At 40.9% G+C, this 72,089-nt stretch overlaps 2 protein-coding genes across 3 annotated transcripts; both read right to left on the minus strand.

The window, feature by feature from the left end:
- Positions 1 to 24,133: 24,133 nt before the first annotated feature.
- LOC121977667 (transcription factor NIGT1-like) lies at positions 24,134 to 27,586 on the minus strand. 2 transcript variants are annotated; one of them, XM_042530123.1, is made up of 5 exons: positions 26,975 to 27,586; positions 26,682 to 26,887; positions 26,354 to 26,576; positions 26,163 to 26,239; positions 24,134 to 26,042 (listed from the first exon to the last, which is right to left on the minus strand). In XM_042530123.1, the coding sequence occupies exons 1-5, from the start codon at positions 27,078 to 27,080 to the stop codon at positions 25,770 to 25,772; spliced, it is 885 nt and encodes a 294-aa protein (XP_042386057.1). In that variant the 5' UTR covers positions 27,081 to 27,586; the 3' UTR covers positions 24,134 to 25,769. The 2 variants fall into 2 exon arrangements, with proteins under 2 accessions (XP_042386057.1, XP_042386056.1); XM_042530122.1 differs by having other exon boundaries at positions 24,148 to 26,042; positions 26,354 to 26,603; positions 26,975 to 27,582.
- Positions 27,587 to 47,654: 20,068 nt separating this feature from the next.
- LOC121975370 lies at positions 47,655 to 49,824 on the minus strand. Its single transcript, XM_042526979.1, has 2 exons — positions 48,592 to 49,824; positions 47,655 to 48,499 (listed from the first exon to the last, which is right to left on the minus strand). Exons 1-2 carry the CDS (start codon positions 49,761 to 49,763, stop codon positions 47,842 to 47,844), a joined length of 1,830 nt encoding a protein of 609 aa, XP_042382913.1. The 5' UTR covers positions 49,764 to 49,824; the 3' UTR covers positions 47,655 to 47,841.
- Positions 49,825 to 72,089: the final 22,265 nt, after the last annotated feature.

Below are 72,089 nucleotides of genomic sequence, written 5' to 3' on the forward strand. Positions count from 1 at the left end.
ATGCTTAAAGTTGCTTAAGAGAAACCTAGAATCATGCTTTATAAGTTTCGGCCAAGACTTAAAATTAGGGTTAGAAACTCATCTATGCTTACTAAAAGTCTCACTTGCTATGTCATGTATTATGTGATATTAGTTTAAAGTTTCATGCTTAAAGTTGCTTAAAAGAAACCTAGAATCATGCTTTATATGTTCGGCCAAGACTTGAATTTAGGGTTAGAAACTCATCTATGCTTACTAAAAGTCTCACATGTTATGTTATGTATTGTGTGATATTGGTTTAAAGTCTCCATATTTAATGATGCTCAAAAACCTAGGATTTACCCCTTGGTATATTTCGGCTAAGACAAGAAGTTAGGGTTATGAAGCCCATCTATGGTTGCTAAGTGTCTCACATGTTATACTAAGAATTACGAGATTTTAGTTTAATATTTTCCATGCTTAAAATAGCTTAAAACCTAAGACTATGCCTTGTGTATGTTTCGGCCAAACCAAGAAACTAGGGTTAGAAGTCCTTTTATGTTTGCGAAAGGTCTCCCATGTTATGATAAGTACCATGTGATGCTAGTATGATGCTTTCCTTGTTTTAAAGTTGCTTAAGACCTAAGACTATGCCCCTTGGAAGTTTCGGCCAAGACATGAATTAGGGTTTATAGTTTTAGTTCAAACCCCCAACTATGCATGATAATGACTCTCTATGATATGCTATGTGATATGTGAACTTTATGTCACCACGTTATGCTTATGCAAGGCTTATGTATGATGAAATGCCTAAGAGTTGCTTCCCTATAAGTTGGGATTAAGAGCACTCTTTATGATATATTATTTTACTTTTGTATGGCTTGTACCGGACCCTAGCAAGGTCCAGGGGATGGGCTCCTACGTCGCCCCTAGGTTGAAGCACGGGCCTAGTTCCCTAGTAGGTTCGGGATTAGCTACCTCGGATTTATTTAGGGATGCGTACAAAACATGTATGTGGTATAATGTTGGGCCCTCATGTTGAGATTTATGTTTAAGTACCTATATGATATATGTTTTCAAAAGAACATTTTGCACATACTTATTTCATGTTATATGATTATTATGCTTCAGGAAGATGCTCTCTTGTGATATGTCTATGATGCCTAGATGAATATGTTACTACCTTATGCTTATGCTCTCATATGCTAGCCTATATGATTTATGTTTTCAAAAGAACATCTTGCATATACTTATTTCATGCTATATGATTATTATGCTTCAGGAAGATGCTCTCTTGTGATATGTCTATGATGCCTAGATGAGCATGCTACTACCTTATGCTTATGCTCTCGTATGCTAGCCTATATGATTTATGTTTTCAAAAGAACATCTTGCATATACTTATTTCATGCTATATGATTATTATGTTTCAGGAAGATGCTCTCGTGTGATATGTCTATAATGCCTAGATGAACATGCTACTACCTTATGCTTATGCTCTCGTATGCTAGGTTTATGATTTGCCCAAATGAGTATGACACTACTTTATGCTAGTATGCAAGGTTAAATCTATATGTTGGTTAGATGAACATGTTGTTGGTGCAGGAAGCATCCGACGATCGAACTCGTGTTTTGATAATGGCAAAGGATTCAAAGTTAAGGTGTTTTGTATTCTAACAAGTCTACTTGAAGATTTCAGGAAAGTCCTAGCTGCGGTTAGGCAAAGGGAAAAATCCTAGGGGGTGGTAACCCTAGGTCATAGGGGGTGGTAACCCTATGCGGAAAGTCTTGGCAATTCGATGACTTCAGGTAAAAAGTCCTAGGGGGTGGTAACCCTAGGTAGAAAGTCCTGGTGTTGCGAACCAGGTGAAAGACTGGACTAGCCGAGAAGCGGATGTCCAGCAGAAAGTCCGGAAGTGTCGAGTGCTGAGCAAAAGTCCAGTCGATCTGGAGGATCGACTGGCAACAGGTAAATCTCCTGAGTGGAGTAGGTGAGGACGCGTTCCCCGTAGAGGGAACAATAGGCGTCGGGTCGACCTAGGGTTTCCGGTCAGAAATTCGAAGTCAGACCCGGACAGTCCGGAGACTGTCATAACTTCATATTCATACTATTATTTTGTGTTAACTTTGTGTTGCAGGTATTTTTTGGATTAACATACTTGCAGGTACCAAAAACACAAAGAAGAACTCAGATGAACAGTGTCCGAGACACCTCCATGAGGCTTGGAGGCGCCTCGGGTTCAAAATCCTGAGCTGGCGCGAGGAGCAGGCTTAAGGCGCCTTGGATGGATTGAAGGCGCCTTAGACAGCTTGGAGGCGCCTTAGACAGCTTGGAGGCGCCTTGAAGGGTTTTAAGGCGCCTTCAGGTCGCGGCAGTCAAAGGGTTATCGCAATGAGCAGATCGGGATAAAATTCTTATTTAAAGCGCCTTGGAGCTTGTTTAAGGCGCCTTGAACACTGTTTAAAAGTAGTGGTCGACCAGCAGCTCAAAACAACACTTTCTCAAGCAATCTTCTGCAACGTGCTGCGAATACGACCATCCCAAGTGTTGCAAGAACACCCCGACGACCCGAAGCTTCAGATTTAATCTTTTGTTGTCGGTATACTTTTATTACTGCTTAAATTGTACTTAGATTGTAATAATCTTTATGAACTATAGTTGTTGCCCACCGAAAGCAGTCAGCGACCGCGGGCCTTCGAGTAGGAGCCGAGATAGACTCCGAACGAAGTAAATAGCTTGTCTTTCTGTGTGCTTGTTTTCTTTATTCCGCTGCATTACTTCTCCGATAGTTTTTACGATTCCGATACGAACGAAATAGCCGCGAGCGTTATTCACCCCCCCCCCCCCCTAGCGCATCTCGATCCAACAATTGGTATCAGAGCGGGGTTGTTTTGAATTGGTACAACCACCATTCAAAACAGTTTTTTTTCGTGGTATTTTGTTTCGGAGTCAATTAGAAATTAGCTAATTAGCTAAAATTCTAATTCTTGTCAAATCGGTGTTGCTCAAAGTTGGTCAATACCACTTGGGCTCGTTATTTTTTTTCTCTTCTTCCCACACTACTAATCCAAGACTCAGTCTTGGAATAGATCTTCTTGTTTGTGTTTTCTAGATCTAAAATGGCCCAACAAGAAGGATATAGCACTGTTCGTCCCCCACTATTTTCCGGAGAAGACTTCGGATATTGGAAGGGGCGAATGGAGATATATCTGAAGATCCAGTTCGACACCTGGATGATAGTCAAGACAGGACTTCAACTACCAACTGATACAGACGGTAAGCCTACATCCTGTGAGAACTGGGAGCCAGCCTTTATCAAAAAGGTGGAAGCCGACGCCAAAGCTACCTGCACCATTCAGTGCGGTCTTACCAAGGAAGAGCTCAACAGGGTCGGTCCGTTCTCTTCCGCAAAGGAACTCTGGGAGAAGCTGATCGAACTCCACGAGGGCACCACCGACACAAAAGTAAGTAAAAGAGATTTATTATTTAATAAATTGTATAATTTAAAAATACAGGAAGGTGAGACGGTGAGCCAGCTTCATGCCCGCATCCAGGACATTCTCAACTCTCTTTATGCGATTGGACAGAGAGTCGAAAATCTGGACGTCATAAGGTATGCATTAAATTCGTTTCCAAGGAGTACATTGTGGGCATCAATGGTAGATGCCTTCAAGGTCTCCAAAGATTTATCTTCCTTAAAGTTAGACGAGTTATTTTCTGAATTTGAACTTCATGAACAAACTAATGCACAGCCATCCGAGAAGGGTATTGCTTTAGTTGCAGGTACGAGTCGAACACGGGAATCAAGAGTACGGCGAAAAATTGAATCAGAATCAGAAGACGAACCCGACTCAGAAGATTCAGAAGATGAACTGACCAGCGAACTCGTGAATCTTGTGAAGAAACTCTACAAGAAGAAGAAGGGCTTCAACAAGAAAGACCTGAAGAAGGCAGTTCAATCCAAGGAGGCCCAACCGAACTCAAAGGTAAAGTTCGAAGTCACTTGTTACGGGTGCAACCAGAAGGGGCATATCAAAGCCAACTGCCCCAAACAAAAGGAAGCCAAGAAGCAAAGAAGAAAGAAGGCCCTGAAGGCAACGTGGGACGAATCTTCCTCGAAGGATGACGACGACGAACTCGATCAGACGAGTTTACTCGCACTGATGGCCCGGGACCAGATCATCGAGAGCGAGTCAGAGGCCGAGTCCGAGCAAAGCCACGGATCCACATCCGTTTTAGAAGGGCCAGACTCCACTGTAAGTATTCCAAGGCTCAATAATTTAGTTAATTACTTATTACGCAAGTTAGCTAAGTCAAATATTAGGATTAAATCACTTCTAAAGGAAGTAGTTGTCCTTAAAGAAGTGACTACCACTAATTCCTTACCTGATCAAGCTCAGACTGAAAATTCAACTCAAGTTCAAGAACCTGAGAAAAAAAATTCTAGTTTAAAAAATCAGGTAAATAATTTAAAAATTACCTTTCAACGGTTTTCTCTGAGTTCCAAGAATTTGGACCTAATTCTTGGGACACAGAGAGCCGTCTACAACAGAACTGGGCTTGGATATAAAAGTAAATTTAAATCTTATTTATCCTTAATAAACAAACAAAGTAGTAAATCAATCCAAGCATGGGTCCCCAAGTCCAAATTGATCAATCAAGTTGGACTTGGCCAATATTGGGTCCCGAAGGATCAAATACACTACCTCGATAGACCTTATCGAGGATATGATCCAGGGAAAGTTAAAACAAAATTCGAAATTAAATTATAAATTTAAAATTCAAAATCAAATTAAAAATTCGAAATTAAAATTCTAAATTCAAAATTCGAAATCAAATTAAAAATTTAAATTTAAATTTTAAATTCAAAATTCGAAATTAAACTATAAATTCTAAAATTCAAAATCAAATCAAAATTCGAAATTAAATTATAAATTCTAAATTCAAAATTCAAAAATAGATGGAGGATCCAAACTAGCTGGCACCTCCAACTGAACTACCCGACAGGGTAACTGAACCTAATTTACCCGAAATGGGTAAAACAAGAGTAGATTACCCGGCAGGGTAATTAAGTTTAGTTTAAAACGGGCTAAGTTTAACTTGAACCATAGTACTGGTGAAGTTTTTGGATGATAGTACGTTAGGGAAGCTTGGGCATCGCATGTCTAGGAAGATATGGCTTCGACCTGGTGCATTTGGCCAAGTGGAACTGACCGAAGCTACCCTTAAATGGATCCTAACTAGTTAGACCAAGGATTAGTATTAAGTTCAATGGGTAGGACTATTTGGAAAACCTCGAAGGCATGGTTACTTTAATGAGTTCCTTGTGACTCACCATAGCCCAGAAGTTTATCTAAAGAATGCTTACTTGTTGAACCCAAAGCTAAACCTGAATCTAACACAAAGTTAAACCTTACCCTTAAATTAAACAATAATTCATCTCACAGCAATTATAGTATTCCCTGATTGACAATTTAAATCGGGTGAGATGACTAAGAAATAAAACTATTTCTTAAACTTAAATCAAGTTAATCAAATTATCTTTGTTTTAAAAAAAAAACTTAAATTTCAAAATTGTTTTAAAAGCTTAAATTTCAAAATTGTTTTAAACTTAAATTTCAAAATTATTTTAAAAACTTAAATTTCAAAATTATTTTTAAAACCTAAATTTCAAAATTGTTTTAAAAACTTAAAATTATTTTAAAAACTTAAATTTCAAAATTATTTTAAAAACATAAACTTCAAAATTATTTTAAAAACCTAAATTTCAAAATTGTTTTAAAAACTTAAAATTATTTTAAAAACTTAAATTTCAAAATTAAAAACTTAAATTTCAAAATTGTTTTAAAAACTTAATTTCAAAATTATTTTAAAAACTAAACTTCAAAATTGTTTTAAAAATTCAAAATTATTTTAAAAACTTAAATTTTAAAATTATTTTAAAAAACTTAAATTTCAAAATTGTTTTAAAAATTTAAATTTCAAAATTATTTTAAAAACTTAAATTTTAAAATTATTTTAAAAACTTAAATTTAAAAATTGTTTTAAAAACTTAAAATTCAAAATTATTTTAAAAACTTAAATTTCAAAATTATTTTAAAAACTTAAATTTCAAAATTGTTTTATAAACTTAAATTTCAAAATTATTTTAAAAACTTAAATTTCAAAATTGTTTTAAAAACTTAAAATTCAAAATTATTTTAAAAACTTAAACTTCAAAATTATTTTAAAAACTTAAATTTCAAAATTTTTTTTAAAACTTAAATTTCAAAATTATTTTAAAAACTTAAATTTCAAAATTATTTTAAAAACTTAAATTTCAAAATTGTTTTAAAAACTTAAATTTCAAAATTATTTTAAAAACTTAAATTTCAAAATTATTTTAAAAACTTAAATTTCAAAGTTATTTTAAAAACTTAAATTTCAAAATTGTTTTAAAAAACTTAAATTTCAAAATTATTTTAAAAACTTAAATTTCAAAATTATTTTAAAAACTTAAATTTCAAAATTATTTTAAAAACTTAAATTTCAAAATTATTTTAGAAACTTAAATTTCAAAATTATTTTAAAACTTAAACTTCAAAATTATTTTAAAAACTTAAATTTCAAAATTATTTTAAAAACTTAAATTTCAAAATTGTTTTAAAACTTAAATTTCAAAATTATTTAAAAAAAGTTAAATTTAAAAATTATTTTAAATTTTAAAAAAACTTAAATTTCAAAAAAAAACTTAAATTTCAAAATTGTTTCAAAAACCTTAATTTCAATTACAAGTGTTTGCTAAATTACTTCGAACACAATTGAGATAGAAAATCTAAGGAGTTTACTTCAATTAAGCTATCTTTAAATCCATTAAAAACCAATTCAAACTACTTCATGTGTAGGAATTGGATCAATGGATGTTGGATAGTGGATGCTCCAGACATATGACTGGAGATAAGTTGGAGTTTACTAAACTCAAGTACAAGAAGTTAGGATCAGTTGCATTCGGCAACGACGGTAAACTTAAAGTAATCGGAAAAGGTAATATTGAACTTAGTTCCGATTTCATTATTCGAAATGTTTTATTGGTTGAAAATTTTAACTTTAATTTACTAAGTATAAGTCAATTATGTGACAGCGGATATCTAGTTAATTTTGATAAATCTGGATGTCTAGTTAAAAACATCGAAAACCCTGAGATTAGACTTAAGGGACTTAGGAAGAATAACATCTACACAATTGACTTATCGATATCCTCAATAAAGTGTCTCCTGACACAACAAGAGGAAACCCAACTATGGCACAGAAGACTGGGTCACACTCACACAAGACTCATTTCAAAAATGAGTCAAAATGGTCTAGTTAGAGGTTTGCCCAAATTAAAATTTATTGAAAACTCAACCTGTGATGCGTGTCAAAAAGGAAAACAAACCAAGTCAACCCACAAATCAACCAACCTAGAAAGAACTAACTCCTTACTTGAGCTCCTTCATCTTGACCTATTTGATTCACATGGAGCCAAGTCATTAAGCAAGAACCAATATTGCCTAGTGATAATTGATGACTACTCTAGATACACATGGGTAAAATTCCTAAAAACAAAAGATGAAACCTATGAAATATTTAGTAATTTTTGTAAATTAATGGAAAATGAAAAAGATACTAAAATTAAAAGAATAAGAAGTGATCACGGGGAATTTGAAAATCATAGGTTTATCCAATTTTGTAAAATAAATGGATACCAACATGAATTTTCATGTCCTAGAACACCCCAACAAAATGGTCTAGTGGAACGTAAAAATAGAACATTACAAGAAGCCGCTAGAACTATGTTAAACGAATAACATTTAAATCATCAATTTTGGGCTGAAGCGATAAATACTGCAAATTATATTCAAAACAGAATTTTAATTAACAAATATCACAATAAAACACCATATGAACTCTACTATCATAAAATTCCCAATCTAAACTATCTAAAAGTATTTGGGTGTAAAGTTCACATTTTAAATACTAAAGACTACTTAGAAAAATTCGCACCCAAGTCTAACCAAGGAATATTCTTAGGATACTCCTCTACCAGTAGGGCCTTTAGAGTATATAATCAAAATATCTTGAAAGTTGAAGAAACAACTAATGTAATATTTGATGAAGAAAATAGCTTACCTAATATACACGAAAATATTGACATTAATCCAAGAGCTATAGAAGATGATGAAATGCAACCTAATCTTAATGAGTCAGAAGAACCAGTTTCTGACCCACAGATTAGACCAACTAGGGTAAGTACCTCTCACCCACCTGACCAAATTTTGGGTGACCCAAATCTAGGAGTCAGAACTAGATCATCCTTTAGAAACCTTAGTCAGATTGCCCTTATTTCTAAAATTAAACCTAAGACTATAGAAGAAGCCCTACCTCACCCAGACTGGATCATTGCAATGTAGGAAGAATTAGCACAATTTGAGAGAAACCAAGTCTGGGACCTTGTACCTAACCCCATAGATAAATCAATAATAGACACCAAATGGGTTTTTAGGAACAAATTGGATGATCACAGTGATATAATAAGAAACAAAGCTAGGCTAGTAGCCAAAGGGTTTAGTCAAGTCGAAGGCTTAGACTATGATGAAACCTATGCTCCGGTAGCTAAACTCGAGACCATTAGGATGTTATTAGCCTATGCAGCAAATAAAGGGTTCAAATTGTACCAAATGGACGTTAAGTCAGCCTTTTTAAATGGATTTATCAAGGAAGAGGTCTACGTAAGCCAACCTCCAGGGTTTGAAGACATAGACTACCCAAGCCATGTATTTAAATTAAAAAAGGCGTTATATGGACTAAAACAAGCCCCTAGAGCATGGTATGAAAGATTATCGAATTACTTAATATCCAAAGACTTTAACCAAGGACAAATCGATCCGACCTTGTTCGTGAAAACTATAGAAAAAGACATCTTTATAGCCCAAATCTATGTTGACGACATAATTTTTGGCTCAACTAACTCAAAATTTTTAAAAGAATTTGTCAAATTAATGGAAAGTGAATTTGAAATGAGTATGGTTGGGGAACTCTGTTGGGACCGAAAAGTAGCTAGAGGGGGTGAATAGCTCGTCGCGTGCTAGATGCTCGTCGTTGCTTGTTTCTTCAAGATGTGCAGCGAAAAATACAGAAACAAACCACACAACGCTAACAAGGTTGGTTTACTTGGTATCCACCTCACAAGAGGTGACTAGTCCAAGGATCCACACCTACACACACACCCTCCACTAATAAAACTCTCTTTTATGGTAACTACCAAGGGCAGAGAAGCCCTATAAGACTCAATACAAGAAGAAAGGGAAAGGTAATGAAATACAAGCTTACAATGAGAGCAAAAACCCTAACCCTAGTTTCTTCTTCTTGCTTTGATCCGCCTCTTGACTTGGAAGAACCTCCAAGAGCCTTCAAGAACTGGCGATCTCGAGCTTGAGAAGAGCTGTGGAGAAGCTAGTGAAAGTCTGAAATGAATCGGTGAAAAAATTGCTGAAGGAGACGCCCGCCTGCAGCTCAAATACGACGCAACGGTCGGATCCCGATCGAATCGAAAACTCCCAATTGATCGGGGAGGCTTTGGATCGATTCACGGATCGATCCAGAGCGCCTCTGTGCTCTGGAAAAATGCCTAGATCAATCCACGAAACGATCCAGCTCTTATCGCGCGAAGCAGCAGCGTCCCAATCGATCGGCTGATCGATTGGGACCTCTGGATCGATCCACTGATCGATTCAGAGGCTCTCTGTTCGCTAGGAAAGGCCTGGATCGATCCACTGATCAATCTAGCTCTTGGTTTTTGCCCAAAACCAAGTCTCAAGCCTCTCAAACCAACATCCGGTCAACCTTGACCTGTTGGTACATCATACCTAGCATCTGGTCACTCCTTTGACCTGCTAGGACTTCCCACCAAGTGTCCGGTCAATCCCTTTGACCCACTTGGACTTTTCTCTTCGTGCCAAGTATCCGGTCACTCCCTTGACCTACTTGGACTTCCCAACACCAAATGTCCGATTATCCTTGATCCATCTGGATTTTCCCTTGCCTGGCTTCACTCACCAGGACTTCCATTCTGCCTAGCTTCACTCACTAGGACTTTCACCTGGCTTCACTCACCAGGTTTTCCTTCTGCCTAGCTTCACTCACTAGGACTTTCCATCTGCCTAGCTTCACTCACTAGGACTTTCACCTAGCTTCACTCACCAGGATTTCCTTCTGCCTAGCTTCACTCACTAGGACTTTCCATCTGCCTAGCTTCACTCACTAGGACTTTCACCTGGCTTCACTCACCAGGATTTCCTTCTGCCTAGCTTCACTCACTAGGACTTTCCAGTCAGGTATCCGGTCACTTTTGACCTACTTGACTCTTCTTCATTCATACTGATCAGTCCCTGATCAGAATCTCCCCATATGAACAACTGCACCTGCATTGTCCATGTGTCTACATGTATTGTCAAACATCGAAACTATGACCAAGACTCAAGTCTGGTCAACTCAGACAACCTTGACCTAAGGGATATTGCACCAACAATCTCCCCCTTTTTGATGTTTGACAATACCTTTAAGTTTGGACCATTCTGAGTTAAGCTAATCCCATAGCCTTAACTCCATTCATGTCAAAGTATGAATGTTGGTTCCCTTCATTCTCCCCCTATGACCTCCCCCATAGGTAATGAAGGCCTAACTTAAATCACACATTCTCCCCCTATTGGCACACATCAACCCATCTTTGAGCACACATCAACCCGTGCCTCAATGTTGAAAACTCTCCCCCTGAAGAGTTGCTCATCGTTGTTCACAACTTCACTCGTTGTGACCAACACGATAATGAAGGACCCATTCCCTTCATTTTCAACCAATGCTCGCCCTGGAGCATTAACATGGTCTAATGACCCAAATGAAGGTCCCATGCCCTTCATTTATCCTTAACCCTACATTCTTCCTCAATGTAGGCAAATGTCCATCCTTGAGCATTATCCACTTAACGGAAGGTTAACCACCTTCCAAGGTTCATGAAAAATAATTTTCATGCCTTTAAAGAGTCCCTCCCCCTAAAGACATGGTGGTAACTTCTGTCATTGCACCAACAATGACTTGGAATCCCTAATCCTTTAGGAAACCCAAATTTAGAAGTTTTGAGGTTCAAATATTCAAAATTTGAAACAAACCTCACCCTAGACTTCAATATAGTCTTCCTTAACCAATCCATCCTTGTTTTCAACACGAAAACACCCTTTTTATGTATACAAATGTATTTTTAGGGGTTTGGAATGGTTACGTAGACTAAAACAGGTTCAAAATGCTGAAATCAGGCCTTCCCAGCCAAAATCAGCACCTTGGATCGATTGGAGTTGGGTTCTAATCGATTGAACCTTGCTGAATCGATCCACTGATCGATTCAGGCCTTGTGGATCGATCGGCTGATCGATCCAGCAAGCTTCTGTTCGCGAGAAGCTTGCTCCCAATCGATTCACTGATCGATTGAGACCCTCAATCGATCGGTGGATCGATTGAGACCCTCAATCGATCGGTGGATCGATTGAGGTCTGATAGCTGCTGAAAAATGATTTCAGTCACCTTCAGAGGCCCCTAGAAAATTCTACAAAAATTCAAAAATCATGAAATTTCGTGTAGACATTGTTTAGGGTATACTTTATCATGGAAAAATAGTTTTTTATGAAAATACATCATATTTTCAAAGATTGACACAAGCTTGAAAACTTGCTAAAACTTTAGCGTATTCTTCAAGTTTGTGTCTAACTATTCAATGGTGATTACTATCAAAAGATAGCCTTCACCAAGGTTTTCCAAAAGCATTTTTAAAACATCTTTCAAAACCAATATCCCACCATTTTCCTTGTGCTAAATGCACATGACTTGTACATTAGCTTTCCCAATGATGGGAAAACACATAACTATGTGTTTTGATGAACCTAAAACTCTAAAGAATGCACTAAATCAACATCTTGAGTATTGTTCATCATCTTGACATCTCACTTGTATCTAATGTGCACTAAACACATACAAGTCATCTTATAGGCCTTTGTGAGATGTAAATTTAGTTTTGCCCTAATCTAGGGATCATGCATCTCTATTTAGGTATTTTGAGTGGTGAACATCTACCAAGGATGTTACTTGTTGATTCCACTTGTGTATACCACTTGTTGATACACCACTTGTTGGTATAACTTGTATATAAATGCCATTTGTTTATACCATTTGTTGGTAAAAACATTTGTCCTTAATTTTAAGGAAATCAAACTAAATGCATGATTAATGTTATGGCATACATCAATATAACATATCTTTCAAAAGAAAGAGTCCTATAGCTACATGATGTATGTATGACATGACATGGTATTTTTGTATTTTTCACAATAAAGGAATGAATGCAAAATACAGAACTAAATATGATGTCATGGCATATCATGGGCAAACAATCATGGCAATGTTTATCATAAACAAAATATACCTAGATTACCTATCTAAGTATCCTTAACCACTTAGCTAACTCAAAATATACCACTTGTTTTAACTTAAAATGGTAAACCTAGATTGCCATAAATGCTTCAAGAAAATGCCAAAACCCAAATTGACATTTCTATTTCTCTTGATTTGTTTATGCCACTTAAAAATTAAGCATATCCTCAAATGTTGGCATATACCATTTTTCCTCAAGAGTAGCACTTTAAATTAAAGCTCGGATTGCCTTAAGGTTCTAAGAGAGTACCAAAATCTCAACTTGGTATTTCTCTAGGTTTTCCCAATTTATGTCATTTTAAGATAAAATCAATTTTTCACCATTAGGCGTATCTCTCTTTCAAGGAGTAAATAGTAATTCCATTTCATTTTCAAATGTTAACAAAAACCTTGAAAATACTCCTTGAGTGTCAATTTCCTCAAAGTTGGGTTAACTACCCTTCTAATCGGAGTTGACACTCTCTAACCCATCTATGGGTAGAGAAAATGCTCCTAGGAACCCAACACCTATTGGTGCTCCTTGGATGCTCTAGGTACTCACTAGGGATAACTTCCCTAGATACCTTCCTAGTGACCTTGTTGGGCTTCTTAGAAGCCTTGGTCACATTTTCTAGGTCAACTCTAGGGATAACCTCCCTTGTGACCTTGTTAGTGACTTTCTTAGACTTCTTAGAAGTCTTAGTTACTTTGGTTGCAAAGATACTCCTAGGGATATCTTCCCTTGTATCCTTGACTTGACCTCTAGACTTAGGGTTTGTTCCATAACTATATGGAACCCTATGATAACTAGGCACATCCTTTTTAGCCTTGGGTGTGTATCTCAAACCTCTATGGCCATTAGATGACCTTTGTACCCCTAAACCTAGGTTATGCCCATTTTGCCCTAATAGGATATTTTCCAATCTTTTTAGGGTCTTTTCTAATTTATCAAGTCTTGATCTCAAGACTTGATTTTCCCTCACTAAGTCCTTAGTATTTGATTTTTCATTTGATCCATGAGCATTTTTATTCTTGGGCTTGTATCTATTATCCTTAGTGTTCTTGCCCAAATGTCTATCTACCTTCCTAACCTTAGGTTGGGTAGTCTTGGCATGTAGGGCCACATGCTTTTCCTTAATGCCCTCATGCTTTCTATTCTTATGGTAAATTACATTAAAATGATAAAAATTAGAACTATCATGCTTTTTACCATAACGTAAAGGGGTAGGCTCAATAAATGTTACCTTCTTCTTTACCTTGGAGGCTCCCCCTTGATTAGTGCCTCCTTGAGCCTTGACCATCTTCTTCCCCTTGGGGCATTGACTTCGGTAATGCCCTTTTTGTTGACACAAGAAGCACACAATGTGCTCCTTGCTCTTCTTTGTCCCGGGGGTGGTCTTCTTGGTTTCTCCTTGCCCTTTTGTGTCACTTGACCCTTTTTGTTGGCCAAGTTGGGACACTTGCTCTTGTAGTGCCCACTTTCCCTACACTCAAAACATATTATATGATTTTTATTATTAATTGAAATGTTTATACCTTTGCTTGTAGGGGTGGGATCTTCTCCTTTTGATCCGGAGGTAGAAGCTTCCTCATCCTCATCTTCTCTTGACCCGGATGTGGAGGATTCTTCTTGCTCTTGCTCCGGTGTCAATGAAGATTGCTCCCCCTCAATCCTAGAGGTGGAGGCTTCACCTTCTTCTTCATCCTCTTGTACATGAAACAAGGAATATGCTCCTTCCTTGCTCTTTTGATTGCACTCCTTTGAGGATGAAGCTTCTTGGACTTCCTCTTCTTCGGAAGTTGAGCATCTCTCAACTTCGGAGTCCTCCTCTTGGTCTTGGTCCAAAGAGTCACCCTCTCTGGATTCTTCTTGCTCTTGTACAGTGGAGGGGATCTCTTCATGAAGCTTGGCCAATTTACTCCAAAATTCCTTTGCATCTTCAAATTATCCAATTTTGCAAAGGATGGTGCTTGGCAATAAATTGACCAAAAGCTTGGTCACTTTGTCATTGGCCTCGCACCTTTGGACTTGCTCTTGGCTCCACTTGCTCCTCTTGAGAACTTTGCCCTTTGAGTTTGTTGGAGTCTTGAAGCCTTCCATAAGAGCAAACCATTGCTCTATCTCCATCATAAGAAAATTTTCGATTCTTGATTTCCAAGAATCGAAGCTCGTGGAAGTGTATGGTGGAGCCACCCTTGTGTCGAATCCGAGCCCATCTCGGAATTCCATTGTAGAAGTTGAGCTTTTGAATTTCTTTGACTTTGACAATTTTGCTTCAACTTCTTCACCCTCTAGCTCTTCTTATTAAGTTTGACCCTTCCGGCGATGATTCCGGTGAAGAGCGACCTCGCTCTGATACCATTTGTTGGGACCGAAAAGTAGCTAGAGGGGGGGTGAATAGCTCGTCGCGTGCTAGATTCTCGTCGTTGCTTGTTTCTTCAAGATGTGTAGCGGAAAATACAGAAACAAACCACACAACGCTAACAAGGTTGGTTTACTTGGTATCCACCTCACAAGAGGTGACTAGTCCAAGGATCCACACCTACACACACACCCTCCACTAATAAAACTCTCCTTTATGGTAACTACCAAGGGCGGAGAAGCCCTACAAGACTCAATACAAGAAGAAAGGGAAAGGTAATGAAATACAAGCTTACAATGAGAGCAAAAACCCTAACCCTAGTTTCTTCTTCTTGCTTTGATCCGCCTCTTGACTTGGAAGAACCTCCAAGAGCCTTCAAGAACTGGCAATCTCGAGCTTGAGAAGAGCTGTGGAGAAGCTAGTGAAAGTCTGAAATGAATCGGTGAAAAAATTGCTGAAGGAGACGCCCGCCTGCAGCTCAAATACGACGCAACGGTCGGATCCCGATTGATTCGAAAACTTCCAATCGATCGGGGAGGCTTTGGATCGATTCACGGATCGATTCAGAGCGCCTCTGTGCTCTGGAAAAACGCACGGATCGATCCAGCGCTTATCGCGCGAAGCAGCAGTGTCCCAATCGATCGGCTGATCGATTGGGACCTCTGGATCGATCCACTGATCGATTCAGAGGCTCTCTGTTCGCTAGGAAAGGCCTGGATCGATCCACTGATCGATCCAGCTCTTGGTTTTTGCCTAAAACCAAGTCCCAAGCCTCTCAAACCAACATCCGGTCAATCTTGACCTGTTGGTACATAATACCTAGCATCTGGTCACTCCTTTGACCTGCTAGGACTTCCCACCAAGTGTCCGGTCAATCCCTTTGACCCACTTGGACTTTTCTCTTCGTGCCAAGTATCCGGTCACTCCCTTGACCTACTTGGACTTCCCAACACCAAATGTCCGATTATCCTTGATCCATCTGGATTTTCCCTTGCATGGCTTCACTCACCAGGACTTCCATTCTGCCTAGCTTCACTCACTAGGACTTTCACCTGGCTTCACTCACCAGGTTTTCCTTCTGCCTAGCTTCACTCACTAGGACTTTCACCTGGCTTCACTCACCAGGATTTCCTTCTGCCTAGCTTCACTCACTAGGACTTTCCATCTGCCTAGCTTCACTCACTAGGACTTTCACCTGGCTTCACTCACCAGGATTTCCTTCTACCTAGCTTCACTCACTAGGACTTTCCAGTCAGGTATCCGGTCACTTTTGACCTACTTGACTCTTCTTCATTCATACTGATTAGTCCCTGATCAGAATCTCCCCATATGAACAACTGCACCTGCATTGTCCATGTGTCTACATGCATTGTCAAACATCGAAACTATGACCAAGACTCAAGTCTGGTCAACTCAGTCAACCTTGAACTAAGGGATATTGCACCAACAAACTCAACTTTTTCTTAGGCTTACAAATAAAACAAACCAAAGATCGAATCTACATTTATCAAACTAAATATGCTAAGGAGTTAATTAAAAAATTCTGCATGGAAAATTCAAAAATTATAAATACTCCAATGGCAACCAACATAAACATTGACTCTGACCCTGAAGGAAAACCAGTAGACCCAAAATACTATAGGAGTGTCATAGGTAGTTTACTTTACCTAACTGCAAGCCGACCCGACATATTATTTGTAGTAGGTATGTGCGCAAGATACCAATCCTGTGCAAAAGAGTCACACCTAACATATGTTAAAAGAATACTTAGGTATATTAAAGGAACTCTAAATGTAGGACTTTGGTACCCAAGAACTTGCACATTTGACCTTTATGGCTATTCTGATTCAGACTATGCTGGGTGCAAGTTAGATAGGAAAAGTACAAGTGGTAGCTGCCAGATTCTAGGTCAGTGCCTAGTGAGTTGGTCAAGCAAAAAGCAACATTGTGTTGCTCTATCCACCACAGAAGCTGAATACATAGCCCTAGGAGAATGTGCATCTCAATTATTATGGATGATGCACACATTAAAAGACTATCAACTAGAATATAAAAATATAAAAATCTTTATTGATAATATCAGCTCAATTAATCTGACCAAAAATCCTATTCACCATTCTAGGACTAAACACATAGAGGTAAAACACCACTTTGTAAGGGATCACGTAGCTAAAGGTGAAATTGCACTCAACCATGTTGAGTCCAAATCAAACCTAGCTGACATCTTTACAAAACCCTTACCTGAACTTGAGTTCAGTGCACTTAGAAGGCAAATAGGAATGTGTTGGGTAGAGTAGGAGTCTTATTTTGTTTTTTGTTTTTCAAATTCTAGGAAAAATAAATTTCAAAATTCCCAATTTCCTAGATTTTTCAAAATTATGGAATTAACCTAAGCGTTTCCCCTAAAAATCATGTTCCCCTAGAATTAAGCCAGAGCATCTCACAAACACCTAGGTCTACCTTGATTGTGATTGAAAAACATAGAACGACGTGAGATGCATAGGGTACAGCCTGGACTCAAGAATGCTTATATCTATGCATCGATATGAGTCTGGGCGCTAAATACGCAATATACATCAATCAAGTTAAGACCTCCAGCTCTAGTCAAATCTATCTAGACCAAATCAACTTAACTTGACTAACCATGTGAACGCTGTTGTCCCATAGGCAGTTAGCAAGTAGCTAAAGGTTAGACAGTTGGTAAAAGGACACTCAGTTTTCTAATTAAGCATGTTTTGATCTTTAGGGCTCTGATACTTCTTAAAAATCAATCTATTAAACTTAACTCATGCTTGGACTCAAGGATCAACTGATTTCTTAAAACCAAATAAACCAAGCGAAGTTCCAATCTTAATTTTCAAAACTTTGTTGAACTCAAATCTTAATTTCCAAAGAGCTAACATCATCTTTTCACTTAGCTAAGAATAAGAAGAAACTGTTATGTGGTCTCATAATCTAGTTATTCAAATGACTATTTTTGCTTATTTTTGATATATGGCAAAGGGGGAGAGTAGCAAAATTGTAATTGTAAAATTCAAAAACTTAAATTAATATAAAAGGGGGAGCAACAGTTAAGGGGGAGCATATAGTTGACTTTAGCAAAGTTTGCTTTGGTAAATGTGTTCATCTATTCTTAGCAAATTTGCATGTGTTAAAAGTGATTATCTATTCGTTTGTTTACTTAACTTTGAATTTGAGTTGCCATAATCAAAAAGGGGGAGATTGTTGGTGCAGGAATCATTCGACGATCGAACTCATGTTTTGATAATGGCAAAGGATTCAAAGTTAAGGTGTTTTGTATTCTAACAAATCTACTTGAGGATTTCAGGAAAGTCCTAGCTGTGGTTAGTCAAAGGGAAAAATCCTAGGGGGTGGTAACCCTAGGTCATAGGGGGTGGTAACCCTATGCAGAAAGTCTTGGCAGGTCGATGACTTCAGGCAAAAAGTCCTAGGGGGTGGTAACCCTAGGTGGAAAGTCCTGGTGTCGCGAACCAGGTGAAAGACTGGACTAGCCGGGAAGCGGATGTCAAGCAGAAAGTCCGGAAGCGTCGAGTGCTGAGCAAAAGTCCAGTCGATCTAGAGGATCGACTGGCAACAGGTAAATCTCCTGAGTGGAGTAGGTGAGGACGCGTTCCCCGTAGAGGAAACAATAGGCGTCGGGTCGACCTAGGGTTTCCGGTCGAAAATCCAAAGTCAGACCCGGACAGTCCGGAGACTGTCATAACTTCATATTCATACTATTATTTTGTGTTAACTTTGTGTTGCAGGTATTTTTTTGGATTAACATACTTGCAGGTACCAAAAACACAAAGAAGAACTCGGATGAACAGTGTCCGAGGCGCCTCCATGAGGCTTGGAGGCGCCTCGGGTTTAAAATCCTGAGCTGGCGCGAGGAGCAGGCTTAAGGCGCCTTGGATGGATTGAAGGCGCCTTAGACAGCTTGGAGGCGCCTTGAAGGGTTTTAAGGCGCCTTCAGGTCACGGCAGTCAAAGGGTTATCGCAGTGAGCAGATCGGGATAAAATTCTTGTTTAAGGCGCCTTGGAGCTTGTTTAAGGCGCCTTGAACACTATTTAAAAGCAGTGGTCGACCAGCAGCTCAAAACAATACTTTCTCAAGCAATCTTCTGCAACGTGCTGCGAATACGACCATCCCCAAGTGCTGCAAGAACACCCCAACGACCCGAAGCTTCAGATTTAATCTTTTGTTGTCGGTATACTTTTATTACTGCTTAAATTGTATTAGATTGTAATAATCTTTACGAACTATAGTTGTTGCCCACCGAAAGCGGTCAGCGACCGCGAGCCTTCGAGTAGGAGCCGAGATAGACTCCGAACGAAGTAAATAGCTTGTCTTTCTGTGTGCTTGTTTTCTTTATTCCGCTGCATTACTTCTCCGATAGTTTTTACGATTCCGATATGAACGAAATAGCCGCGAGCGCTATTCACCCCCCCTCTAGCGCATCTCGATCCAACACATGTCACTACTCTATATTAATTCATGATGTACGTTTTCTTTTGTGAGTAGGAAAAGATCTTACTAAGTCTATGTGCTTATAGTTTTACTTTTCCTTATACTGCAGAAAAGGGTAAAGAATGACTAAACTAAAGGGAGCAACAGGAGGGGCAAAAGATGTGTGTGGTAGTGGCATGGTGGAAGAGATCTGTTTTATATTTCGAACTTATGCATGTCCTAAGTTTTACATGATTACTTGCTTTTCTACTTGATGCCTTTGATGGTTTACACTGAATGTGAAACTATACTCTCTCTTTTTTTTTATTTCCATGAAATCTTGAACTAATAGGCACTTGATTTAGTTAAAAAATTGCTAAGAACCTTCTTACCATGCTTGAATGTCAAGTAAAAGGTAACTAAACTATGCTTGAATTCTATGTTATGTTTCAGTGACTAAATATTAAATCAAGTTACACACATGAATGCTAAGCATGCTCACATGTTTAATATGTTTACATGATTATATTATTCTCTACGTATGTTTTAAATTTAAATTCTTCCGCTGCAACGATCGCACATGTATGTATGTTCGCGTAGCGCCGCCCTTGCTATCAGTAGAGGAAGGGCGGGCGTTACACCTCCCCTCCAATCTTGTGTTGCCAAGTGGTTGGGGGAGGTGTGGAGGCTGCCCACTCACTGAAGTTTGGTCAAAACAACAAATGCCAAGGGCTCTCATTGGCCAAATTGGGTGGTGAAGCATTTCCAACGTATAGCTGGTTCCCTCCCCTTACATGGCTAAAGGAAAGGGGAAGAGCAAGAGACATTCAAGTCAAAAGTCAACTAGTGAGGTAGCCAATCAAGACGAGGTGATAAATGAAGTATCTCATGTGGCAAAGGCACTTGAACATGTGGACCAATCGATTTTTGATGACATGGAGCACATTGATGATATAGTTAGTGTAGCTGATGATGTAGACACACCATAGAGAGCGGAGACTCCTCTCCAGCAACCTCACACCCAAGGAACCCCTCCAGCATCTCCTCCATCGGTGGTGGAATAGGAGACCTTGCCAGATATGGAAGAACAACAAAATCCGGTGACTAACAACCAACCGGACCAAGACAAAGAGGTAGAGAGCAATGGAAAGAATGATCAACCACCAAAGAAGCAAGATTAGGTTGGCCCCTTCAAGAACAATCACAAAACTAAATTGCTATAAATCTAGATCATTATAAAGCAAAGGGGGAAAGGTTGGCCTTTTATTTTGAAGACATAGATAGTTTGGAAGATGCAATGGGGCTTTGTTTGGTTGGATGCTTCATGGGTTGTCATCTGGGCAAAGATGGAGTCTGATTCATTGATTCTCAATGGAAGACTCCTCACAAATTCTTCTTACACCAGAGTGGTTGGGTAGTGTATAAGTTTGATAAAGAAAAAGATCATCAAAAAGTTCTTCAAGGAGGGCCTTATTTTGCCTTCGGTGTTTCGATATTTTTAAAGATAATGCTCAAGTGTTTTTTGTTTGATGAAGATGGGCAGTTTGTACCGGTGTGGATACAAATTCATGACGCCCCACCAGATTGTTGGAGCCAACTTGTGCTAAGCAAGATTGGATCGGAAGTTGGCAAACCATTGTAAATCGACAATTTGACTCAAATAAGAGAGCTTTTGGAGTATGCAAGACTTATGGTGGACATTCCTGCCATTGGTGAATGTATTCCTGAAGTCCCCATCACCCTCCCTACTGGTGCTCAAGTGGATCTAAAAATTATATATGAAATAGTTTCGGATTTCTGTCAAGCATGTAGCAAAATAGGTCATCGATCGAAGAATTGCTGGGAAAGGCTACACCGGTTGGGCAGTAACAAAATCGGATTGAATAGAACCCCCAAGTTGATCCAAATGTGTAAGGATATAGGAGACCAAGATCTCAATTAGCTAGACGTCGGGGGAGGACAAGAACGAGGTATAGAAATCATACCAGGCAACAATAGCGGCCAACGCAACAAACACCAAATGGTGAGGAGTCGGTCAATTAACATGAGCTTGCAATCGTTTTGGTGAACAGCCTCATATCGGTGGCTATTGCGCCAATAGTGAGAATGAAATTGATCAAGGAGTAGACCAAATGCCACAATAATAGGCTCCTCAAGTGGTGGAAATAAATGTTCAAGTAGCTCAAGGAAACAATGGGAAGTAGCCATCACAAGAAGTGCAACAACCAACCCTTTCTAGTGAGGGGAGTTCATCTGTCGTCTCCTCCTCTTCTTCATTCTCCATGGAATCAAAGGGAAGGGAGGTAGCAAGTGAGACTATTCGCACGATATTCGAGACATCAACATCCTCCTCAGTACCCACATCTACATCAAAGAATGTGTGTGGTGATACAGATAGCATCACACCTGCCCCTACAATTGGCACAAGACTGTGGGCGTGAGCAGCCCGAGAGGGTGGTAAATGAAGATAGTTTCTTGGAACATTAAGGGTTTTCACAAGTCCCTAAAGCATGGGAGAGTGTAGCATCTTCTCCGACAAAAGGACATTCAAGTTTTGGCACTGATGGAGACAAAGCTTAATGAGACATCTCAAACTCCAATTTTGCAAAGAAGGTTCTTAGGTATGAGTAGTGAGCATAATTATGGTTTTTCTAATCATGGTCGCATACTACTTCTTTAGAATATATAAAAAGTTAATATGGATATTATTACGACAACCGATCAATATATACATTGTCATGCTCGTTGTCATATTTCTAGCAAGGGTTTCTTGGTGACCTTGGTATGTGGACTTCACTCAATTGTTAAAAAAAGATCATTATGGAAGGCGCTCACAGATTTGGGAGATACTATTATGGATGCATGGATAATCATGGGGGACTTTAATTCTTTATTATCCATTGATAAGAAGCAAGGAGGTTCACTGGTCACAAACCATGAGATGAAGGATTTGCAGATTTTTGCACAAGCTTGGGGATTGGTAGATCTTCAGTCCATTGGGTGCCAGTTTACGTGGTCTAATGGTAACGTTTCTTACAAGCTAAATAGAGTTTTGGTTAATGATAGAATTTGATGTGTATTCATAGTTTATGGCGCTGGGATGCCTTTCGGATCATTCATATGCCATTGTGCATACATTGGACAAGAACCAACCACCTAATAAATCCTTCAAATTCATCAACATGTGGTCATTGAACGAAGATTTTGAGAAAATTGTGAAAGACTCATGGGCAGCCCCAGCAATGGGAAATGCTCAATATGTTCTCAAGACAAAGATGTTCCGCTTGAAAAGATGCTTGACAGAGTTAAACAAGAAAAACTTTGGGCACATCTCGGAGAAGAAAAGAAGAGTAAAGGAAGAGTTGGAGGATTTGCAAAGAGGTATTCTAGATGATGGACCAACTCCTATAGATTACAACCGTGTAAGGAAGAAGGTCAATTTACTAGCTGAAGCGGAAAAGCAATTTTACCAACAACAGACCAAGAATGTATATTTGAATAATACGGACAAATGTACAAAATTTTTCATGATGTGGTGAAAAGAAATAACAAGAGGAATGCAATCATTACACTCAAGAAGCGGAATGGTGAACAAACCACAAGTATAGGTAAAGTAGTGGAGGAATTTGTTGACTACTTCCATGGCTTGCTTGGCCAAAAGGAGACATGTAGAATTTTTTTTTTTTTGGTGGGGGTATTGAACTATAGCCATATATTATAGGTGTAGAGGCAAGGGGAAAGGCTCGGATCCTTGCTCTTTTGGGTTTCTAAGAAGGCTCTTTCCCTTTTCAATACTTGGGGATTCCATTGGTGGCGGAGAAATTAAGCATTGCCAATTATGGGCCACTTCTAGAGGCTATTACAAGGAAGATTAATGTGTGACCCAAACACACCTTATCATATGTCGGAAGGTTGGAATTAGTTGGTACGGTTCTCCAAGGTATAGAATATTTTTGGCTTTCAATGCTTCCAATACCTAGTGGAGTCATAGATAAGATAAAAGCCATTTACCGAATGTTTGTATGGTCCTCAAAATACCCTCCTATATCTTGGTCAAAGATTTGTTTATCAAAGTAAGACAGAGGATATGGCCTTAGGGATCTTCTTGCACGAAATGAGGCATTGTTGAGTAAAATCTTAGGGGATATCAAGTCCAAAACAGATTCTCTATGGATTAAGTGGGTACATCATCATTATATGAAAGGTACAGATTTTTTAGCGTGGAAAAATAAAGCTTCGTACTCTCCTTTGATCAAGAGACTCATAGAAATCCGTAACAAGATTCTAAGAGCTTCTAATGGAGAAGGAAGTGCAAACATGACAATGATGGATTGGTTTGTTGGTGAAACAAAAGGGGTTGCAAATGTTTATCAATTCTTCATGCCAAGGGCTTCGGAGGTAGCTTGGTACTCGATGGTATGGAGACCGGAGATTTTGCCAAAACATCGATTCATTTTATGGATGTTAACAAATGGAAATCTAAGAACCAAGGATAGAATGGAGTATGAACCAAGTAAGGAGTGTGTCATGTGCCGATAACAAGAGGAATCAAATCATCATGGTTTCTTTGAATGCCTGGTGACTTGTGAACTTTTGTGCAAGATGAAGCGATGGTTGAAAATCAAGCACAACTTCAAATCCTTTGAGGAGTTGCATCAGATTTTTGGAAGGCATTACAAGGGTGGTGACCGGAAGATGAAGGCCCGACATCTAGGCATCTTCAGCTCAATATACTATGTGTAGGAAGCCAGGAATAGGTGTCGGTACCAAGACATTACGCCGGATGTGGATTTGTTATTTTGGAAGGTCCAAATACATGTCTATAAATTTGTGGACCTGAAACCTCCATAGTCTTTAGCACTTGCAAATTGAAGGACCGACCAGGACATAAATAACCGATTGAGCGTGTATGGCTGACCGAGATATGATTGTGTATGTGCAGTGTAACAAGTCAGGCAACTAATACCCGGGCGAGACATAAAAGACAAACCTTGACATGTAGCCGATCAGGACATTTAGTCGACCGGGACAAGCATGGCTGACCAGGGCATAAATGGCAGATTAGGGAATAAATGGTTGATTAGGATATCCGGACTACTAATATTCGGCCAAGAGATAAAGCTGATGGAGCAGGTCGGACGATGGAGTATGGACGAAGGAGGTTGATCGGCTAGATGGTTTGTATGACTAGATGGGAAGACTGACCAGTCCAAATGATAGGCCATTATGATAAATGGCAATAAAACTGACCAGGAAGAGATGGTGGATCGGTGCCTGACTGAACTATCGAGTTGAACGATAGGCCGAGAAGTTAGGCTAATGTGTTGGGCGGGCAGTGAAGCAAACTGGGAATGATGATGTTTTGGAAACATGATGCATGACCATGCTCGTTCACGACGGGCAAATAGTGGGCATGTGATGCATGATGGTGTGGCAGTTTGCATGCTTTTGTAAGAATACTTAACTGTGATCAAGGAGTTTACCTCAACTGTAGAGGATAAACTCCTAGCTACCTTGTGTGATTTAACTTTCGATTTGGGAGACTTTATCTCCCAAATCAGATTCTATACATATGTACATATTTTCGTGAATAGTGAATAATGCATACCTCTGCCGGTGCATAGACCCCCTTTATATAGTACTCCAGCGGACAATGTGCACACTCCTCGAGGTATATGCATATTCTCCAATTTGTCTTATGAAAGGATCTGTCAAGAAAATGTCTCTGACACTATATCTTAACAGAGTATGTATTTCCCTGACAAGATAATAGAAGCTTCCGTCGTACGATCCGTCTGTTGATCATGCCTTATGTCAACGGCACTATCTCCCAAAAAGATATTAAGAGATACATCAATGATCTCTCTGCTCGGCCGAGCGGGATAGTCGCTCGGCTGGGAACTCCCCCGCACGGACGAACTTGGCTGCTCTTCCCTGCGGTGACTCAACTTGGTAGCTTGTTTCCATCCGGCCGGATTAACGCTCTGGTCGTCCCAACATTCCTCTGCTCCATGATGAGCGCCTGATGATCTTGGTTGTACGGGTGTTCTGTTTGGACCAGTCCTTTGCCGGTCGGGTAGTTCATGCCCGATCGGCCACTGCAGGAGAAATCCGCTCGACTCCCCCTTTGGTGAGTCCGTTGGTTTTCTAGCATTGACGTCCTTAACTCTGACCTTCACATCGAGTGTTATCTCTGTCTTTTGACCCACACTTAGTGGGTCACTTTTTATCACTGCATCACACTCCATAGAGAAACTCAGTCAGCCTTCATACAATGTATGTCACATTGTAACTTCAGCTTAACATTCTTTGCAAATCTTTGTTAGATGTCATTGTGCCTCCATCTCCCTCTCCGTTTTCACGGAAGGGAGCTTCAAATACTAGTTAACAGCTCAGAAAGAATATATATATATATATATATATATATATATATATATATATATATATATATATATCAAATAAACAGTTGCTCAGCAACCTTCACTGTCTATTTTATTCCATGGCTAGGAGAATGAGGTCTCCGTTAAGGAGGTGAGACTGTTGTTGTCTGTGAAGAGGAAGAGTTGGATGCACCATCATCATCATTTCCTCTTGATTGTGTCTTACTCTGCTTCTGCTGCTTGAATCTCAAGTCTGATGCAAGTGCAGCCCCAGAGGTGCAAACAGCAGGAGGTGCTGCCGTGGATTCCTGAGGTTGAACACACATGCCACTAATTAACACAAACTGTTGAACATGATGGATGTTTTCAGTTCTTTTATCTTCAGGGCTTCGCCTCCGGTTGTATAGTCGATATTTCTGCAATCAAAATCTCAAATCAAATACACAATTCTGGAATTTTTTTTTTTAACTGTAGTTCATTCAATCATCCTAAAGCAGCCTGAATCAGATATCTTGCGTGAGTATGACTAAAGATACCTGTAAATGGCTCTTAACTTCATCGTTGGTGAGGCCATCCACCTTCATCAGCTCCTTGATCTGCTTTGGAGTCGCAACTGAAGCGTAATCGATCATGAAACTCTTCTTTTTATTTTCAATGATAATTATGAATTCATGCGAAAGATCAATATGAATCAAAGAATGGATTTTTATGAAGACTGCATATATACCGTGAGAGCCTCCGAGCTGCTCGAGGGCGTGGAGAAACCGGCGGTGGAGCTCCGGCGACCAACTCCTCCTTGTCTTCCTGTGAGCCTGAAGCTGACCTTCCTTCTTGTCTTCACCGCCACAGGCGTCTCCCTTGCTAGCATTTGAGCCTGCCGGTGCGGCAATTTTATTTTCTGTTGCAAAAGGATGAAATGCGTCTCCTCCATTACCACTGACTGCTATCGGCTTCACAGGAGGAGGAGGAAGAAGAAGCTAATCAACAATTAATCACAGTTAACAATTACAACGATCACAAAATTAATCAAGAAACACACACATATATATTCTCACCGCCGCCTCCGTTTCCGCACTCTGATTCCATATCTGAACCGATTTAAGCCAATCCAGCTTCTCAGAAAATCTGGTCGCCGCCGCTGCCGGCGTGCTCATATGAGAATCTCTTAATCTATCTTCCGGCGAAGACGACGAGCTCAGCTTCAACGGAATGAATTCCAGCACCGGCCTATCATCCATCTGCTGCCTCAATCTTTCGATGGCTGTAGACCAAATCAGTACTACAAATTAGACGGGAAAGCCATACGACAGTACTGGATACTCGATCTGTCACGTAAAAAAAAAATCACCTCGAGTGACGAGTTTCATGCAAAGAGGCAACTCTCTCTGGAACACCTGAATCTTCCTGCGTTCCTCCTCGAGCGCGCGAACGTAGTCCATGGCTTGGTTGACCATAGGGCGATCGCAAAGATTACGAGAGAGATTAACGAAAGAATTACCCTGCTTTGCTTCGTTTTGCTCATCAAATCGACGAGGAAGACGGTTTGAGAGACAGAGAGATCAGGAGGAGGAGGAAGGTAAAGAAATCCAGGACGAGGAGTCAGTTACGAGATTTCACAACACGGGCGCGTCGCTTTGAGAGGGGCGGCTGGTGCGCCCCTTGAGGCGGCGGGCCGGCGGTGACGTCAGAGGGGATAAGATCGAATGTGGTGAATCCGCTGAGAATCTACCATGAAGACCAGAGCTCCGTTCGACACGCCTGCAACGACAACTGGCGAGTCTGGTGAAGGATTATACTGAACGGTAGGAATCGATAGATTTCGCCAAATCTTTCGTCACAGATTGGCCATCGGACACCACGAAGAGGCAGTAGACCAACAAGTTGACAATAAACAACGCAGTGGCGGCGCAGAGAATCTACCTGCTCTGCTGCCCCGAGGGATGCGTGGGACGTGCTCTTCCAGTGCGTGGAATGTTTGTTGTAGCAGCCAAGGATTATCAATGAATATTGTTTAGCATAAGCAGAGATCATTGGAAGTAGGGGTGTAATCCAATAGAGTAATATTTGAGCTTGGCTTGTTTATAATCGAGTCGAGCTATTTAACAAATATATTTATGGCTCACGAGCTTATTCAAATTTTTATCGAGCCTAAACGAGTTTAATAAATATAAATTATAAGTTTAAATATTCATTAAAAACTAAATTATATATTTAGAGAAAATTATAATATTATTATTAAATTTTATAATTTTATTTTAATAAATAAATTTAATATATTTATCTATATTTTTCATAAGTAGAGTGTAAAATTTATAAATTCAATATCAAAACTATTATTTTTTTATTTAAAAATTACTTAATGAGTTTAACGAACGTGTTCACAAGCTAACGAGCCGAATATTACGAAGCTTGAGCTTGGTTTGATAATCTTAACGAGCCTCATTAAACAAGTTCAAATGAGATTTTATCGAATCGAGCTTCGAATAGGATCACGAACGGTTTGATTCATTTACGCCCCTAATTGGAAGAGTAGATGATATATATGAGAGAAAAAAAAAAGGAGCTTCGATTTTAATCAACCAGACGTTCAAGATTTTGGAAATTTTGGAGAACGAAGGAAAATACAGAAAGTCGTAAGTTAAAGCATTTATTTTACCCGCAAATAAAGTAGTAAAAGAAAAAAAAAATACAGCGTAGTTTAACATAAATCACTGTGATTCTAATGACTTCATATACGTCGTTTAATGTTTGAAACTCAGACCATTTTTGTCCTTCATGCTTCAGTGTTCATGGATGATGAAGTTTTCATGCCTACGGTTCCAAATTTCTGAACTTAAATATGTATTAGCTCACATTATTATTTATGGGTAAAAGTTATTCAGCTGTGTAAAAACTAGCAATTAGTTTTTACAATTATAGAACTAATTAATTGTTAGTTTCTATACAGTGATTTTATATATTTTGATTTTAATTCTTTAAGTTATAATCTAATTTAAATAACATTTTAACAAGTAAAATAAATAATGACTTTATGACATTCATTACATTTTAGAAACTAATTGTCACTTTTATGACATGTAGAAGTTAGTTGATATCTTATTATATAATTTTATATTATTTTGATTTTATTTTTTTGAGTAATAATTTGGCTAAAATAATATTTTAACTAGTAAAACAAGCATATAAACTTAATAAAATTTATTACATTTTAAATGAATATAATTTAATCATGATCAAACCTATAAAAGCTAGCACATAGATTTTACAACATGTAATAACTATCTCTTAGCTTTTACATGTTGTAAAAGTTAGTTGAAAGTTTCTACAAGTTTTAGAAGATACTTGATCCTGTCTGGAATCTGAGTCAAATGGATCACCAGGTGGGGTGGATGAAATGTTGATCGAATTGCGACGTCCCGGAGGGGGATATGCTGAGATGACTTCTATGTTAACCAAGTCGTCAGAAGTCCTCTGGTCAACGCTACCTGCAGCTAGCGACCGGATTGTCCCAGTATCTGGTACCCCGAGGTTCGAGACAGATCCAACGAATATATAAGTAACAGACTAATATGTATAATAACGAAATGCGCATAGAACATGAATAAAGACCGTACCTTGACCCAGGGGGACGCCCTTGGATGCGACGCTGCTCGAGTGGTCGTGACCCAGAAAAGCAAATGACTCCTAGTCGGATGAAGAGCTAGATCTGACGAAGCAGAACTGGACGTGGCATGGAGCCAGAAGTGGTGGCACGGAGTCGGAAGCGGCGGCACGAAACCGGATGCGACCTCGGCATGTAGGTCGAGCTATGACATCGGCACGCAAGCTGGGCTATGACATTGGCACGCAGGCCGGGATAAGACATCGGCACATAGGCCGGGCTATAACATCGGCACGCAGGCCGGGATAAGACATCAGCACACAAACCGGGCTATGACATCGGCACGCAGGCCGGGATGAGACATCGGCACATAGGCCGGGATTCAACGACGGGACAAAGGTCGAAATATGATATCGACACGCAGACTGAGATATGACACACAACCCAGAATCTAACACACAGGTAGGACGGCACAAAGACCGGAACATAGCAAAGACGGAGCACAATCAAATCAGAGCCCACTGGCAGCAAGGGCTCGGAGGGTCAATCAACCTCGAAGGCGCACAGCATGGCGGACGACCTGGAGGTGGCCTGCGATGAGGCGGCAAGAGAGGTGAGGCTATAGCATTCTGGAGGAGATCGCCAATGGGTGGCTGTGGACGTCGGAAAAGAGGGAGATGGAGGCAGCGCTTGGCTACCGGCGGCTCGGAAGGTGGCGGTCGCTGGAAGTGGATGTGGGTGCTAGTGCGCTAAGGGAGAGGGAGACGACAGCAACTTGCTGGAGACCAATGGCACGGTAGAAGGGGACGACGCTGCTTGGCGATGGTGGCAAAGGACTGGCCAGCGAAAGGCTACACCCTGGATGTTGGAGAGGGCCAGCGGCGACCGTAGGAGGGTGGCAGCACCATAGGCCGGTGAAGGATGGCCGTCGGTCGAAGCGGGGAGGTCCACGGTGACGCTCACGTGGGAGGGGAGGCAGCTGTCGTCGGCAACAGCGAAAGTAGATGGAGGCGGCGGCATCGTGAGGAAGAAGGGGGTGGCATGTGAGGTAGCGGAGTTCCTCGAACGGGAGAGAGAACGGAGGAGGAGGGTAGCGGCGTGCTTTCTGGTGGCGGTCCTCAGAGGCGCGGGGTCAGCTGCGAGGCTGGCAATTGTTGGAGGAAACCTGGACGCGAGAAAGATAGAGAGGAGATGACACTAGAAATGAGCCCAGCGGTCGTCAGCGTCTACGGGAGGGAGAAGCATCCCTGATGGCGACGTTAAGCGGGCGGCATCGAGTCTTATCCGGTGACGATGTCGCAAGGAGGAGATGGAGAGGAGTGGCAGCCGAAGAGTGCCCCCTTCCTCTTAAAATCTTACACAGTGATTTAACTAAATTATCTCTCTATCTTTTTTTTAATTCCTTCTCCTAAATCATATCCATATCAATATTAATTAATTTTTACAATAGCATTGAATTTAAAGATATTAATTAATTTTTACAATAGCATTGAATTTAAAGATATTTTTAGGATAAAATTACGAGAGGAGTGCCTATTTAATTTTTTTTTTTTAAAAAGGACGCTAATTTTTAATTTTATACATTATTTATTCTACCTTCGTCTTTTTGATGCTACTAATAAATATTATAATTATTTCAAATGCTTGAGAAACATCATTCATCTGTTTTCTTTTTCTTTTCAAAGGCAGAAACAACATGAAAGGAAATAACAAGCCTTCACAAAGGGCATTGCTAAATTTCTCTACGTGGGTGTCGTGGTTACGTGTCCATTCAAAAAACAAAATTCTATAAATACATTATATAGATGGGATCACTGTACTATAGCCCGGGAAAAAAAAAACAAGCACTCATTTTTCAAGTCAGTACTGTCTAGATGATCTCACCTTTCAATAATACTAACAAAAATTTTATTTATATTTGTTCATCTTTATTGTACTTATAGTATCAGTTTTAATCGTCAGAGCTCGGTTTGTATATTACAGCGAATGCTTGTGATCCACAGTTGTCCATACTGCTAAACGAAAGTCGTTCGCAGTGAAACTAGACCAGCACAAAATCTGCAAAAAATCAAATTGGGACTCAAATTAGGACGGTAAACGAACCGAACTGAGCCGAGCTAAGTGTTCAAATTTATTTGATAAGGTAACTAAGCCGAACTGAGTCAAGCTTAAAATGAATCAAGTTTTTGAAATAATTGTTTAAACTTGGTTTATTTTTTATGAACTTAAGCTTGTTGAAACTTGGTCTGAGTTTTATTCGTTTAGATGCTATCGAACTCTCAATTCAAACTTGTCTTGAGCTTGATTCGAGTTTGACTTGACCTTGGTTCGAACTTGACTTAAACTTGGTTCGTTTAGATATTATCAAACTCTTAATTCAAGTTTATTTGATTGTTTAAAATTTTTAGTTGTTTAATTGGTTATGGAGTTTTGATAATTCAAATTTATTTGTTTATTTTATTTTATTATATTTTATTATATTGAAAAGAGTTTTATTAATATTAATATGGTTCATGAACATTATTTATGAATGTTAACAGTTGAATGCGTATGTATTCAAGCTTGTTTGTTTAGTTTAACGAGTCGTTCAAACTTGTTTATTTAATTAATCTTGTGTATTTTTAACGAATATAAATAAATTCTTACTAAACCGAACACCAAACTTATTCATGAATGTTTGGTTTATTTATCTCCTTAACTCAAATTATGTAAATGACATTTTTTAAAAAAAATATTAAAAAAATTAAAAGGAAGTCATATTTTACCTAAGAATATTTTTATTTTCACTGTTATGCTAGTAATTATAACTAACTACTATAATAATATATATCAAAGATACTCAATAATTGTTATAATATGTAATAAGTAATATAATATTATTGCAGTAGTTATTTAGTATTTATAAATATTTTATAGCAGGTACTTAGTAGTTATTATAATTATTTTTAAGTGATTTTAACCCATTTAAAATGATTTGATTAAATTCAAATAATTTTGATTAAATGGTTAAAAAGTATTTTGATATAATATTATTTAAAGTTTATGATTTAAGATTTAAAATTTAAAATTTAATTATAATATTTTAAAAATATTTTTGATTAATTTAAAATTATTTTGATGATGTTTAAATAATTTTAATTAAGTTCTTAAATATAATAATAATTTATATCATAATTTTGATTAAAATGAAATAATTATTTTTTTATATTATAAAACTAAGATTTTACATGTTATAACAAATATTGATAGTTATTTTACAATCGTACCGACTATAAATCTTACAAGTTCGAATTCTAAATTCTGAATTTTATTTATTAAAATACTCTTTATCAATCTGGTTAAAGTTATTTAAACTCTATTAAAATTATTTTAAATGAATAAAAATAATTTTAAAACTTTAAAGCAATTATAGCAACTAATTACAAAATAACTTCTACTTGTAATTATACAAGTTACCCGGTAAATTGATAATTATTACAGTTGAATGAGAAGTATTGCATGAAACATCCCATCCCGATGGGATGTTCTTTTGGTTTTTCTTAAATTTGGGATATCTTTTTAAATTTCTTTCCACGAAATCTTCGTATTCAACTATGAAAGATGAATCCGCCGCTGAATTGATCCGGTTCAAAAGTCAAAAAGATGAATGTTGAGACGTGATATTTTTGTTGATCTTCGAGAGATTTTGCTCTCGCCTGTAACACAAGCAACTTCAGTGTCGAGTCAGGAAAGGGATCTCCGGTGATGGTCCTCCGACGTTCAAGTCAATCTCCGGCGTAGCAAGAAGCAAAGGAAATAGAGATCGCGAGAAAAACATACCTCCGACGATACATGAACCCCACTTTATATAGGGCTCCTGTAGCGTGTGTGCACGCTTTTTAAAGCAAGCACGCAATCCCAAGCTTTCCTTGAAAAGACATGTCAGTAAAGTATCTCTGACATAATACCTTAACAGACCGAGCATATCTCTGAAGTGATAGTGGAAGCTTCCGCCATACGATCCCCTGTCTGACCACGCCGCCCGTCGGCGGCACTCACTCCCAAAAGAATGTTGAAGGATATCCTGCTGTCTATTCCTCGTCCGAATGACTTTATGACATTCATTACATTTCAAATAGATATTAATTATATTATCATGATCGATCGTATAGAAATTAATTACCACTTTTATGACATATAGAAGTTAGTTGATATCTTTTATAATGATGATTTTATATTATTTTGATTTTATTTTTTTAGTAATAATTTGGCTAAAATAATATTTTAACTAGCAAAACAAGCATATAAACTTAATAAAATTTATTACATTTTAAATGAATATAATTTAATCATGATCAAACCTATAAAAGCTAGCACATAGATTTTACAACATGTAGTAACTATCTCTTAGCTTTTACATGTTGTAAAAGTTAGTTGAAAGTTTCTACAAGTACCATCTCTTAGCTTTTACATGTTGTAAAAGTTAGTTGAAAGTTTCTACAAGTTTTAGAAGATACTTGATCCTGTCTGGAATCTGAGTCAAATGGATCACCGGGTGGGGTGGATGAAATATTGATCGAATCGTGACGTCCCGGAGGGGGATATGCTGAGATGACTTCTATGTTAACTAAGTCGTCAGAAGTCCTCTGGTCAACGCTACCTGCAGCTAGCAGCCGGATTGCCCCAGTATCTGGTACCCCGAGGTTCGAGACAGATCCAACGAATATATAAGTAACAGACTAATATGTATAATAACGAAATACACATAGAACATAAATAAAGACCGTACCCTGACCCAGGGGGACGCCCTTGGATGCGACGCTGCTCGAGTGGTCGTGATCCGGAAGAGTAGATGACTCCTAGTCGGATGAAGAGGTGGATCTGACGAAGCGGAGCTGGACGTGGCATGGAGCCAGAAGTGGTGGCACGGAGTTGGAAGCGGCGGCACGAAACCGGATGTGACCTCAGCATGTAGGCCGAGCTATGACATCGGCTGTAGTAGTGTTGTCCACGTGTGGTTTGCTCGGCTGTAGTAGTGTTGTCCACGTGTGGTTTGCTCCGCCATGACTCTACTCCGCTGATCTGAACATTGATGTAAGATTGAGCGGGGTAGCCACTCGGCCTGCTTCTACATATACGATCGCTCAGCCTGCTTCTATAGACACTTGGCGTTCATTTCTGTCTTGAGCGTCATAGCTCAGCTGGTGGTCAAGCTAGTGATGATGTCGGATCGGGCCTTTTATATCTCGGTCGGGCGGACCACTCGCCCGCCCGACCAGTGATAGGGGGCATTGATCACCTTGACTTTGACTCTTCCCAGAGCGTTGTTAGTCATTACTATGATTGAGTGCGCCAGGAAGTACGGGTGGAGCCTCCGTGTTGCGAGTACCCGTGCATAGGCCAACTTTTCGAAATCGGTGTAGGGGGGTTCAGCATCTTTCAATATATGACTCAGAAAATATACAGGTTATTGATCCTGGTTGTTCAGCCTGACCAAGGCCGATCCAACGGTATGTTCGTTGGATGACAGATATATCCAAAGCGGCTCACCTGCGACTGGCTTGGCTAACATGGGTAGCGAGCTCAGATATGCCTTCAGCTCCTCCAGCGCTTGGTCACATTCGGCGTCCCATTGGAATTTTGTGGCTTGACGCAGAATCTTAAAAAATGGCAAGCTCTGATCGAATGATTTGGATATGAATCGGGATAATGTCATAATCCGACCGGTCAGCCTCTGAGCTTCCTTCAAATTCCGATGCGGAGGCATGTTCTATAAAGCGTGGACCTTGCTAGGGTTGGCTTTGATGCCCCGCTTGGTGACGATGTATACTAGGAAGCGACCACTTTTTGCGCTGGACAGACACTTGCTCGGGTTCAACTTTATCCCATAGGCTCTCAACGTCCGGTAAGTTTCGTTGATATCTACGCACAGGTTAGCCGCTCGGAGGGATTTGATGAGTATGTCATCGACGTATACCTCCATATTTCCATCGATCTGTTGTCGGAACACCTTATTCATTAGCCTTTGGTAGGTGGCTCTAGCGTTCTTCAGTCCGAACGGCATGACGTTGTAGCAGTATGTTCCGTCGGTCGTGATGAAGCTGACCTTCTCATAGTCCTCTCTCGCAACCTACCGTCGAGTCCACCAGTTGATCTATCCTAGGCAGCGGATATAAATCCTTCGGGCATGCCTTGTTTAAGTCACGGAAGTCGATGCAAACCTGCCATTTGTTGCCTGGCTTGGAAACTAGCACCACATTGGCGAGCCAGCTCGGGAATTGGACTTCTCTGGTGTAGCCGACCTCCAACAGCTTTTCTATTTCCGCCCGGATGATCACATTTTGTTCGGCGCTGAAATCCCTTTTCCTTTACTTGACCGGCTAAGCATCCGGTCTGACATGCAACTCGTCCTGGGCCACGCTCGGGGAGATGCCAGGCAGTTCATGTGTCAACCATGCGAACACGTCATGATTTATCTTGAGGCAGAGGATCAATTCCGCCTTCTGCTTCTCCTCCAGGTCGACAGCCACGAAAGTCGTGGCTTTCAACCGGCTTGGGTGGATATGTACCTCTTCCTTTTCTTCATATATCTGTTAGTTAGAGCCCTAGAGTCAATTATTTGATGATTGTTGTATGGACTCGTTGTATCATATTCTTGTATATAAATAAAGGCATTTGTTTTGGTTATTATACTTACTTGTATTAGTGCCAAATAACTAAGTATAATAGCATCTCTGAGTAGAAAGTTCTTACCTATATCAATCGATTGGCTGAATCGATAGTGAGATGATATAGGGAACACTACTCTTAATCATTCCTAGTCAAGTATTAACATTCAGGGACAATGTTAATGCGACGAGACTAGCATGTAGGTCAACTCGATGACTTGATCTCACAAGTCATAGATATAGAGATATCAAATTTACACATGGGTATGCATTGGAGAATGTATACTGAATGACCCGCCATGAGAAAGTATCATGGATTGTTATATGAGTGTCATATATTTTCTCATGTGGCTATTAGTATGACTATTAGTCCTTGGACCTAAAATCATCATGGTTCCCTACATAAGGAGTTACGTACTTTGGCTTCGTCAAACGTCACCCGTAACTGGGTGGACTATAAAGGCGATTACTGGGTATGTAACAAATTATGCGAAGGGATGTGAGTGATGTAGATGAGATCTATCCCTCCTATATGACGGGAGTGACATCGATATTTTTGATAGAGTGAGACCACTAAGTGCATGGTCATGCCCAAATGAGTCAATATGAGATATTGAGCTCATTTGATTGAGTGAGTCTACTTGGAGTTCAAGATTTAGATTGATTAGAAGATGACACGGTCTATGCCTCATATTGATCAATCTAGATGTCTAGGATAGAAGGACAATGTCATATATTGTGAGGAGTCACAATTAGTAGTCACAAGGTAATGTTGGATCTCAACATTCTTGTAACTTGGGTAGTAATGATGTGTTGTTAGATACCGCTCATTACTTATGATTCTAAATGGGTTCAGGAGCATTGCCAACGTTACAAGAACCTATAGGATCACACACAAAGGGCAATTAGATGGAGATTAGGTTCATGTGATGAATCAAATTGGATTAAGAGTAATCCAAATTGAGCTAATTGAGTTGAACTCAATTTGGTTCATGTGTTAAGTGAGTCTAATTTGGACTTAGACTCATTTAATTAATTTAATTCAATGAATAGAGATTCATTAAATTAAAATTGACTTGAACCAATGGTTAGATTTGATCAATCATGGGAGAGAAGTGGTCAAGTTTGACTTGACTTGAGAGGAAGATGAAGAGTCAAGTTTGACTTGACCATTTGCCACCTCATTGGTGAGTTGGGATTAAGTGGGTCAATAATGATGTGCCACATCATCAAGGCTAGCACATGTGTGTGCCACCTCATGAGGGAGACCAAGAGTTGTGACTCTTGGTATCCCATGGAGGTTTAAAAGCCTTCTTTTCAATGTGGCCGGCCACTTTTGTGGAGTTACAAGCTTGAATTGATTCCTCAAGCTCTTCTCTTCTCTCCCTCTCCTCCCTTGGCCGAACCCTAAAAGGGTGCTAGCACACCTTTTGTTTGGTCTCTCCATCTCTTGCTTGTGTGGATACACATAGAGGAGTATCTACTTTGATACTCTCGAGATCCAGCGAACTTTGGACGAGCGGGATTACGCGAAGGGCTTCGCATCAAGGGTAACCTCTTTTCTTTTGTATATCTAGTGTAGATCTAGGTTAGAAAACTCATACTCGAAGTTTTATGAAATTTTAATCTTCGCACGGATCCGTGGCATGGGACTTTCGGGGTTTTCGCAACGCAAAAAGCGGTTTTTGTGGCCCGAAAAACCCAAGAATAGTATCAGAGCCACGTGCGAAGTGAGTATGAGTTTTAATTTATATGTTTATGAAAATTACAGATCTGTAACTTTCTGTGAATTTATGATTTTTGGTATTTTTATGGGTATTTTTCTCGTAGAAGCGAAGCACAAGTGTTTAGACACTTGTAGGCTTCGACTACCGAGAAAATATTTATGATACGGCAAGGTTTCGCCCCAAATCGTTTTGGGACAGTGGACTAAGGTGTTGTAGGATCGCTTAGGAACACTCGCGATGGTTATATCGCGGGTAGGGGTGCTGCCCCTGACCCCGCAAGGGGATTCGTTCCGCGATTGCGCCCGAAAATTGTAAAAATTGTAAGAAAAATTACAGAAATTTATAGAAATTACATAATTTAGAATTATGTATTATTTTGTGATGGTCATGGCCCAAAAGACCCAATTAGATTGGAAATTTGTGTTGTAATTCATATTATGGCCTGCGTGCCATTTTCTGTGATGTGCGTGTTGTATATGATACACGACCTGCGCGTCGTGCCTTTCCTATTTTTATATTCCTGTTGTAAATAGTTTAGACTCGAATGTAACTCGAGTTTCACCTTTGTAATGTACAAATTGGAGCGGTGGAAGATCCACTCGAGACGGAGTTACGAGGAGGGCGCGAGCAACACAAGGTGATCAATGAAGGAGCTTGAGAAGCTGTTGACCTTAGGTTGACCATTCGATCTTCTCATTGGCTTGAGAAGATCGTAGTAGGGCCATGACTAATCACAAAATATTTAATTAATTGCTTGTGTGTGTGTATATCTGATGCATGCTAGAATAATAATTAATTAGCGCCTTGACGATTAGATTAGATCTAAATCGCGAACATGATGCGCCCTCACGATTAGATTAGATCTAAATCGAGTATATGATACGCATCGTCGATTAGATTAGATCTCAATCGCGTCAACTCGAAATGCCTACCATGCCGTGATACCCATCACTACCTCGATCGCATGTTGTTGTTGAATCTACCAAAGCAAAGCAACGCATACTATCTTGGTAGGGTGCGGAGGGACAATCTTGGTCCCGCCTATCAACGCATGGGTGAGTACAACTCAATTAGATTGAGTAACTAGTTAACTCAATTGGATCGAGTTTAACTATAGGCATTTTCCAATGGTTGGTATATAGGTCAAAATCACGTTTATATTAACTCTTGGGCGTATTAGCCAAAGCTAACTCGAGTTTTAATATAAATGCGGATCTTGATCCTATAAACAAGAGTTGCATAGAGATATAATTGGTAATTAGTTACCTACCGATCATACTAAGTCTTGGGCGATTTAGCCAAAGCTAACTCAAGGCGTAGTATGATGTGGATCTTGTCCCACATGAATTATAGAATTCAGTAGGAGCATCATTTAATTAAAATGCCTAATTAAATGATTAATAGAATATGATATTTATTTATTTTTCTGCATTTTTCTATTGTAGATAACTATGACGTCAAATACGAACTCTTTCTCCCTACGTTCCGTCCTTGAGAAGGACAAGCTCAACAGAGCAAATTTCCTGGACTGGTACAGGAAGCTGAGAATCGTTCTCACACAAGAACGTAAACTGTACGTTCTGGAGCAGCTCATTCCGGAGGCACCTCCTACCACTGCCATGCGAGCTGACTGTGATGCTTACAAAAAGCATCAAGATGACGCATTAGATGTGTCATGTCTTATGCTCGTGACCATGAACTCTGAGCTTCAGAAGCAACACGAGTTGATGGGCGCTTATGATATGGTTGAACATCTTCGTCAACTATATCAAGGACAAGCGAGGCACGAGAGATTCGAGATCTCTAAGGCACTGTTTCAGTGCAAGATGCAAGATGGGACTCCCGTAGGCTCATATATACTCAAAATGATTGGGTACATAGAAAACCTACAGAGGTTGAGATTCCCACTTGGCCAAGAGCTGGCCACTGAACTGATCTTGCAATCCTTGTCAGATAGCTATAGTCAATTCATTCTAAATTATAACATGAACGAAATTGACAAGCCACTGCCTGAGCTGCTTAGCATGTTAAGAACTGCTGAGCTCAACCTTAAGAAGGTTAAGCCCAACTCCATTTTGATGGTGCAAAAGGGCAAAGGCAAGGGCAAGTCTAAAGGTAAGGGAAAGTTCCAAGCCAAGGGCAAAGACAAGGCACTGAAACCCAAAGGAGGGGTCGTCAAGGATGCTACCTGCTTCCACTGCGGTCAGACCGGGCACTGGAAGAGGAACTGCAAAGTGTACCTGGAAGATCTTAAGAAGAAGAGAAGTGAGACTTCCACTTCAGGTATCTATGTTATAGAAGTCAATCTATATATTTATTTATCATGGGTATTAGATACCGGATGTGCTTCTCACATTTGTACTAATGTGCAGGCGCTGAGAAATAGCAGGGCATTGACGAAGGGTGAGGTGGACCTACGCGTAGGCAATGGAGCACGGGTTGCTGCTGTTGTTGTAGGAACTTATCATCTATCTCTGCCTTCTGGGCTTGTATTAGAATTAGATGAATGTTGTTATGTGCCTGCTTTAACTAAGAACATAATTTCAGTTTCTTGTTTGGACAAGAAAGGTTTTTCATTTATAATAAAGAACAAATGTTGTTCAGTTTATTTAAATGATGTGTTCTATTGTAGTGCACCTCTGATGAACAGACTCTATATTTTAGACCTTGAGAACCCTATCTATAACATAAGTACCAAGAGGTTCAAGTCAAATGACATGAACCAAACCTATCTTTGGCACTATCGCTTAGGTCATATAAATGACAAACGCTTATCCCAGCTCCATAAAGATGGTTTACTGGACTCATTTGATTTTGAATCATATGAGACATGCGAGTCATGCCTTCTAGGAAAGATGACCAAGACTCCCTTTAGTGGACACAGTGAGAGAGCGACTGACTTGTTAGGTCTTATACATAGTGATGTATGTGGCCCTTTCAATGTCACTGCTAGAGGTGGTTATAGATACTTCATTACATTTACTGACGACTTCAGTAGATATGGTTATGTGTACCTGATGACACATAAGTCAGAATCCTTTGAAAAGTTCAAAGAATTCAAGAATGAAGTACAAAACCAGCTTGGCAAAAGTATTAAGATACTTCGATCAGATCAAGGTGGTGAATACCTTAGCCATGAGTTTCGTGACTATCTAGCTAAGTGTGGGATTCTATCTCAACTCACTCCTCCTGGAACACCACAGTGGAATGGTGTATCCGAAAGGAGAAATCATACCTTATTAGATATGGTACGATCTATGATGAGTCACACAGATCTTCCTATATATCTTTGGGGCTATGCTCTAGACACAGCAGCCTTCATTCTCAACCGAGTTCCATCTAAGGCTGTAATAAAGACACCATATAGGATATGGACTAGGAGAGATGTCCAGGTGTCTTTTATGAGGATTTGGGGTTGTGAGACTTATGTTAGACGTCAAGTCTCGAACAAATTGGGACTCAAATCCAACAAGTGCTATTTCATTGGATATCCTAAGGAAATGAAGGAATATTACTTCTACATTCCCAGTCAACACAAGATAGTTGTGGCTAAGACTGGGGTATTTCTAGAAAGGGACTTTGTTTCTAGAAAAACTAGTGGGAGTACGTTCGATCTTGAAGAAGTTCAAGATATGGACAATAGCACTGAAGCATCGATGGAAGTTGAACTGGAACCACAAAGTGTTATGGATGATGTTGTTCCACAAGGAGTTGAGGAACCACAACCAGTTCAAGTAGACCTACCTCTTCGCAGATCTGATAGGGTACGTCGTCAGCCTGAGAGATATTCATTTCTTTTGTCTGATCATGATGACGTTGTGCTCATTGAGAATGAGCCTACCTCCTATCAGGAAGCTGTGATGAGACCAGATTCCGAGAAATGGCTAGAGGCCATGAGATCCGAGATGGAATCCATGTACACTAACCAAGTATGGACTTTGGTTGATCCACCTGAAGAGGTCAAACTCATTGAGTGTAAGTGGGTCTTTAAGATAAAGACTGACATGGATGGACTTATTTATAAGGGTCGCTTGGTAGCTAAAGGTTTCAAGCAAATTCATAGTATTGACTATGAAGAAACATTTTCTCCAGTAGCGATGTTTAAGTCCATTCGGATCATGCTTGCTATTGCAGCGTACCACGATTATGAGATCTGGCAGATGGATGTAAAAATCGCGTTTCTAAATGGAAACCTGCTCGAGGATGTGTACATGACACAACCTGAGGGTTTTGTAGATCCACAGCATACTGGTAGAGTATGCAAGCTGCATAGGTCCATTTATAGACTAAAACAAGCTTCTCAGAGCTGGAATCTTTGATTCAATGATGCAATCAAACAGTTTGGTTTCATCAAGAATGAAGATGAACCTTGTGTCTACAAGAAGATTATAGGGAACACAGTTGTCTTCCTTATATTGTATGTGGATGACATACTACTCATTGGGAAAGACATCCCTTTGCTGTAGTCTGTCAAGACTTGGCTAGGGACTTGTTTCTCAATGAAGGACTTAAGTGAAGCATCCCGCATTTAGGCATACAGATCTATAGAGATAGATCTAAGAGATTGCTTGGCCTAAGTCAGAGTACATACATTGACAAGGTACTCCTACGATTTTCCATACAGAACTCCAAGAAGGGATTTCAGCCGATGTCACATGGCGTGAGTCTTTCGAAGACTCAAGGTCCCTCTTCGAGAGAGGAGAGAGACTGCATGGATCAGATCCCTTATGCCTCAGCCATAAGATCTATCATATACGCCATGCTATGTACTCGTCCTGATGTCTCGTATGCTTTGAGCATGACGAGATGATACCAGTCAGATCTAGGTGACAATCACTAGATAGCAGTAAAGAATATTCTTAAGTACTTGAGAAGGACTAAAGAATATTTCTTGATATATGGAGGCGATGATGAGCTAGCTGTAAAGGGTTACAGTGATGTCAGCTTCCAAACTGATCAGGATGATTATCGATTGCAGTCAGGGTTCGTGTTTTGCATAAATGGTGGTGCTGTGAGCTGGAAGAGTTCGAAGCATGACACAGTCGCTGATTCTACAACAGAGGCCGAGTATATTGCTGCATCAGAAGCAGCAAAGGAGACAGTTTGGATCCGTAAGTTCATCACCAAACTTGGGGTGGTTCCTAGCATCGCTGCCCCTATTGAGCTCTATTGTGACAACAATGGAGCAATTGCGCAGGCTAAGAAACCTCGCTCACAACAGCGGACCAAACACATATTACGGCGCTTCCATCTCATTCGAGAGATTATCGAGAGAGGAGATATGAAGATTTGCAGAGTACCCACAGAGGCTAACATCGCAGATCCCTTGATCAAGGCTTTGGTACAGAGAAAGCATGATGGTCACACTAGGTCATTAGGCCTTAGAGCCTACACTGATTGCCACTAGTGCTAGTGGGAGATTGTTAGTTAGAGCCCTAGAGCCAATTAGTTGATGATTGTTGTATGGACTCGTTGTATCATATTCTTGTATATAAATAAAGGTATTTGTTTTGGTTATTATACTTACTTGTATTGGTGCCAAATAACTAAGTATAATAGCGTCCCTAAGTAGAAGGTTCTTACCTATATTAATCGATTGGTTGAATCGATAGTGAGATGATATAGGGAACACTACTCTTAATCATTCCTAGTCAAGTATTAACATTCAGGGACAATGTTAATGCGACGAGACTAGCATGTAGGTCAACTCGATGACTTGATCTCATAAGTCATGAATATGGAGATATCAAGTTGACACATGGGTATGCATTGGAGAATGTATACTGAATAATCCGCCATGAGAAAGTATCATGGATTGTTATATGAGTGTCATATATTTTCTCATGTGGCTATTAGTATGACTATTAGTCCTTGGACCTAAAATCATCATGGTTCCCTACATAAGGAGTTACGTACTTTGGCTTCGTCAAACGTCACCCGTAACTGGGTGGACTATAAAGGCGATTACTGGGTATGTAACAAATTATGCAGAGAGATGTGAGTGATGTAGATGAGATCTATCCCTCCTATATGACGGGAGTGACATCGATATTCTTGATAGAGTGAGACCACTAAGTGCATGGTCATGCCCAAATGAGTCAATATGAGATATTGAGTTCATTTGATTGAGTGAGTCTACTTGGAGTTCAAGATTTAGATTGTTTAGAGGATGACACAGTCTATGCCTCATATTGATCAATCTAAATGTCTAGGATAGAAGGACAATGTCATATATTGTGAGGAGTCACAATTAGTAGTCACAAGGTAATGTTGGATCTCAACATTCTTGTAACTTGGGTAGTAATGATGTGTTGCTAGATACCGCTCATTACTTATGATTCTAAATGGGTTCAGGAGCATTGCCAACATTACAAGAACCTATAGGGTCACACACAAAGGGCAATTAGATGGAGATTAGGTTCATTTGATGAACCTAAAGGATTAGGTTCATGTGATGAATCAAATTGAGCTAATTGAGTTGGACTCAATTTAGTTAATGTGTTAAGTGAGTCTAATTTGGACTTAGACTCATTTAATTAATTTAATTCAATGAATAGAGATTCATTAAATTAAAATTGACTTGAACCAATGGTTAGATTTGATCAACCATGTGAGAGAAGTGGTCAAGTTTGACTTGACTTGAGAGGAAGATGAAGGGTCAAGTTTGACTTAACCATTTGCCACCTCATTGGTGAGTTGTCATTAAGTGGCCCAATAATGATGTGCCACATCATCAAGGCTAGCACATGGGACCTCATGTGTGTCCCATGGAGGTTTAAAAGCCTTCTTTTCAATGTGGTCGGCCACTTTTGTGGAGTTACAAGCTTGAATTGATTTTTCATTCAAGTTATCTTCTTCCTCAAGCTCTTCTCTTCTCTCCCTCTCCTCCCGTGGTTGAACCCTAAAAGGGTGCTAGCACACCTTTTGTTTGGTCTCTCCATCTCTTGCTTGTGTGGATACACATAGAGGAGTATCTACTTTGATACTCTCGAGATCCGGCGAACCTTGGACGAGCGGGATTACGCGAAGGGCTTCGCATCAAGGGTAACCTCTTTTCTTTTGTAGATCTAGTGTAGATTTAGGTTAGAAAACTCATACTTGAAGTTTTACGAAATTTTAATCTTCGCACGGATCCGTGGAATGGGACTTTCGGGGTTTTCGCAACGCAAAAAGTGGTTTTTACGGCCCGAAAAATCCAACAATATCAAGGTGGGAGGTTTCTCGATAACAGCGTTTTCCTCTAGCCGTGGAGCCTTCCGCGCTGCTTTGGCCTCGGCCTTAACCATCTCCACGTAACATCGCCGAGCGGCTAGTTGATCACCCTTGACCTCGCCCACCTGGTCATGTACTATGAACTTTATCTTCTGATAGTAAGTGGACATTGCCGCACGGAATTCGTTGAGGGTCGGTCGGCCCAAAATGATGTTGTAGGCTGATGGTGCGTCCACAACTATGAAGTTGGTGGTCCTGGTCCTCCTCAACGATTCCTCTCCCAGCGAGATGGTCAGTCTTGCATGGCCGATCAACAAGACTTTATTGCCCATGAACCCGTAGAGGGGGGTCGTCATGGGCAGCAGTTCGCCGCGATCGATCTGCAGCTGATCGAACGCCTTCTTAAAAACGATGTTCACCGAACTCCCCGTGTCAACGAAGGCCCGGTGAATGGTGTAATTGGCAATCACCGCTCGGATGATCAAAGCATCATCGTGAGGGATTTCGACCCCCTCTAGATCGCTGGGGCCGAAACTGATCTTAGGCCCTTCAATCTTCTCCTTGCTACATTTGACGGCATGGATCTCCAACTAATGGGCATACGATTTCCTAGCCTGGTTAGAGTCTCCGCCGGTCGAGCCTCCGGCAATCATGCCTATCTCTCCCCGGAAGCATTATTTCTGTTCTCCTCTTCCCGGACGGATGGTCTATTCCATTCGGACGGGATTCTGGAGGGATCGGTTTCCTCCCTCCGCTAATGGTGGTGGCGCTCGGGCTCTCTTCTCTCTTTTCGACGGCGATCTCGTCGATCAGGAGATGGAGAGCGACGATGATACCCCCTGGGGGTCGGTCGGTTGACGATTGGCGTCAGTCTCCAGCAATCCCGTGTGTTGTGCATTGCCGACTGGTGAAACGAACAAAACATAGGCGTCCATACCTTGCCCTTGGACGCCTTGGGTTGACCAAATGCTACGTGCTGCACGGCGTGTGTTATGGTTTCTTGATGCAGTCATGATCCTTCGGCCCTCGGTCCTTTAGACGACATATGGATGCTAGTCGGTCGACGTTCGGTCGGCACTGAATGCTCGATCGACGCCTCCTTTCTTCTAGCCGCCTGGACTTCTTCCACATTGATGTACTCATTAGCCTTTTTCAGCATGTGGTCGAAGTCCCGGTGCGGCTTCTTGATGAGTGATCGGAAGAAGCCCTCTTCGACGAGCCCCTCGGTGAATGCATTCATCATGGTCTCGGATGAGACCGAGGGGATATCCATGGTCACCTGGTTGAAGCGTTGGATGTATGCTCGGAGCGCTTCCTTGGGCCCTTGTTTCAGGGCGAAGAGGCTGACGCTTGTCTTCTGGTAGCGTCGGCTGCTGGTGAAGTGGTGCTGGAAGACGGCTCGGAAGTCTTTGAAACTTCGTATCGAGTCGTCCGGCAGTCTTCTGAACCAGCGCCGTGCCGATCCAGAGAGAGTCGTGAAAAAGACTCTACATTTTACTCCGTTCGTGTACTGGTGTAGCGTAGCCTCATTGTCGACCCGATCCAGATGATCATCTGGGTCGGTCGTCCCATTGTATGTCTCGATCGTCAACAGGGTGTAAAGTCGAGGCAGATAGTCTTGTAAGATCTCCTCTGAGAACTGTCTGTTGATCCATTCGGGGGATGCGGCGCTTCGGGGCGCTTTTCCTTTCCGCGCGTCCTGAACGGACACCTCGTCAGAAGATGATCCCCGCTCCTGATGCGCTTGGGCTATCTGCAAGGGGGTTTGGAACAAATCCCGGTGGAAGGGGATCGGTATAGGCGACGCTTCCCCTAGGGTGTCGGTTGGCCTTCGGTTCTGCCCCCATACGGAGAGTTGCTCCGCTCGGTCTTCTTGCCCTGCTCGCCTATCGGTTGCCGAGGTCACAAGTTGCAATCCAGGCCGATCGGCTATCGCCTGTTGTTGTTGCTGCTCCATCATTTTTGCTGCTCGCACTTACACGAGTATCTCCAACTCTTCTTGTGTGAGCGTCACGGTGGTTAGCCGTCCAGCGTCTTCCATTTCCTTGGCTCGAATTCAGGTGGCGTTCCCACAGACGGCGCCAAATATGATCCTGTCCGAAAGTCAAGGAGGTGGATGCTGGGGACATGACGCTCCGGTTGACCTCTGAAGGAGTTTGCTCCCACCTGCTACACAAGCAGCGTCAGTGTCGAGCCAGGGAAGGGATTCCCGACGATGATCCTCCGACGCTCAAGTCAGTCTCCGACGAAACAAGAAGCAAAGGAAACTGTAGCGTAACTGTAGAGATCGCGAGAAAAGCATACCTCCGACGATGCCTGGACCCCACTTTATATAGGGCTCCTATAGCGTATGTGCATGCTTATTAAAGCAAGCACGCAATCCCAAGTTTTCCCTGAAGAGACATGTCAGTAAAGTATTTCTGACATAGTACCTTAACGGACCGAGCATATCTCTGAAGTGACAGTGGAAACTTCTGTCATACGATCCCCTATTTGACCACGTCGCCCGTCGACGACACTCACTCCCAAAAGAATGTTGAAGGATATCCTGCTGTCTGTTCCTCGTCCGAACGGAATAGCCGCTCGGCTGGGAGTCCCCTGTCCATGTGTCGTTCATTGCTGGGTCGAGCGGGATGACCGCTCGCCGGGAGTTCGTTATCTTGCTGATGAATTCATTACTTGACCGAGTGAGGTAGCCGCTCAGTTGATACTTCCACTGTCTGGTTTGCTTCTTCCTGAATCACCCTACAGCGGCCCAGTCTGGGGCCTCGAGCCATTGCTGTTCTTTCTTTTTGCAGAGTGATCGTCTTCTCGTAAATTCAAAATCTGAACTAGATCACAGAATTTGAGCAGAGACTTCGTGTGCATCGAAATCTCTGAAAGTTTACTGAAAGATAAACGAGTGGCGAAACAACATGAGTTTGTGATCTAAGAGCAAAGACACTTATTCCTATAAGAACAGGCGGAGTAACTAAGAACGCTGAACACTGAATGGAACATGTAATCGCATAACTGGAAGTGGTTAGATTCATGATGCTCTGTTTGCCTTGGCGTCGGTAGGCGCCATTGCAGCACCTGAAACGGCCACAACAGAGCTCGCCGGCTGACCCTGAGGAGCTAACGCCGGGGATGAGGTTGCCTGAGAGTAGTATAGCTGCTGGTGGGAATGATCGACGCCGCCCCCGAATTCATAGCCGTAGTTAAGCATCGTCGCGGGTGGCTGAGAAAGATTATGGGGCTGAAGCACGTGGTACCCGGCGCCGGCGAACGAGTGGGTGGGCACTGCAGGTTTCGCCTGGGTTTGCGTCGAATTTGGATCCGCCAAATTGTACGTCGCGGCCGGCTGAACGGGGTAGAAGTACATGGGAATTTGGGGGTCGTATGGGTGGGGGGTTTGCGGCGATTGCTGTATTGCGTGGGAGGCTGCGATCGGGTAGTAGGATGAAGCGGGGATGACGTTGCCGGCGGCGGGATGGGGCATGTAGTGGGGATTCACCGAAACGTACTGTGGCTGCTGTTGATGGAACTGCGGATGGAGCTGTGGCTGCTGGAATTGCTGCGGTTGCACTTGGGGAAATTGGTAACCGGCGATGCTAGTCGCCGGAAACGGAACGTGGTAGCTGGGATCCGAGGAAACAGGCAGGTCGCGTTTTTGATCAATCGTGGCATCCGAAAACAGCAGCATCCTGGAGACAGAGATCGAGTAGCTTTTTACTCTAAGAACGAACCAAAATTGCAACTTTTGTTCTTATCAGTAACCAAAAGGGGAAAACGATACCTCGATCCGGGAACAGGGATGGGTGCTTCGTTCAGATTTGGCTTCAGGGATTGCTGAGAGAGATTGGGGATGACACCCAGATCATACTTTTCGTCATCGTAGGAGAAATTTCGGATAGGGTTTTCGATAGGGGAGACGGTCGTGGTGGCGACGGAAGATGCGGAGAGGGGAACAGTTGGAGGGGGGCGGAGATAGTGAGGGAACGCTGGCTCCTTACAATCGTCGTGGCCACCGGTGGATGAGGCCGGTGCGGCGGAATGAATCGTGTGGGAAAAATTGTCCTCGAAGCCGGTGCGGATGGGCGGAAGATTGGAGGGAGAAGGAGAGGAAGATGCAGATCCGAAGGAGGAATTAGTATCGAGCATGGCCGTGTCCGGGATGGAGTGAACGTCCTGGGTTTGGCGGGCAAGCTTGCCGGAAGATTCCGGGCGGCGCTGGATGACGAGCGGCTCGGGCCGATCTAATTGACCCCCTCCCGCACTGCCGGATATTAGGGCACCGCTGTGAGAGTGAACGGAGGAGAGGTCCTCGAGGCCAAGGAGGCAATTGACGGAGGCAGAGTCGGAGGACAGGCGGCGAGGGACTCCGTCGATCCCCATCCCGCCCATAGCGCTATTAAGGGCGTCGACGAACCAAAGATCCGATTTGGAATCGTCGAGGAGAGACCCAATCGAAGACGCGGGCGACATCTCCGCCTTGGATGGAAAGAGGAACAACCGGAGGCGGGAGGAGCCGGTGGCCCCGCCCCCAACGCCAGCGGAGGAAGCGGCCACGATTCGCTCGTACTCCTCCGCCATGTTGTCGAGGTCCTCATCCGTAGCGACTGAGATCAGCGAGTCGAGGTCCTCGTTGGGGAGCTGGTACTTGAGGGAGAAGGAACGACCGCCAAGGAGGTTCCGAGAGAGCTTGCCGGAAACGTCAGCGAGAGTAGAGTGGCGATCGACGACCACCATGCGGGTCTCTCCTCCGACGTAGCATAGGGACTTATCGCTCGGCCGGGGGACGATGCGGCCGCCGTAGCTGCACATCAAGCGGAGGCGGGCGCCGGCGGAACTGGCCGGAGGCAACGCGGGTTCCTCCCAGCAGCCTCCGGAGAGGGAGCGTGGGGACGATTCGACATAGTCGGAGTGGCAAAGGCCGGTGGTGGCGGAACCGGCGGCGGCCGTTTCCATAAAGGCAGGGAGGAGAAGTGGAAATGGGTTGGCGGAAGGGGAGAGGTAAGAAGAGTGGGTTCACGTCGTTTCTATTTCTTCGTCCTCATATCTTTTTATCTTTTCCACCCCTAAAATTTAACAATCTATCTTAAACGACCTCTAAAGTTTGATAATGCCAAAAGTACTCCTAATATTTACTAAGTGGCATTAAAATTCCCCTAAAATATCGATTTTACCGTTCTAAATTATCACTTAAATCACTCAAAGACAATTTTACATCAAATTAAACAAAATATTAGGATATTAATGAGGGTAAGGTTTAAGGTTTCAATATTATTTAAAATTTAAAGACATTTTCAAAATTCTAAGAGCATTATGAAAAATGTCCTTATTAACAATTGGTATACTGTAAAGAGGAGGACGAGGTTTCTGAGTCCCGTCCATTTTATGCGGAGAGGTGCAACGCACGTGATGTACGATCGTGCCTGATGGCCCAACGAGAAGCATAAAACATCATCGCACATTTACTACTAGTCGAATGAGTATTATTTTATTTCGAAAATATTCTTATTTTTAATATTATTATAATAATAATTAATTAATTATTACAATTGATTAAATTATTTAATTTTTTATATCAATTATTAATTGTTACGGTATTACAACAACCGGCTTTTACAAAAATTTTAAAATAATTTATCAAATTAAAATAATTTTAATAAAATTAAGATAATTTAAAAAGAATATTTTAATATAATAATATTTATATATTTATTTTTTATTAGAGAAAAAAAATTATATTACAATTAGACACAGGCGTTGCAAATATTTTAAAAGTAAAATATACGATGGGATACTCATTTGATTTAATTTTATGAAATAGGAATATTTTTTAATTTATCATGACTATTGAGAAAATTTTATGGGATCAAAATGGTCATTCAGGGTTAATTGAGTTTATCAGAATGAACTCATACATGTCCTTGAGACTATGGTGTAACGATAGGACATCTAGTTGTCATCCAGACACCCGTGATTCGATCTCCAACTATGACAAATTTATAGAAATGTTTCCTACTAAAAGATGTTGGGTGTCTAAGCTGTCCCACTGTGAGCACTTCCTGATTTACCCCTGATGACTGGTGAAAAAATTTTATGAAATCGGACCGGTCACCCATGGTTAGCTGGGTTTATCAGAACGACCCCATACTTTTTGAAAGAGATAAATTATAGAGAATTTCATCCAATAACAATAGCACATATAATGAGAGGTGAGATAACTAATGAGACATTTCTCATCCGTTAAAAATCGATCCTGAATTTTTTATTACAACACGTCCTTTATATAAATCATTTACGTCCGACTACTTATCTTATGATTTATCTCCCTTTATATAATATAAATCTTAAGAAAACGAACTTAACCATCTTTTATTCTACATCAATCCATAGGGATTAAGTATGTCTCCCGTTTTTATGATTAATCAGATTAGGGAATGTTAAATTTGAATAATCAATTTGATCCTATACAAATTTTCTATAAATTACTAAAATAAAAAAAAAAGTATTTACAATATAAATAATTAAGTATCCTTACCACTGGACCATAATAATCCTGGGGCATATCTCTTGTTCTCAATTTGGGGTTTGGAGAGTGGCATCGTGCATGCCGAGCTAACCCTAGCTCCTTTGTCTCCTTTACATAAATAAATCAGAGAGGGTACGGCAGATAACCTAAACAAGGGGGTGGATCCTGTGCCACCAATGCCATGCTGAGTCACTCACTCGAACGCCCAGTTGTCTGCATTCTCTCGGCCGTTTCTGCGATATAGCCTGTCACTGTTTGGAAGGGGTCCGGGTGATCAGATATGACTAGACACTGTGCGTTCGTATAGCATCTCCAATTACAGTGACTCAGTGCCTTGTCGTTTGCCATGATCTCATCATATGTGTCTTCTGAGTGGTCCATCAATTCATGCGAGGCGAACAAAGAATGAACCAAAACTTTTAAAAGGTTTTGGATCTGCTATTTGATTTCTGTGTAAAAATAAATAAAATAATATAAAAAGTCTCAAATTAAATAAATCATAAAAAGATGTTTTTTAAAAAAGAAATAAAAAAATGACATTAAATATTTTACTTTAAGGATACCCTTATCTTTAATATTATTGTAACAATTAAACTAGGTATTATAATGTATAATATTTTCTTCTCACTACTAATCACCTGATAAAATCAATTATAAATTAATCTCATGATCTATTTTCCTTCACATAATATAGAGACGGGTTATGATATTCGAACTTTAAAATTTAGGGGGCATTTGATTAAATGATGGGAATGACTATGAGTATGAGTTTGATAATAGGGTGGAATGGGAATAGGAATATAAATGAAACCCATCAAGTTATATGGGTTTGGTTGATTCCCATAAATCTAGTAATCATTCCTAAAATATCATTCTCAAACCCATAATCCAAATACTATCTTTTATTATCATTCCATTCCCTCATTCTCAAACCCATCAACCAAACACCCCCTTAAAGTTTAAGATTTTAATGAAATAATTAATTTTTCATATTATAGTAACTACCCAGTAACTTCTATACATTATAGATAGCTACTAAGTAAATTTCACATATTGTGACTAAATATTAAATTTTAAAATCTTAAACTCTAAATCATAAGCATTAAACACTAAAATAATTATTTTTTTCATAGCTGCCAAATAATTTTTATACATTGTAATAACTTCCGAGTAGATTTTATATATTATCGCTAAATTTTAAATCTTATAATTTTAAAACCTAAATCCTAAACAATGAACATTAAAAAAGTAAAAAAAATTTATGTTATATCAGCTACCAAATAGTTTCTATCCACTGTAGCAGCCGCCAAATAAATTTTACACATTGTAATTAAATCTTAAAATTTTAAATCCTAATTTAAAACTATGAATACTATTATATCAAAATACTCTTTAATAATTTAGTTAAAATTATTTAAACTTTATAAAATCATTTTAAGTTAATCAAAATAAATTTAAAATAATTATAGTAACTATTTAGTATCTTCTATACGTTCTAACAGCTAAAGAGTACATTTTACATTGTATCACATCAAAAGATGAAACCGTCACCTTAACAGCTCATCTAGGGCGATCCCACACACTCTAGAAGGGGTAAATCACTGGAGATTTGCCTTAACTCAGAGGCTCTTTGCATGGGGGAGTTCAGACACTTAGCAAGATATTTTTACATCCATTCAGAATTGACTCTAAGACCTATTACATCAAAAACTCATGCAAATACCTACTGCGTCAACCTGCGAGGGTGTACATTTTACATTGTAGCAAGTAGTCATAGTTGCTATAATAATTCTAAAAAATAAAGAACAACATTATAGCAACTATTCATATAGCCTCTATCGAGTAGTTAAGATTAATCAGGTAATAGCGAATCTTGGGCGACAGATCCAACTTCACGAAAATTTTTGTTGGACAAACTGCCGGAGATTTTAGGGAATTAACCGAATTTAAATTACAACAAATTAAATTCAACTTATCTGTCGAGATGATTTGAGCAGATAACCTCAGGCTACCAGTGGAGGCTGGTTTCTGCCAAGTGATAAGTGCAAACTGTACAGTGGTCGAGCGGGGTAGAGTGGTCGAGTGGACAGATCGGCCGAGCAAACAGAGCAGGTTGTGAGGCAGAGCAGCTAAGTGGGTGGATCGGTCGAGCAGGCAGTGTTGGACGTGAGGCAGAGTAGCCAAGTGGCAGAGCTAGCAGATTGATCGAGCAAGCCCAACATCTGGGCGGTGGAGACGTCCAGCAGTGGAGACCACTGAGCGTCGAATCTTAGTGGACAAATGGAGCAGAGTCACCTGTTGGACCGCGTTGGCCGGCTAAAAGGGGGGTTGAATAACCCTGTAAAAATTAAAAGCACAACCCTTCTCAAACATTCAAAAGAACACTTGCATAAATAAAGTAAACAAATCAAACAGGAAAAAAGAGGCAAAGGAGTTTTACTTGGTTACAACCGGGGAAGTTGTTAATCCAAGGAAGTTGAAGCACACTAACTATATCCTTCAGGCGGAGAAGTCTCTTACAGCATTTAAGTACAGAAAATAAAGAAGTTAAACTACAAATGAAGCGCACAAGCGTTGGAAATGATAATTGCTTGTCTGTTTTGTAGCTTCTGGACCAAGGTTGTATTTATAGCCTTGGTCGGGGCACTTGGAAGGGGATAAAATTTTATCCCCGATGCAACGATCAGCGTCCATATCATTCTGGATAGAATCAGCATTCCGGGCGCCCGGAATGGTTCCGGGCACCCCAGGTGGGGAAAGTCAACCTAGTTGACTTTTTTAGCCCGGGTCTTTTGCTCCGGCTCCGTTCGCCTCGGTCCGAGTCTTCCGCTCGCTTGGGTGATCTCGGTCATCCGGAATAGGGCTCACCCGAACCCAACTTCTGGCCTTCTCGAGCAGGCTTCCGCTCCGGCTTCTCGTCCCTCGGAATCGTCGCGTGCTTCCTTCTCATCCGCCAACGTATTCATCCACAGCTCTTCGTCCCTCGGTCGCACCCCGTGCCGACTTTCTCACTAGCCACATCTCTTGCTCCCCGAGCAATCTTTCATTCCGACTTCTCGTCCCTCAAAACTAGCGCACACTTCCTTCTCGTCTGTCGGGGTACTCTTCCGCGACACCTCATCCCTCGGACACACCGAGCCCGTCGGCTCTTTCCCCGTGCCGTCCTTCTCGCTAGCCACATCTTCCGCTCGACTTCCTGTGCTTCTAAGTTCCTGCACACTTAGACACAGGGTTAAAATACCACAAGACCTAACTTAACTTGTTGATCACATCAAAACAACCTTAGGGTTCCAACATCACCAACCGGGCAGTACAATTTACTGGCTAATTAGGTTGAGTGGCACAAAACAAGGCGGTCGAGTCACAGATCAGACTGAGTGACCAATCAAGTAGATCAGCCAATCGACTTGTGCGATCAAGCGGGCGAGTGGACTGAGACTTGCGATGGTCGCAGTTTCCTTAAAACATATTCACCCCGTCTCTGGCTGTACTTCGACGTTTTCTCGGATCTTCTATTTTCCAAGATATAACGGTTAGCCATGATTCCCACCAAGCACCGGTGGTCACAGTGAATTGAGAGGTACTTGATTGCTATCACAAGTACTTCGCCGAGCAAGAGATAAACGACAGAGGAGGAGGGGAACGTAGGTGGAGAGTTTCAATTTTTCCCATGTGTGTATTGCTCAAAACCATGGTCTCCCTTTAAATAGTAGTATCATCCCTTACCTGTATTAAACGTTGAGTAATGACCATTCAATACCTAAGGATTAATGATAGCCGTCGACCATCAATAATCGACCATTACTATCTGGGAGGTTAGGAAATTGTTTTTAATAATAGTTAATGCTTCCATTACCTTCTTAAGCAGCAAATAAAAAGAATCTATGTGGCAAAATGTTAGTTGTTCCACTTGGACAAACTTTGTCTCAATCCGGGCCTTGGATTTGCACCCCTTGCGCACCCACGCGTGAGAGAGAGTCTCTCCCCATGCATTTGTTCACATCATTAATACATGTGAATTAATATAAACCAACTAATATGCATTGAAACTCCCAATGTGAGACTAAAGTTTCATTCACAATCGAGTTTCTTTCCTCTTCCACCTCTTCTCTATTAACATATACCCAGCAATCCCTCACATGAATAGAAATAGGGTATGTGATAGTATTTAGCAGTTGAGTTCGGTATAGAACGGGTAGGTTTTACCCTTTGAACCTTTCCTTGTGAAGATTTGTTTATTTACTGGCTGACAATAGACGCGATGTCCTTAAATTGTTCTCTCATCTATTTAAGCATTGACATATCTCATCTAAGGCTCTCCCTAATACAACTCAATTCTCATGAGTGTGTTCGTTCTTGGTTATGAACACGCTTGATTTTGTGAGAAGCTCTAAGAATTGTGCCTCCAATTCTCTTCGAAGTGGTCACACTTCTTTCTCACATGGGTAATCTTTTAAGAGTATTCCTCATTACTCTATTGGATCACTAAAAGTTGTGTGCTCAGCCTCCATCCTTTACTAGTACATTGGATCATTCCCCAACAGTGAGTAACTTTGTCAGTACAATTAAGTTGTCCCTTTGAATTTCGTTCTTGAGATCTCCAATCTGCATAGGTTGAGTTTCCTTTGCACCAACATTTCTCATTGGCATCAATCTTATCCCTCGCGATGAGATTGCAACTAACTCTCTGTTGAACTCATTGGCTAATAGATCTGCTAGGTTATCATTTAACTTCACATAATAAAAAATGATAACTCCCGTTGAGAGTAGTTGTCTAATAGTATTATGTCTATGATGTGTATATTTAGACTTACTATTATACAGATGGCTCTATGCCCGACCGATTATTAAATGACCATCATAATGTATGTAAATTACCAGTACAGATTTCGGTCATCTCAGAGTATCTTCTAAGAATTGTCTTAGTTATTCAGCCTCTTTACCACATTTATCAAGAGCTACAAAATCAGATTCTATTGTGAATCTGGTTATTATAGTTTACTTAAAAGATTTTCAAGAAATTGTTGCACCTCTAAGAGTAAGCACATATCCACTCGTAGATTTAGAGTCTTTTATATCATATATCCAACTCATATGGCTATATTCTTCGATCAGAGCAAGATATCTCGTATAATGCAGTCTGTATCACAAGTATACCTCAAGTACTTTAGTACTCTTGTTATCCTTTTCCAATGCTCAACACTAGGATTACTTGTATATCTACTCATTTTACTTACTACGTAGGCTAAGTTTGATATGTATAACTCATAGGTACATCAGACTTTCAATCACTCGAGAGTACTATATCTGAGAGATACTTTCTCCTCGATTTTTTGATAGATGTTGACTCATATCTATCAGTATTCGTGCCAATGCAATATCACTCTTAGTGAATTTCAAAGAATCTTGTCCACGTAATGAAGCTAATTAAGAGCAAATCCTTCTGTTGATCTATGAATTCTGATTCCTAGGATCATATCAGCTAGGTTTATGTGTTTCATGTCAAATTTTGAGTTCAACATATCTTTAGTGGATTTGATTATCTTATCATTACTTCGACTGATAAGTATGTTATCTACATATAGGCATAAGATGATGTAATTATCATCTGAGGCTTTTATGAAGATACATTTATAGCATTCATTAATCTTAAATCTATATTCTTTCATTATATTATCAAATTTCTCATATCACTGCTTTGGTGCTTATTTCAAACCATATAATGACTTCACCAATCTACAAATCTTATTTTTTCTATCCTGGTACAGAAAATCCCTCAGGTTGCTTCATTTAGATTTCCTCTTCTAAATCCTCATTTAGAAAGACTGTCTTTACATCCATTTGATGTATATCAAGATTTCATAAATAGCTATAACCAACAATACTCTTATAGAAGTTATTCTCGATACTGAAGAATATGTATCAAAGTAATCAAAGCCTTTTTATTGTTGATATCCTTTGATTATCAATCTGGTCTTATACTTATCAATTGTGTCATCTGACTCCATTTTCTTCTTGAAAATCCATTTGCAACCTAGTGGTTTACTTTCCAGAGAAAGATCCACAAATTTCTAAGTGTGATTTTGCAAGATAGATTCTATCTCAGATGTAATTACCTATCTTCAGTGAGATCCATCAAAAGAGCTTACTGCTCCTGAGTAACTGTGGGATTCACTTTCCAACATGAAAGTGATAAAATTTATTCCATAAAATTTTTATTCTCTTTTACTCCGTGTAAGCTCAACCTCGACTAGTTTCTCATCATCATCTTCACTTTATGTTTCATATGTCTATTTTGAGGAGCTAGCTTCCTCTTGGATCTTATATGAAAATATATGCTTGAAGAATGAGACATTTCTTGATTCTATTATCAAGTTCTTGTATATATCCGGTATTTGTGACTCATACATAAAAAAATCAAAATGCATTGTTGTTATATGCATATCCAATAAATATCCAATCAACAGTCTTTGGTCATATCTTAATCCTTTTTAAACATGCACCAAAAATTTGGCAAAACACCCCCACATATATAAATATTTATAGGATGATTGTCTTCCATTCTACAACTCATAAGGACTCTTATCTATTTTCTTCCGGGATACCTTATTTAGAAGATAATTAGCCGTTAACACAGCTTCCTCCTACATGAACTCTGGCAATTCAAAGTTTAATAGAAGAGCGTTTATCATCTCCTTTAGAGTGTTGTTCTTCCACTTAGCAACACCATTTTGCTGAGGCATATAAGGAGTTGTTATTCATGTATAATCCTATGTTTAGCACACAACTCAGTGAACGGTGATACATATTCATCACCTCGATCACTTTGAATCACCTTAATCTTTTTATTAAGTTGGTTTTCAATCTCATTCTTATAGAAAGTAAATTTCTCTATACCTTCATCGTTACTTTTGAGAAGACACATATACCAATATTTTGTGTTATCACCTACAAAAGTGATGAAGTATTTATTCCCACCACGTGTTGACATACCTTTGAGGTCACACACGCCGGTGTGAATTAGCTTAAGTGGTCCATTACTTCTCTTAATATGTTGAAAGGATGACCTAGTCATTTTCGTTTCAACACAAGTCTCACACTTGTATTTTGGGGCAAGGTGGAATGTAAGTATATTTTGCATGTTTATTAATTTACGCAATACATCATAGTTAACATGTCATAGTTTAGCGTACCATAAATATGAAGACTAAAGCATATAAGTGGAAGAGCTTTCATCTTTATTTATCATAGGCCTAATGGCTATTACATTGAGCTTAAATAACCTATCAGATACATAGCTCCTTCCTACAAGCATTCCATTCTTGGACAATACAACTCTGTCTAACTCAAAAATAATCCTAAAACCATGCTTGCTTAACAGTGATCCGGACACTAGATTCTTCTAAATCTTCGGAACATACAACACATTATTTAAAGGTCTTTGTCCGAGGTCATCTTCAACACTACTTTTCCTTGGCTTATGGATGCCCGAGGTTGCTGAGTTCCCCATGAACAGCTTGTCCTTACCTTTAACTTCTTCAAAGTTGTGGAGCAACTCCTTATTATAGTAAACATGTCGGGTGGCTCCTGTATCAACAATTGTCATGGGTTTGAACCGGATAAGTTCAATTAGGAGACAACAACGCCAAGGTCATCCATCTCTGGTTCCTCGTTCAGGTTGACCTCCTGCTTCTTCTTTAGCTTTCTGCATTCCGAAGATTTATGACTGACTCAACCATAGTTGAAGCACTCCCTAGAGAATTTATTAATGCCTCCTCTGGGTTCTATCTTGGAAGGCTTGGGATTCTTCCGTTTCAAGTTTTGACCATGCTCAATCATGTTGGCTTTCACAGTAGCCTGAGAGAACAACTTTCTGTTGGAACCCCAAGGTTGTTTTGATGTGATCAAACAAGTTAAGTTAGGTCATGTTTGGTTTAACCCTTGTGTCTAAGTGTGGGAGCTTAGGAGCACAGGAAGTCGAGCGGAAGATGCGGCTAGCGAGAAGGACGGCATGGGAGAGAGCCGACAGGCTCGGTGCGTCCGAGGGACAAGGTGTCACGGAAGAGTACATCAGTGGATGAGAAGCCGGGGAGGAAGACTGCTCTAGGAGAAGACCGAAAATTGAGTTCGGGTGAGGCTTATTCCGAATGTCCGAGATCACCCAAGCGAGCGAAATCGGAGTAGAAAACTCGGACCGAGGCGAGCAGAACCAAAGCAGAGGACCCGAACCACATAGGTCAACCATGTTGACTTTTGTGGGTCCAAGCGCCCGAAACTCAATTTTTATCAGAATTGACGTGTACATTGACCGACGCATTGGGGATATAATTTTATCCCACTCCAGGCGCCTGAAACCCTTCCAGGCGTCCGAAATAGTGCTATAAATATAGCTATGATTTCAGTAATTCAAACAATAACTTGTAATTCATTTCTTTCTGTTCTACTTTCATTTGTGAGCTAACGTTGTAAGAGGCTACTCCGCCCAAAGGAGATCGTCATAAAGTGTGCTTAATTTTCCTCGGATTAGCAATCTTCTGATTACAAACCAAGTAAGTCTCCTTATGTTTCTGTCTCTGTAATTAGTCTCTTAGTTTTTTATTACAAGTGTTTTTTATTAAGCTATAAATCGAGAAAGGGTTGAGTTTGTTTTTGCAGGGCATTTCGCCCCTCCCCTCTTGCCAACCACCAAGGGACCAACAAGTGATATCAGAGAAAGGACGCTTCAGAAGAACTAACCGCCGACCGAAGTAAAGAAACCAATGGTCGGACCAAGCATCGTTCTACCAAAATTCGAGGGAGACTTCGCACATTGGAAACGCCGAATAGAGGTATTTCTAAAAACTGACTTTGAGATTCATTTAATAATCAAGTATGGATTTATAGCTCTTACGAATCAAAATGGATAAGAGAAGGAAGAGAGTCAAGAAGTCAACTGCATCGGGAGCTACTCGTCGGCCAAAGAACTCTGGGAAAAATTCCTGGAACTCCACGAAGGCACATCCGAAGCCAAGCTCACAAGACGAGACATACTTCGGAACAAACTAACGAATATCCATCTGGAAAAATGTGAGAAGGTAGCTGATCTACATGCGAACGTCAAAGAACTAATCACCGGACTCGAAAACCTTGGTGAAACGGTAACCAACCGGGACTCGATATGCTACGCACTCAATATCTTTCCTAGGACTCCAGAATTGACCTCGATAATCAACGCCTACTACATCTCAAAGGACCTAGAGGTAAGTACCCTACAGGAACTCTTTTCTACTCTAGAATTACATGAAACCAGATGTGCAAGTACAACAAAAGAGTCAAGCCAAATTATGACACTAAATGCAGCCAAGAAGGATGAACCCGAGTCAGACTCAAAAGAAGATCAAGAAGCTTACATGGTAAGAAAATTCTTTGGATCTAACAAATTTAAAGAAATGCAGAATAGGAAAAATCCAAGAAATAGAAGAAGGGTTCGTTACTGTTAGGATCCTACGTACTCGGCTAGAGAGGGGGGTGTGAATAGCCGCCCCAAATCGCTCGTTTATTTCTACAAATCAGGTTAGCGCAGCGGAAAAATAACAACAGAAACGTAAGGAAGAATATCAAACCTTAACACAGCGATGTACGAGGTTCGGAGATGATGCTCCTACTCCTCGGCGTGTCCGTAAGGTGGACGAACCCAATCAATCCGTCGGTGGATGAGTCCCCGGAAAAACCGGCTAATAAAAACACTCCTTCTGGGTGGAGAAACCTCGCCACAGAAACTTCTTGCAACAGCAAGAAAAGAGTACAAGGAAAACAAGAAATAAAGTACAATACAAATGTAAACTTTCTTGCCTTCTCTTCGACTGGAAGAAGCAGCAGCTTCCAAGCGCCTACAACAGCAGGTGTCCCAGCCGGAAGCTCACGCGAAGCTTCAAAGCAGCTCAACAAAGCTCAACAGCAAGCTTAGCAGCACCAAGAACAGGAAGAAGGAAGAAGAAGAAGAAGAAGAGCGTTCACCGAAGTCCTGTAGCCCTCTTTTTATAACCTGCGAAGAAAACGAAGAAACACAGAAGAAATCTAGCCGTTGCATCGCAGCTTACTGAATCGATGCGTGGACCGATCGGGCTCCATATGTGGATCGGTCCACGCCGATCCATTCCCTCCTCCTTCGCTTGTTCCGTCCCTAATCGGTCCATGGACCGATCAGGAACCTCCGATCGGTCCGGGGACCGATCAGCTTTGCTGATGGCCCCGGACCGATCAGCCCTCTTGCGCCTCGCTCTGTTAACCGATCGACTCGATCGGTCACCATCGATCAGTTAACACTGATATGCTACGATGTGTTCGATCGGTCACCGCACCGATCAGAATATTCTCGATCACCGGATCGATCACGGATCGATCCACTCATGGTTTTCACCCAAACCAAGTCCAAACCAACATCCGGTCAATCTTGACTGTTGGTACATTGCGCCTAGCATCCGGTCACCCTTGACTGCTAGGACTCCCGCTAAGTGTCCGGTCAATCCTTTGACCCACTTAGACTTTTCTCTCCGTACCAAGTATCCGGTCACCCTATGACCTACTTGGACTTCCCATCACCGGATGTCCGATCACCCTTGATCCATCTGGATTTTCCTAGCTTCACTCACGGGACTTTCACCTAGCTTCACTCACTAGGGTTTTCACTGCCTAACATCCCGTTAGGACTTTCTTCGCTTCACTCACGGGACTTTCCAACACCCTAACATCCCGTTAGGACTTTACCACCGCCTGCTTCACTCACGGGACTTTCCACACCGCCTAACATCCAGTTAGGACTTTTCCGTGCCAAGTCTCCATACTTGGACTTTTCCCAAGTCTCCATACTTGGACTTTTCCGTGCCAAGTCTCCATACTTGGACTTTTCGAATTCTCCATACTTGGACTTTTCCCGTGCCAAGTCTCCATACTTGGACTTTTCGCGTGCCAAGCTCCCTGCTTGGACTTTTCCAGTGCCAAGTCTCCATACTTGGACTTTTCTAGTGCCAAGCTCCCTGCTTGGACTTTTCCGTTGCCAAGTCTCCATACTTGGACTTTTTCCCGAATCAGGTCAACTAGGTCAACCTTGACCTACGGTTGCACCAATAATCTCCCAAACATCTATTCTTGTCCCTTATCAAGAATACAACTCTTCCACGAGTGTCAAACATCAAAATACAACTCAACTAGGTCAACCTTGACCTAAGGTTGCACCAACAATCTTCCTAAGTCAAACATCAAAATATAACTCGAGTCAGGTCAACTCGAGTCAGGTCAACCAGGTCAACCTTGACCTAAGGTTGCACCAACAGTTACTACCAGTGTCAAAAGGAAGGACATATAAAAGAGGACTACCCAGAACTCAAAAAGGAAAAAAGGCAAGATGCCCAAGCAAAACAAGCACAAGACTCTAACTGCTACTTGGGATGACAGCTCATCATCAGAATCAGAAATAAAAGAATATGTCAGACTAGCACTGATGGCAAGCCATGAAGAACAAAGCACCTCAGAAGCCAACATCAATGAAGGGGGAGCGACTTTAGATGAATGCAACGAAGAAGGGGGAGGGTCAAGCTTCAAGTCTGATATGGTAAGTGAGGTATGCCTCTTACCTCATGATCAACTCTATTTCGGTATTAAGTCTATGGAAAAATCTATGTACAAGTTAAAAAATAAAAATGATAAATTAAAAAAATAAAAACTTAGAAATAAAAAGAATTTTAGCAAATTCATCTCCAATAGAAGATTTTGAAAAAGTAAAACTTGAAAATGTTAAATTAAAAGAAGAAATAGAAAACTTGGAAAATTTGCATGTTCAAATGTTTCTATTTTTAGAAACTATAGAGAATTAAATTGGTACTATAGATTTCACAAAGGTCATATTAGAAAAGTAATAAAATCTTATATCCCTAGAAAATACCTGATTATATAGGAAGGAACCTATATTGGGTTCCAAAAACTTGTTTAAATTAAAAAGTGAAATTAGACTTAGGGCTTTCAGGTAGAAAATTAAATATTTGAATTCATTAAAAGGTTTTGTCTAGAAGTGGTTGATGATCCAATAACCAAGAAGCCCTAGTACCTTGTCACAACCTGGAAGCCAATTTCTGAATTGAATTTTTAATTGACAAACTGATAAGCATGAAATAGTTAATTAAATTAAACACTTTCAATATTTGTCAAAGGTTTAACATTTGTTAAAATTTTTAAAATTGCAAACTTCACTTAAATTTTTTTTTTTCAAATTTCACTTAAAAATTTGTCTTTAATTGCAAACTTCATTTAAAATGTTTTTGTTAAAAATTATTTTTTTAATTTGTTTAACTTAAATATTTTAGGTTATTTTATACGTTGCACAAAAATTCTATCTTTAAAGTTAGAAAATTTGTCTGCATGAAATTTTTCTACACAAAAATCAGAATTACCCTTAGACTTGTTGTGATACTCCATTTTTTTAATGTGATCAAAGGGGAGAAGGGACTATTAAGTCTAGGGGGAGGTATTATCCAAATTTCAAATTATAAAATCCTTTTTGCACTTATTTGTAAAATTATTTGTTTTTACATTATATTTATTTATCCTAGCTTAACTTGGGTTGTTCACATCAAAAAGGGGGAGATTGTTGAAACTCCAAGGTTGTTTTGATGTGATCAAACAAGTTAAGTTAGGTCCTATTTGGTTTAACCCCTGTGTCTAAGTGTGTAGGAGCTTAGGAGCACAAGAAGTCGACCGGAAGACGCGGCTAATGAGAAGGACGACACGAGAGAGAGCCGACGGGCTCGGTGCGCCCGAGGGACCAAGTGTCGCGGAAGAGTACACCGGTGGATGAGAAGAACGTACATGATGTTAGGATCCTCGGTCGCGGCTAGAGAGGGGGGGGGTGAATAGCCGACTCCAAATTATCGTTTCTTCCTACAATTTGAGTTAGCGCAGAGAAAAAAAAAACAAAAACGAAAACGGAGAAGATCAAACCTCAAACACGACGATATAAAGAGGTTCGGAGATAATACTCCTACTCCTCGGCATGTCCGTAAGGTGGACGAATCCTATCAATCCGTCAGTGGATGAGACCTCGGAAAAACCGGCTAATAAAAACTCCTTCTGGGTGGAGAAACCTCGCCACAATTTCTTTTGCAACAACAAGATCGGAGTGCAAGAAATAAAGCAAGAAACCAAGGGCAATATGCATGTAAAAACACCCTACCAAGTTTTGCTTGCCTTCTCGTCGACTGGGGTCCGTTGATGAAGCAGCAACTTCACGGATGCCAACAGCAGCTGATCAGAGAACCAGCCGAGGGAAGCTCACACGAAGCTTCAGGAATGAAGAGCACAGCAAAGCTCAGATCGCAGTCAAGAGTAGCAAGTCCCCCCCCCCTTTTTTTTTTAGAGGCCTTCAACCTCGATTTATAACCTGAACCTGCGAAGAAGACAAAGAAGACACAGAAATCTAGCCGTTGTGACTCAACGGCTAGGCCTGGACCGATCAGGGTATGGCCTGATCGGTCCAGGAAATCCCTGATCGGTCTGTGGACCGATCAGCCTATAGGTGGATCGGTCCACAGACCGATCCCCCCTATTGTTTTCTGAATCCAATCGCTTCTTGATCGGTCTACAGATCGATCAGATAACTTACAGTGAACTACTGTTTGGTTACTGATCGATCACCAGACCGATCAGATATCCATAGTATCACTGGATCGGTCAACAGACCGATCCAATGCCTATGTAAGGTAGGTTTGGCGCTTCCCAGTCCTAAACCCTAAAGCCTTTCTAGTCTAGAGAACGAGCTACCGAGCCCTCTTTGACCTAGTCCGGAGAACGAGCTACCGAGTCCTCTCCGACTTCGTCCGGTCAGAGAACGAGCTACCGAGCCCTCTCTGACTTCGTCCGGTCCAGAGAACGAGCTACCGAGCCCTCTCTGACCTAGTCCGGAGAACGAGCTACCGAGCCCTCTCCGACTTCGTCCGATCCAGTGAACGAGCTCCCTAGCCCTCTTTGACCTCGTGTGCCAAGATTCCATGCTTGGACTTTTTCCCGTGCCAAGCTCCCTGCTTGGACTTTTCCATGCCAAGTCTCCATACTTGGACTTTTCCTGTGCCAAGTCTCCATACTTGGACTTTTTCCCGTGCCGAGCTCCCTGCTTGGACTTTTCCATGCCAAGTCTCCATACTTGGACTTTTCCCGAATTAGGTCAACTCAAGTCGGATCAACCAGGTCAACCTTGACCAAAGGTTGCACCCAAAATCTCCCAAGTTTTGTATTCTTGTCAAACATCAAAATACAACTTTTCTATTCTTGTCAAACATCAAAATACAACTTTTCTATTCTCGTCAAACATCAAAATACAACTCGAGTCAAGTCAACTCGAGTCGGGTCATCCAAGTCAACCTTGACCTAAGGTTGCACCAACAATCTCCCCCTTTTTGATGTTTGACAAAAACCATAATCAAGTTAGGTTAACCCGATAACCTAACTTAGGTTTTCCAATAGTTCTCCAGCATTCTCTGAATATTCTCTAGACATTCTCCTCCTTTTTGACATACATCAAAAAGAGTGAATCAAGGTCAAGAGTTTCTTCCTAATGAAAGTCTCATACCTTTCATTGAAACCCTTAATTTCCCCCTTGATACTAAAGACAACATTCTCCCCCTTGAAACCCTTAGTGATAATCCCATATCACTCATCCTCAGAAATCTTGACGAGTAAAAACTCGCCCTAAAAGTCAACTCCCCCTTGACCAATAGGTAAAGATCCCCCTAAAGGTCAACTCCATTGCACCAACAATGTCTTGGAGAGTTTCAACCCTTCAAAAATCTAAAACACCAACTTCCATATCTGAAATTTTAGACAACAGTCGAAAATCAGTATTTTGGCACGCTCTGATCGGTCACCAGATCGATCAGAACTGTTAGGATCCTTCGTACGGAGGCTAGAGAGGGGGGTGTGAATAGCCGACACCAAATCGTCGCGTTTCTGCAAACTAGGTTAGCGCAGCGGAAAATAAACACAGAAACGAAAGGGAAAGAAGACAAACCTCAAACAAATCGATGTAATGAGGTTCGGAGATAAACTCCTACTCCTCGGCGTGTCCGTAAGGTGGACGAAGCCTATCAATCCGTCGGTGGATGAGTCCCTGGAGAACTGGCAAATAAATGCTCCTTGTGGGTGGAGAAACCTCGCCACAATACTTGTAACAACAAGAAAGGAGTACAAGGAAAGCAAGAAGCAAATACAAACAATAATATGAATGCAACACTCGCTTGCCTTCTCTGTCGATCGGAGGCGATGAAGCAGCAACTTCACAACCCAAACGCAGCAGCTGATCGACGACTGGAAGCTCACGCGAAGCTTCGGAAGCGAGCTCAACAAAGCTCAGAACCTCAGAGCACAGAAGCAGAAGCTTCAATCCAAGGAAGAAGAAGAAGAAGCAAGGAAGAAGGCTCACAGCAGCAGCCCTCCTTTTATAACCTGCGAAGAAAGCGAAGAAACACAGAAGAAATCTAGCTGTTGCGTCGCAGCTAGTGCTGATCGATCGTGGACCGATCAAGCTGTTTATGGATCGGTCCACGACCGATCCATTCCTAACAACTTCGCTTCGTCTCGATCGGTCCATAGACCGATCAGGAACCTCTGATCGGTCCGTAGACCGATCAGCTTCTCTCCGAACTTCTGCGCCTCGATGTTGTCGATCGGTCTCGCACCGATCGATAACCTGAGGCTACTCGGATGAGTTCCGATCGATGCGGTGACCGATCAAGCTATCGATGTCATCGATCGGTCCCCGCATCGATCCAAACTCCCCCCTAAACCTCGAGCTTCTACACCAACATCCGGCCAACCTTGACTGTTGGTTCATCATTCTAACATCCGGTCACTCCCTTGACCTGCTAGAATTCTCCACCAAGTGTTCGGTCAATCCTTTGACCCACTTGGGCTTTCCTCTTCGTGCCAAGTATCCGATCACTCCTTGATCTACTTGGACTTCCCAACACCGATGTCCGATCACCCTTGATCCATCTGGATTTTCCTGGCCTGGCTCACTCACGGACTTTCACCTAGCTTCACTCACTAGGTTTTCACCGGCTTCACTCACCAGGGATTTCCAATCTGCCCGCTTCACTCACGGGACTTCCAAACTGCCTGGCTTCACTCACGGACTTTCCAATGCCCGGCTTCACTCACCGGACTTCCACTTTCACCTAGCTTCACTCACTAGGATTTTCACCGCTTCACTCACCAGATTTTCCATTGCTGGCTTCACTCACGGACTTCTCCGACCGTCGCTTCACTCACGGGACTTTCCCCCGCCAAACTCCTGTTTGACTTTCCCCGTGCCAAGTCTCCATACTTGGACTTTCCACGTCCTGCTTGGACTTTTCCCCGTGCCAAGTCTCCGTACTTGGACTTTTCCAGTGCCAAGTCTCCATACTTGGACTTTTCGCGTGCCAAGTTCCCTGCTTGGACTTTTCCCAAATCAAGTTAACCAGGTCAACCTTGACCTAAGGTTGCACATACAATCTCCCAAACACCTATTCTTGTCAAACATCAAGAATACAACTCTCTTCTCGTCAAACATCGTCAAACATCAAAACACAACTCGAGTCAGGTCAACTCGCGTCAGGTCAACCAGGTCAACCTTGACCTAAGGTTGCACCAACAATCTCCCCCTTTTTGATGTTTGACAAAATCCAAAATTAAGTTAGGTTAACCCGATAACCTACAGTAGGCTTTCCAAAACATTCTCCCATTCTCCCCCTTGGGACATCTCTCCCCCTTTTTGACACACATCAAAAAGAGGGATCAAGGTCAAGAGTTTCTTCCCAATGAAAGTCCCATACCTTTCATTGAAACCCTTAATTTCCCCCTTGATACTAAACTCAACACTCAACTTAGTGACAATTCCTTATCACTAATCCTCAAAAGTCTTAAGAAGTAAAAACTCCCCCTAAAAGTCAACTCCCCCTTGACAATTAGGTAAGACTCCCCCTAAAGGTCAACTCCCCCTTGACCATTGCACCAACAATGTCTTGGAGAGTTTCAAACCTTTAGAAACCCGAAACTCAACTCCCAAAAACTGAAATTTCAGACACCTGCTGAAAATCAGAAATTCGGCACGCACTGATCGGTCCCCAGACCGATCAGGAACCCCTTGGATCGATTCCCAAATCGATCCTCGCTTTCTGGATCGTCACTGATCGGTCACCAGACCGATCAGGACTTCTCTGGATCGGTCCGGTGACCGATCCAGCCTCTAAAATCAGAGATTTCTGATTTTTCTCCCCGGGAGAAATTCAGAAATTCACAGAAAATTACAGAAAATTCCAAAAATCGTAAAATTTTGAGGATACATTCCTCATACCATATACTATCATGGAAAAATAGTTTTAGATGAAAATAAATTCCATTTTTCAATCTTGATACAAAGTTCAAAAGACTTTGAAATAGTTCAAAGTTAAGTAAACTTTGTATCACAATGTTCAATGATGAATGTTATCACTAGAATGACTTCATCAAGGTTTTTCAAATCACTTTTGAAATGATTTTTAACCCTTTAATTTAGGACCACAATCTTAGGGCTAAATGTACATGACTTGTACATAAGCTTTCCCTATGATCCTCCTTCTTGAATTAGTCTCATCTAGGTACAAGAACTATGTACCTTGATCCTAACTCATGATCCTAATATCTCACACACATCTAAGGTGTATCAAACACATCCAAGTCAATTTTGATGTGAGATATGAGTTTAGGTTATCTTAGGCTAGATTCTCATGCATTTTCTAAACATCAATTTGATCTCCATATCAAATTATGTCTTAGTCCTTAAATCAATTTCATTGATCATTAATGCACAAGATGATGACATGGCATATAATGATTTCATAAGTAAAAACATGTGCCAATGTCATGATGTCATGGCATAAAGTGTGAAACTTAAATAAAGCATGACATTTAAACTAACCTAAGCATTATCATGACATTTTAAATGATCATAAAATAAATATGATGTCATGACATGGTATATGGCAAACAATATATGGCAAATAGCACATAAAGGTATAGAAAATACCTAAAACTAGCCTTAGTTGCCATTTTTGATAATTTTGATCATCTTGTCATAGGTTCTATATTCCTAAGTGTAATAGATCTAAGATCATATATCAAGGATGTTTAGATCACTATGTGCCAATTAAATTGACTCTAGACAACTCTTCAAATATGATTGGCACATCCTAATCACCTTAAGAATATTTTTCAATTTCATTTTCAAGGCTTGATTGCACCTTGAAACTTCCTAAAGTGCCACCTTTTGTCATGATTAGGTTAACTACCTATTCAAGTAAGGTTGGCACACCCTAACTCATCTAGCGTGATGAAATCACGCTCCTAGGAACCCAATACCTATTTGAGCTCATTGGGTTCACTAAATATTCACTAGGGATGACTTCCCTAGCAATCCTCCTAATGACCCTCTTAGGCTTTAAAGCCTTGATCATTTGGGACTCATCAAGATCAACTCTAGGGGTGACTCCCCTTGTGACCTTGGTGTTGTTCTTCCTAGCCCTAGGTTTTGTTCCATAGTCGAATGGAACATTATGATAGGTGGGCTTGACCATTTGGGACTTAGGTTTGTGACCCAAATCTTTCTTGTCCTTGGGCTTTGAGATTTGACCCTTAGACCCTAGAGTTGACTTCTCTAAATTCTTTAGGGCCTTTTCTAGAGTGTTAAGTATTGACCTCAAGACTTGATTTTCTTTCTCTAAAACCTCAAGTTTTAATTTATCATTCTTTCTTGAGGTGTTCCTAGGCATATGTCTAGTTGTCTTGGGGTTTCTACCTAGGTTCTCCTTAGCCTTAGATGAGTTAATCTTAGGGTTGGCCTTCCTAGTATTGTTCTTATCTAGGCTAAGATGTTTAGCACCTAAGCACACATGTTGATTTCTATGATTATCATGCTTATCATTCTTGACAATTGCAATAAGACTACTAGCATGTATCTTATTAGAAGTGCAAGAATGAACCTTAGAGGATACCTTAGGGTTTGCCTTCGCTCCCCCTTTACACGTGCTTGGTCTTTTGTCCTTGTGAGATTGCCTCCCTCTTGGACATTGACTCCTATAGTGTCCCCGTTGCTTGCATTGGAAGCACACCACGTGCTCCTTGCCCTTGCGTTTTGGGACTCCGACTTCCTTGATCTTTGGCGCCGGTGGAGTCTTCTTAGTCTTCTTTGGACATTTACTCTTGTAATGTCCAAATTCCCTACACTCAAAACACATTATATGCAATTTACTTGAACTTAAAGTGTTTGAGTTACCTAGGGTTGAGGATGGATGGATGCTCTCTTCTTCATCCCTCCCGGAGGTAGAAGCTTCTTCTTCGTGCTCCGATCTTGAAGAAGAACTCACCTCCTCTTCTTCTTTAGATGTTGAGTAGCCCTCAACTTCTAATTCCTCACCTCCACGATGTGAGCTACTTGGCTCACTAGGCTCCTCTTCATGGCTTGAAGTGGGGCTCTCCTCATGGAGTTTGGCCAAGTTGTTCCACAACTCCTTGGCATTATTGTATCCTCCTATCTTACACAAAATATCATTAGGTAAAGAAAATTCAATGATTTTCGTTACCTCATCATTGATGGTTGATTGGTGGATTTGCTCCTTGGTCCACTCCTTCTTCTCTAGGGTTTCTCCTTTCTTGTCCATCGGAGGCTTGAAACCTAATTGAACACAACTCCAATTTTCAAGGTTAGTCATAAGAAAATACCTCATTCTTACCTTCCAATACGCGAAGTCGCAGCACTCGTAGAAGGGTGGAAACGTGATGTCTTCTCCGAGTCGATCCATTCTCTAGCTTGTGCTCCTCCGGGTGTTAATCCGACGAAGAGCAACCTTGCTCTGATACCACTTGTTGGGATCCTTCGTACGGAGGCTAGAGAGGGGGGTGTGAATAGCCGACCCCAAATCGTCGTTTCTTTCTACAAAATGTGTTAGCGCAGCGAAAAATAAACACAGAAACGAAAGGGAAAGAAGACAAACCTCAAACAAACCGATGTAACGAGGTTCGGAGATAAACTCCTACTCCTCGGCGTGTCCGTAAGGTGGACGAGTCCAGTCAATCCGTCGGTGGATGAGTCCCCGGAGAACCGGCTAATAAATGCTCCTTGTGGGTGGAGAAACCTCGCCACAATACTTGTAACAACAAGAAAGAAGTACAAGGAAAGCAATAAGCAAATACAAACAATAATATGAATGCAACACTCGCTTGCCTTCTCTGTCGATCAGAGGTGATGAAGCAGCAACTTCACAACCCAAACGCAGCAGCTGATCGACACGAAGCTCAAGCTTAAGCGAGCTCAACAAAGCTCGGAACCTCATAGCACGAGCGAAGCTTCAATCCAAGGAAGAAGAAGAAGAAGCAAGGAAGAAGGCTCGCAGCAGAGCCCTCCTTTTATAACCCGCGAAGAAACGAAGAAACACGAAGAAATCTAGCCGTTGCGGAACGCTAGTCTGATCGGTCTCAGGACCGATCAGATTAGTGACCGGTCCACGGATCGATCCATTCCCTAGCCTTCGCTTCGGTTTCCCCGATCGGTCCATGGACCGATCAGAACCTCCGATCGGTCCACGCACCGATCGAGAACCTCCGATCGGTCCGTAGACCGATCAGCTTCTTCTCCCGAACTTCTATGTGCCTCGATTTGTCCGATCGGTCTCGCACGATCAGATAACTCATGAGGCTATCGATGGTTACCGATCGGT

Source organism: Zingiber officinale, chromosome 4B (assembly GCF_018446385.1).
Source record: "Zingiber officinale cultivar Zhangliang chromosome 4B, Zo_v1.1, whole genome shotgun sequence".
Lineage (NCBI taxonomy): Eukaryota > Viridiplantae > Streptophyta > Magnoliopsida > Zingiberales > Zingiberaceae > Zingiber > Zingiber officinale.

Coding starts and splice junctions, on each gene's coding strand:
- LOC121977667 (XM_042530122.1), bottom strand. CDS start 27,080: ATGGTCAACCAAGCCATGGACTACGTTCGCGCGCTCGAGGAGGAACGC. Junction 26,240..26,353: donor GCAGCTCGGAGGCTCTCACG/GTATATATGCAG, acceptor ATTACGCTTCAG/TTGCGACTCCAAAGCAGATC. Junction 26,043..26,162: donor AAGTTAAGAGCCATTTACAG/GTATCTTTAGTC, acceptor TTTTGATTGCAG/AAATATCGACTATACAACCG.
- LOC121975370 (XM_042526979.1), bottom strand. CDS start 49,763: ATGGAAACGGCCGCCGCCGGTTCCGCCACCACCGGCCTTTGCCACTCC. Junction 48,500..48,591: donor ATCCCTGTTCCCGGATCGAG/GTATCGTTTTCC, acceptor CTCTGTCTCCAG/GATGCTGCTGTTTTCGGATG.